Source organism: Crassostrea angulata, chromosome 10 (genome assembly GCF_025612915.1).
Source record: "Crassostrea angulata isolate pt1a10 chromosome 10, ASM2561291v2, whole genome shotgun sequence".
NCBI classification, from domain to species: Eukaryota; Metazoa; Mollusca; class Bivalvia; order Ostreida; family Ostreidae; genus Magallana; species Magallana angulata.
Window position 1 is genome coordinate 5108256 of NC_069120.1, and position 70894 is coordinate 5179149.

At 34.6% G+C, this 70894-nt stretch overlaps 9 protein-coding genes across 10 annotated transcripts; 4 read left to right on the top strand and 5 right to left on the bottom strand.

Annotated features, from left to right (window-relative positions):
• Positions 1 to 11185: 11185 nt before the first annotated feature.
• Positions 11186 to 14847, bottom strand: LOC128165560 (protoheme IX farnesyltransferase, mitochondrial-like). The gene is made up of 6 exons (XM_052830218.1): positions 14698 to 14847; positions 14043 to 14490; positions 13364 to 13488; positions 12986 to 13056; positions 12535 to 12767; positions 11186 to 11984 (listed from the first exon to the last, which is right to left on the bottom strand). The coding sequence occupies exons 1-6, from the start codon at positions 14752 to 14754 to the stop codon at positions 11551 to 11553; spliced, it is 1368 nt and encodes a 455-aa protein (XP_052686178.1). The 5' UTR covers positions 14755 to 14847; the 3' UTR covers positions 11186 to 11550.
• A 92-nt stretch (positions 14848 to 14939) lies between these two features.
• On the top strand, positions 14940 to 21555 carry LOC128165564 (ribonuclease P protein subunit p21-like). The gene is made up of 4 exons (XM_052830224.1): positions 14940 to 15135; positions 15230 to 15330; positions 15612 to 15694; positions 20705 to 21555. Exons 1-4 carry the CDS (start codon positions 15085 to 15087, stop codon positions 20830 to 20832), a joined length of 363 nt encoding a protein of 120 aa, XP_052686184.1. The 5' UTR covers positions 14940 to 15084; the 3' UTR covers positions 20833 to 21555.
• On the bottom strand, positions 20991 to 23460 carry LOC128165565 (methionine-R-sulfoxide reductase B1-like). The gene is made up of 5 exons (XM_052830225.1): positions 23266 to 23460; positions 22820 to 22918; positions 22264 to 22406; positions 21966 to 22083; positions 20991 to 21838 (listed from the first exon to the last, which is right to left on the bottom strand). Exons 2-5 carry the CDS (start codon positions 22872 to 22874, stop codon positions 21825 to 21827), a joined length of 330 nt encoding a protein of 109 aa, XP_052686185.1. The 5' UTR covers positions 22875 to 22918; positions 23266 to 23460; the 3' UTR covers positions 20991 to 21824.
• Positions 23461 to 30134: 6674 nt separating this feature from the next.
• Positions 30135 to 33014, top strand: LOC128165561 (putative nuclease HARBI1). Of its 2 annotated transcripts, XM_052830219.1 has the most exons (3): positions 30135 to 31057; positions 31864 to 32179; positions 32877 to 33014. In XM_052830219.1, the coding sequence occupies exons 1-2, from the start codon at positions 30252 to 30254 to the stop codon at positions 32165 to 32167; spliced, it is 1110 nt and encodes a 369-aa protein (XP_052686179.1). In that variant the 5' UTR covers positions 30135 to 30251; the 3' UTR covers positions 32168 to 32179; positions 32877 to 33014. The 2 variants fall into 2 exon arrangements, with proteins under 2 accessions (XP_052686179.1, XP_052686181.1); XM_052830221.1 differs by lacking the exon at positions 32877 to 33014 and having other exon boundaries at positions 31864 to 32608.
• On the bottom strand, positions 32725 to 34729 carry LOC128165563 (myb-related transcription factor, partner of profilin-like). The gene is made up of 3 exons (XM_052830223.1): positions 34387 to 34729; positions 33201 to 33351; positions 32725 to 33030 (listed from the first exon to the last, which is right to left on the bottom strand). Exons 1-3 carry the CDS (start codon positions 34691 to 34693, stop codon positions 32778 to 32780), a joined length of 711 nt encoding a protein of 236 aa, XP_052686183.1. The 5' UTR covers positions 34694 to 34729; the 3' UTR covers positions 32725 to 32777.
• A 3584-nt stretch (positions 34730 to 38313) lies between these two features.
• LOC128165562 (mitochondrial glycine transporter-like) lies at positions 38314 to 41341 on the bottom strand. Its single transcript, XM_052830222.1, has 10 exons — positions 41082 to 41341; positions 40825 to 40946; positions 40625 to 40706; positions 40450 to 40520; positions 40254 to 40359; positions 39995 to 40064; positions 39803 to 39901; positions 38937 to 39103; positions 38683 to 38775; positions 38314 to 38590 (listed from the first exon to the last, which is right to left on the bottom strand). The coding sequence occupies exons 1-10, from the start codon at positions 41103 to 41105 to the stop codon at positions 38564 to 38566; spliced, it is 861 nt and encodes a 286-aa protein (XP_052686182.1). The 5' UTR covers positions 41106 to 41341; the 3' UTR covers positions 38314 to 38563.
• Positions 41342 to 44771: 3430 nt separating this feature from the next.
• Positions 44772 to 59515, top strand: LOC128167962 (histamine H2 receptor-like). Its single transcript, XM_052833991.1, has 4 exons — positions 44772 to 45032; positions 45248 to 45374; positions 53709 to 53793; positions 57620 to 59515. Exon 4 carries the CDS (start codon positions 58224 to 58226, stop codon positions 59190 to 59192), a length of 969 nt encoding a protein of 322 aa, XP_052689951.1. The 5' UTR covers positions 44772 to 45032; positions 45248 to 45374; positions 53709 to 53793; positions 57620 to 58223; the 3' UTR covers positions 59193 to 59515.
• Positions 50302 to 53961, bottom strand: LOC128167963 (centrosomal protein 20-like). The gene is made up of 5 exons (XM_052833992.1): positions 53880 to 53961; positions 51771 to 51968; positions 51239 to 51323; positions 51030 to 51139; positions 50302 to 50906 (listed from the first exon to the last, which is right to left on the bottom strand). Exons 1-5 carry the CDS (start codon positions 53905 to 53907, stop codon positions 50863 to 50865), a joined length of 465 nt encoding a protein of 154 aa, XP_052689952.1. The 5' UTR covers positions 53908 to 53961; the 3' UTR covers positions 50302 to 50862.
• Positions 59516 to 62330: 2815 nt separating the features above from the next.
• LOC128167575 (uncharacterized) lies at positions 62331 to 70798 on the top strand. Its single transcript, XM_052833371.1, has 3 exons — positions 62331 to 62726; positions 67361 to 67495; positions 70381 to 70798. The coding sequence occupies exons 1-3, from the start codon at positions 62633 to 62635 to the stop codon at positions 70602 to 70604; spliced, it is 453 nt and encodes a 150-aa protein (XP_052689331.1). The 5' UTR covers positions 62331 to 62632; the 3' UTR covers positions 70605 to 70798.
• The last annotated feature ends 96 nt before the right edge of the window (positions 70799 to 70894 follow it).

Consider the following 70894-nt stretch of genomic DNA (forward strand, 5'->3'; position numbering starts at 1 on the left):
AAAAGAAATATTTCGACCTCAAATGGCTCTTGATATAGTAAATAGTAAAGACGACAAATTGTACAAGATTCTTCTCTCGGATCATGTAATTCTACATTTGATATAACCATTTATCATCTGTCTTAAAAGATATTACAGAGTGAACAGACCCCTGACACTCGACCTTCCTTTGGTCAGTGACCCGCTATCTCTGGGGATTTCATTGGAGGTTATTCCTGTCAGGGATGATGACACTGCGTCGATGAGGAAATGCTTGCTAAATAGTGTATACAGGAGCTGCTGTTTAATTTAAATTAGGTTGAATTGAGTACTGAAATTAGATGAAAATCGAAGAATTAGATTATAAATCAATTAAGGTGCCATGGTTTCCATCCAATGGTAAATCAGAAATATGAGTCCAGAATCTGTTCAGTAGTACATGTAGCTTAAAACGCTGTGTGAGAAACAACAGATTAAAATTACGGATCTTATGTATAAATACTGTTTTACGTGGCATTTCTTTAGTTGTCCCATACCGTAAATTCTTTAATTTTTGCAGGGCTTTAAACAACACGCTTAAAACTTTCATAAAAATATTATTATCAAAACTACGTAAACATAACATTCCCACTTCATTAATCCGAGATATAAACAATGTTTTTCGGTAGGCTTAGACGCCATAGCACAAAATGGAATACTGTGGAATCATTAGAATTCGTGGTCGCTCATTTTTTCGTGGGTTTCGTGGGAAGCCCTCCCCCACGAATTAACATCCTCTACGAAAACATATTTGGATAAAGTTAAGTTTTCTTTCTGAAATTGAAAACCGGCACATCCACGAAATTACACCTCCACAAATATACAAAAATTTCATAATCAACGAAAATTGACCTTGCCAATTTCAATGATTCCACAGTATGTTAGCAGAGCAATTGCAATTCATAATACCATAAACACTATTAAATGTTAGAAAAACTAACGTTTACTGGGTTTACAACAAAGTTTTGTTAGTATTTATCATGTAGTTTAGAGGACAAATGATTAGTCATCGAGAATGTAATTGTTTTGCAAAGTTAATGTAATCAAGATATTACAGATAATTCTAAATTTGTTGATCTTTGCTCGCCTAGGGTGTTGGTCCACTCCGCCTCTTATAATAAGGGAGCAAAGTGGGCCAAATCCCACCATGCATTAAAGATGCAGTATATCAATCAAAAGTAAGAATTAGGGATATTCGATTTACTTTGATGCTACGTTTATTAGTACCAAGAGGAAGAGTTGATTCTACTTAGTTTAGTTTCCTTGTTATTATAGACTGGTGATGAGATTTTACTAATTTTATTAAGGTATTCGATGTATAACGACCACATTTTGTACCTAAGAAATGTATGGTCCGATTTTCCTAATCATGGTATCATTTTGAAGGTGTTATCAAATGAAAATACTCCACCAAAGGAATTTTCAAAATATTAATTATGGTTCAACTAATTACACCTTGAATTTTGTATTAAAGTCTATGGGCAACGTATGTTTTAATGCGATATTGTAAAAGAAACTTAAAATTTGTAAAACACTCTTGGTTAATACATGCATAAACTTTCTCTTTATCAAAATATGAATTAAAATGAATCATTTACCGCAGATATTCTGACGAAATTAAAATTTTCTTTTTTTCAACAAGGGGAGATAACTCTTTAAAAAAAATTTAAGGTGCAAAATGACCGGCTTCTTATATGTTGTCAGTCATGTGAATTTGGTTCATTTCACTTTCAATGTTTTTTAGGAGTACTTATTTAACTGGTTTTAAACGATTCAAAATTGTTCAATATCCCTTGATTATACATTGAATACCTTAATGTTAAGTTACGCTCTCTAACAGCAAGTACGGTATAAACAAACTTGTACCTACATGTACGACATAATTAAACGGAAAAGATTTTTTGGAAACGTTTAGAGCTTTCAGAAATTTTCCATCATATACTCTTAAAACGTGTCGAAATCCTTTATTAGCTAGCTTTACCCAGAAATACTTAAAGTTCCTGTAATTCTCGAAAACAAGAATCAATGATATAAGAAAAATTCTCATTTGCAGGAAATGCTTATCCTGTTGATATGATAAAACCTCAACTAGTGAAAAATGGGCCTGACTCGTGTAACTGGTGACACTTTGAGTAATGATATTGAATACTGCTACACTAAACGCTGGTAGACTTTCATAATTATTATTGATCATTTAATCTGTTGGGAAAAAAGGCTTAAACTGAACAGAGAGATTGAATCCTTACCAGGTTAACTGCCTACTAAACTTATAAGTTTGTATCTAAAAATTTATATCGGTGTTAATAACTGGAATATGAACTGGAAACATTTGGTTGGTATCTATCAATTTGAAATTAAAATTTATAACAATACCTTCTGATACAGAGTTGTATTCCTCTAAGAAATAAAAACTGTTTTTCTTTTGTTAAATGTCTCTGAGTTTGGAGCTGTGATTTCCACGATTACATTAAGATTGTTTTGTTAAACAACTATAGCGAATCTTAAAAACAGTAAAGTTATAATTTTGTTAAGGTCGAAGAACCTAAAGTCAACGTGGTCCAAATGACGGAGTTCATTTTTTTTTGTCTTCATCTCGTTCGTTCTCGCACAAACTCGTGCACTTTTGTATGCATACAATATACTAGGGTAAACTAACGACCAATCGACCCAGTTTTTATTAATGTGCATTACAAACAAGTAGGAAAAGTTTTCCTATCAAAAATAGCAATTTTTTTAGATCAATTTTCTCTGGAATCGAATCATTGTACAACGAAAATATAAAACGAAATGATAAACCATATGATGTACTTTCTGCAAAGAGTGAAGATTCATCAATGAAAAACAAGTAATGATGTATAAATAAAATAAACTGACATGACAAGTTAGTTGAACTTAGGACCTAGTAGTGTCTCTTACCGTAATTTTCAAAATCAAGTTACAAAATACAAAATTTCAAGAAAACCCGTCGAACTTTGGGCAAGCGAGGAGATAGATAGATAGATAGATAGATATATAGATATATATATATATATATATATATATATATATATATATATATATATATATATATATATATATATATATATATATATAAATGGCTAACGACACGAACAATAGATATTGTCAAATTTTTGGGACAACCAGTCCCTTCTTCAAGACAAAAAAATAAGGTGTTGACACTAGTTTCTTGAGTAGTTTAGTAGTAGCTCTAGATTTTGTTTTCTTTGTTTTTTACTCATGTAATTTATTTTTTTGTCCTGAAGAAGGGACTGGTTGTCCCGAAAATTTGACAATATCTATTGTTCGTGTCGTTTGAAGCCTTACAATTTACAGGTTAAACACTTAAAATAAACTAGAACCTGATTCGAAAAGCTTACTTTGGTCTTAGTTTTGGCTTAAGTGTGGAATCTTTTTAAAAGACAATTACATTGACAACAAGTCGTACAATATGAAATTTCATAGTACAGATGGCTGCTTGTGTAACCTTTAAAAAATTAACGTCTTAGGAAATCTTTTTAAATTTTATAATATAACTAGAGGTTTTTTCCCTTGAAAGGACGTGGTTGGTGCAGGTAACACTAACTAGGAATATACATGTCTTGAAACTATTTAAAATGATATATCAAACTATGGTGCTGTAAATAATTGGTTTCAGTATGACTTGTCATCAAATTTAATCAAGTATGCTCAGTATTTGGACTTAATTCAAGAAAGTACACGAGTTCATATTTCTCAAGGTTATCGTGAGGGCGACCTAATAATCGAGCGACGAACCGATGAATCTCCGTCTAGCGGAGCCTGAATATACGGACGTTTTGCATCTTAATTAGATCGATTTTATTACCTGAGTTTTTTTTCTGACTGGTGAGTAAGAGTTCTGCTTTGCAGATGAACATGACTTCAATTGATATCTTTATCATTATAGAGAATAACGACAGCAATAACTTTAAATCTGAGTGATAAGTGGAATGAAATATGTCAAACTCGCCATGTTAAGTAAAAGGGTATTCGATTTACTTAACTGTTACGTGGTTACTGACCAAGAGATCATGATGCTTACTCTTGCTTCCACAAGATACAACATTTCTAGTTTTACATGGCGTGACTCTCCTTCTTACTAAAGGTTCTCACTCTGTTTGTGAGCATAACTGAAAGAATATCTAGAAGCTTATATACTTTTAGCATTTTGAATGAACTATTTTTTAACTTTCTGCAAACATACTAAATTTCAAAAACATATTCTAACCGTGGTATTGCAAAAGAAACATACGTACATTTGATCAAAGTGTCTCTAATTTAGATAACTAAGTAGTTAACGTACTTCCTGTACACTGCCATCGATATGACCCGATAGTCCTAAAATGAAAGATAACTTTACTCTCTAATGCTTATGCTTTGAAACATCCTTTAGTATGCAATGGCCAGAATACAAATTTAGGAAGCTGTAAAACATTTACAAGCTAAAAATAGCTTTGGTTTTTGTGGATTCAATTTGTTGTAAACATTTTGTAAGTTAAGATCATATGATTTTTGGAATTTTATCCAATGAAACAAATATAGTATAAACTTTGATATACCTGGTAAATAATTATCAACATTGAGTCTTCAAACTGATTGGCTATTACACTTTGTAGAAAAGTGTTTGATCTTTCATTTCAATAAACAGTTTCCTTAATATTACTTTTTACTTTAGTACCAACCAACTAAGAGGCAACAATTTTCAATATGAAAGAAAGAGTGAGAAAGCTCACAGAACCCTTGTTCTTCCATTATTTGTTCACCTAACTACTTCATAGTTTTTATTGATTTATTTCCTATGATCCCAATCTTTTTTTTTTTTAAAGTGGTCTATATTGTTTTCGTTAATACTATCTTTTTATTAATCTATTTGCTACGATGCCAAACATTTTCATAAATAGCGATCTATGTTGTTTTAATACTATCTAGTGTATAAAAAGTTATTATAAATAATTTGCTATGATACCAATCATTTATATGAAATTCTGAGATAAAAATATGTTCTAGTGTACTTGTTAATAGGAGTATCTCAAATGTTTTAATTTATATTTAATACAGAGAATTCTGATGTTGAATTTGTTGCAATTAATCAAAATGATGTTTATCTATTAAAAAAAAATGTTGATTTTAATGGTTTTTATCCTCATGATTGCTTCAATTAAAGCACTTTTAGAACAAATCAACCTGATATCATATGACAGAGTAACCTGGTCAGTTGTATGCTGCGAGTAATGCCATTTATAAATGTTTGGCGCAAAATAGTGCACCATTAGATGTAATTGTTGTATGCCTTTCTCAAAACCTGGATTTTACACAACAGCCAACAGCTGAGAGTACCAGCTATAACGTTACTTCAATAGTATGAGCTCGGGATCCATTCAGTAGAACATGACATTCTGTAACATGTCCTATGTAATTTCTTTAATTTTCGCAGAGTTTTATTTTAGACTAGAAAACGTGCCACTGGTTATCACACTACATACTTAGGAAGAAATGATGGGCAGCACATCAGCGGCGTAGGAGAACTGATGATCGGTTGGAAGCCATATAGTGATAGACTTCCCTAGGCAAAATTCTTTTCAAATGTATGCCAAACTGACTGTTAATGTCTGCTCTTTTCAACAGAAGACAGGGGCTTCTTTTATGAAGAACTATAGAAAACTGATGAGGAAACATCAGTCCATGATGTACTCCTCATATTGGGTGATCTTAATGCAAAAGTTGGCACACACAACGAAGGGAAGGAATCCACAATGGGAAAACATGGTTGTGGTATGATTAACAACAATGGTAGCATATGTAAGACTTTTGCAAAGAAAACAAGTTTATTATAGGAGGTATCATTTTCTAACACAAAGAACATTCACAAATTAACGTGGACTTCACCACATTGTCACACACAGAACCAAATTGACCATATGCTAATAAATAAGAGGTGGAGAGGAACAATGCAGGATGCAGGAGCATTGAGAGGGGCTGACATAGGAAGTGACCAAACACTTGTTCTAGCAAAGATGGAATTGAGAAAGACAAAAAGAAATGGGAAGGTAGGTCACCCAAATGGATATGAGCAAACCCAAAGATCCCATAGTCATGAAATCATTTAGATAGCTAGATGCTAAAATCGTTTCACTATCCTAAGAAATACATGTAAACAAGAACTCGACAATGGACAGTTCAACAGTAAAAGCAGTAATGAAAAAACGGGGGTTGAAAAAGAAAAAGGAAGACTGGATAGCACAAAAGACATGAGAATTAATCGAACAAAGACGGAAAAAAGAAAATACTAACAACCATCTTGGGCTAAAAGATCAGTTTAAAGAAACACACTCAATACAACACAAAAAAGGGTTAAGAAAAGTACATGGAGGGACATGCAAGAGAAACTTTGTTGACAGAATAGCGAAAGATACAGAAGAGGTTGCCTCAAAACAAGACATAGGGACCTTATACTGCATTACAAACCCTGTGAATTAATGATTCAGAAGCATATACCTGGTTACCTTAATGCCAAAAACAAGATGGAAACTTAACCTCTTGTTCAGAAGAAGAGCTTACCTGTTGGAAAACTCACTTTGAAAGAGTACTTAACAAGGAATGTCCAATAGCTGAAGTAGGTGACACCCTGAACATCGATACTGAGGCACCGGCATCTGAAGAACTAAATCAGGCTATCAAACTTCTAAAGAACGGGAAAGACCCTGGGATCGACCAAGGTCATGCAGAATTGCTGAAAGCTGAGGAAGTGAAAACACCGTAACCTTTTACTGATATCCTGCAAACCATTTGGCAGGCAAAAACAGCACTTGATAACTGAAAGGTTGGTCACTATGTAAAGCTACAAAAGAAAGGAGACGTAGCCAACACAAATAGATGGAGAGGAATCATGCTGTTGTCTGTTAACAGCAAAGTTCTCAACAGAGTCATCCTAACCAGAATGGCTTCTGTCTCATTCCTTCGTAAAGAACAGGTTGGACTTATAAAAGGAAACGCAGATCTGATATTTTCCTTGAGGCAAATTTTAGAACCAAGCAATGCATGGAAAAACACACTCTGTATGCCAATTTCATTGATTTTGTCAAACATTTTACAGTTTACTTTATTCCGCATTATGGAAAATCGTCATGCATTATGGCATCCCCGACAAGATTATCTCCATCATAAAATTGCAGAGAACTGGCAGACAGCTTCCTAGTCTAAAAAGGGGTGCGACAAAGATGCCTGCACTCACCACTGCCTTTTATTCTCTGCATATACCACCACCAGACAGGCCAATAGAGGAGAATCTTAGTCAATCCAACAGTCATTCGAAGATCTGGACTTTACAGATGACATCACTCACTAGCACAGCGAGATAAGGATATTCAAAGTAACACCGATGACCATGTCAAATACAGCAGACAGATTCGACTTGATAAAAATGTTAACAAAACAAAATAATGAAGACTAGATCAAAGAAAGATAGCGAAACCACAGCTAACAACAACAGAGTAGAAAACATCAAGGATTTCGTATACCTTGGCAGTAAGATTAATGGAGATTCTACCATAGACGTCGAATACAGAGTAACAAAAGCCCTTGCCAACTTTGCAAAGCTACGGAACATCTGGAAGTCATCTAACATTAAGACCCAAACCAAAATCAGGATATTCAAAACAAACATAATTTTGAATCCTCCTATATGGTTCTGAGTCCTGGAAGGTGACAAATACCATCATACAAAAAACTAGACACCTACCAAACAAGATGCCTCCATATGATCCTCAAGATATTTCCGGCCGAACAAGATAGGCAACGAAGAGCTGTACAAGACAACTCAAATAGTTGCTATGTCTGACTCAATAAAAGAAAAATGATATAGCAGTGAATCGGCCATGTCCTGAGAAAGGAAAAAGCAGAAATATCAAGGGTAGCCTCAATCTAATTAAAATTAGAACTTCCATCCGCTCCCCGGTTTTCGAGCCTTAAAGGGGCATAGTCACGATTTTGGTCAAAAATTATTTTTCGATTTTAATGTTTACAGTGCTTCATTAAGAATGTTGTTTATTTGTGAAATGAATTATTATTGACATAACATTCGATATTTCTACTATATTATGGATTTGGCTAAAACAAAAATAGACTTTTAGCCAAACAGAGGAAATTCGGACTAAATTTTGCAAATTTTGTATTCCGCTAAAACACATTTTTGGCAGTGCTCTAAAATTAAAAATTAAGATTTTATATTTTGGTCTACATAATTTTGCATATTTTCTGTTAGGTTTAACTCACTTATTCATTAAAACAATCGTATGCCACGAATTTCAAAAATATTGAAAATTGCTTAAAAACGATAAAAACCACTATATCTCAAATTTTTTATCATTGACCTCATACAAATTATATGCAAACAGAATAAAAGCAATATAAGTAGTTTCATACCATAAATGTTTTTGTATTATCATCATTCAATTTTTTGTAAAATTGGATCAAAAATGGGTAGGAATTTCAAAAGTGATAGAGGAAATTCGGACTGGAATATTTATAAAAATTGTGAACGAAAACTTATTTCTTTGTATATATTTAGTATCATTGCCATTCATAAACTGTATTTCATTTTTAAAAGTGTTGAGCAATTTGTATTATTTTCACAATTAAATAAATTTCAATCATAGTGTAAAATTTTAAGGGATTTTCCTTTAATTTTCCAATAATATTTAATGGCCATTAACTCAAACAAAAAGTAGGTCATTGAAAGTGAAAAATAACACTACAATAAGAGGTCTGTAACACACATTAGATGGATTTTTATTATCATCAGTGGATTTTTTTTCACTTTGGGTAAACCAAAATTTGAGTACCATTTGTTGAGTTTTAAGCGAGTTACAGAGCATACTTTTCTTTGCTATGTAAACAACTGTTTTGTTTACATTCTAAATGTTGAGGTGAAAATTCCAGTTTTACACCTAAAATGAATGTGTTAAACGTTAGAAACGTTTTATTTATGGTTAAACTGAATAAGTAGACCGACAAATCAGCTTGAAAAATATTTTTTACAGGTAGATTCAACCTATGTAATCAAAAACAGGGCACGAGTCTTGTTTACATGACGAAGAGTTGTGAGCCTCGTATCTTGCTACGACTGACTATCAAATTTCACTTGATCATAAGAGATACATTTCTGAAGTATTGCAAATAATAACAAGAGGCCATTAGGCCTTAACGGTCACCTGAGTTGCATATAACCCATACACAAACTTGTCGAGGAGTCTCATATATGCATTTAATTAGGTTTCATTCTGGAGTAGAGAAATTATAAATTTGTAATGACGACCACGTCCCTGCCTGAAATCTTTCAAAAAGAACTATGAAACCTCTAATTTTGGCGAAAAACTTAAAGATCTGGTCTACAAACCCATACTCCCCGGGGACATGAAATTTAAATTGTGAGTTTACTCAGGTGACCTAACAATATCAAAATTGAATTTGACCAAAATTGTGACCATGCCCCTTAAAGATGGATTCCACCTGGATAAAGAAATATAGATCGGCCAAAGGAGACATGGCGGAGGTCAGTTGAGAAAGGGATGGACTTGGGGCATGATACAGCAAATGTCAGCAGATAGGCAGAAACGGTGACCCTCGATGAGAGGTTTGTTCTAGGCATGAGGATTTAGTAAGTTTATTTTAGATTTCTCTTTTCATTGATATTTGAAAACAATTAACATTTATACTTATGAAAAAGGGACAATGAAGATTCGATGAAATCGGCGTTTTATCACCAGTGACAAATTACTCTTGCAGAATTGGTCTCTTTCCAAAGATAGTAAACATTCAATAAAAAGAAAGCTACTGCATTTTATGAAAACTGGAAAATGCTGGTAATAGAGTAAATTTGCACTTTTTTGCAGTCATTCTTAAAATTTTGTTTGTAACGTTTTGGGGGTTTTTTCTTCCGTTTGCTTTTATGGCGTTAAGGCAAGGGTACAATCGGTATGCAAACATAATCAAAATATTTTTGGATTTAACAGTACTGAGAACAGTTATTTAATATGTAAGGTTCACTAAAAGTCTTAATAGTTGCTCTAGGCACGTAGCATAAGGGCACGTCAAAGATTTTTGTTACATTAAAATATAAATTAAGTGAATTATCAAGAAGTTACCCCTCCCCTTTATTGGGACCATGTGAAAAATGGAAGTAAAATGAAGAAAATGAATAGTGAAATTTAAGTTAGAGGTAAACTACACTCCTCCCCCCCCCCCCCCCCCCACCCCCACGCATTAAGATTTTCATGATTTGGGGAAGTTGCCTTTTTTCTGGCCTCCCACTTTCTAAATCGATACTATATGCCTGTGTTCTACTTTTCTGTCCTTTGGTCAGTGACCAAGAGATAGTGGTGATTTCACTATTCATTTTTGTGAACACCTCACTCTATTTTTACAAATTCTACATTACTCGAGTGTCTCCCCTCGGAAGGGGGCGTGGTCCTTCATGAATTCGCTTACACAGGAATATGAAAGCTTGTTCTCAGCTATTATAATTCTATGAACGGGGCATCGTTACAAATGATGGACAATATCTTTGTAATAATAATCATATGTGTGTATTGCAATAAAAACATTCACTGAAAAACCCTGTTCTAATCATGTTCAAAAAGTGTATTCAATGTACATTAAAAATGTACATTGTGTATGCTTTTCATCAATTTTTAATTCAATTTTATCTTCGGGAACAAATAATGAAGAACTCCACTATCCGACAACCAAGTCCCTGAGAGAAGCCGCTCGTCCTTATGTCAATCAGGTGAGCTAAAAATGTATCAGAAGAGGTTTAAAGAGCATGTGCAGTTTGTTGATACATTGAAGTCATAAACAAAATCTTTGATTCCAGTTTTCCCCTCAAAACAAATCTCTCCTCTCTCTTTCATTGAATTCATCCAGTCATTTCAGTAAGGTTACTCTTTTCTTTAATTGTTCACTGGCTTCACTGACTGATGCAGTATCTGATAGTGTTAAAATCACCATGTTGTCTTCTCATTACAAGAGCAGTAACTCTTATTGTTGGCATTAGCTGATCATGGAGTAATTATTTTAAATATTTTACTTTAGCCTTTATACTGTATTTCCATTGCTGTAAACTTTCAGGAGGGAACAAAAATCAACAAACACACTCATTGCTGCATTTCATCCATAGACAATCACATTTTAAACACAGGTAATAAAAATTTACGTGGGGTACAGAAATGCATTTACTATACACAATTGCCTGATTCATAAATGTAAAGAATGTGTCAAACAAATGTCCATCATACTGTTCTTAGTCTAAACCTTTCAGTAAATACATTGTTCTCGAAATTTAGATCTAATCAAGGTTAAGAGAAAGATGTGGAATATTAATACATGTAGAACAATGTTCCTCTTTCATACCAATTATTATTCTAGAAGTGTAGTGCTTTGTCCAGCTTCAAAGAAAAATGAATTATCACAGTTAAAGTACATTCTGCACAGATTTTTTCTATTTTAAAAACAAACAAATCAAGTCAACTTGCTCTGCACAACTGTCACTGATTCTTTCCCCGAGTCTTTTGAGTCGTTTTTCCTGCTGGGTTTGTTCACAATCATAAGAAGAATCAGTAATGGTATATGTAGCAGACTGAATCGGAACAAGCTCCTGGAAGAGCTGCTGTCTCCCTGCTGATAGAACTTCCAGCCTAGATATGTAAAGTACAGGTTGAGAGGTAGAGACATGACGGGAAACAGGGGTGTGGTCAATCCCGCCACGGGGGCCAGGAAGCACAGTCCAGTGATTCCCACCGTGTGACGTAGAGCCACTCGCTTACAGAGATTGGGATCCACCACGGACATCATTCTGTACCCTGCCCTGGAGTAATCTGGTCGTAAATTCCAGCTCAGAGCATTAAAGTGGGGGAATTGCCAGCAGAACATAATGGCTGCCATTATCCAGGCACCTGCAAAAGAAAAGTACGTATTTAAACTCCCTTGACACAGAAAAACATTGAAAAATAATGGGGGTCTTGCTTGTGATGGACAAGGCTTAAGCTTTAGCTAAGAATTAACTTTAACAGTGCATAAAAGATAAGAGCTGAGTTAAAACCCAGCACTCGAATTGTGGTTTCATTAATATTTATGGGCATCTTTTTTGTGAATTTAAAGAAAAACATAGTTTCAAGGATACATAGCATCATGGCCAATTTCTTCGCTAGCCAAGAATGACCATCCGTGTTTCTCTTTTCACTCTGAAAAGAGAAACACCATGGATTGTCACCCTTGGCTAGCAAATGATGCATGGCCAATGACCCTCTGTTTACAATATGAGATTAAATAGAAATTTCATTTCAATGAACATTTATTTTGTTTATTTACTCATCCAAAAAATCCATGAAATGTGGTATCCAATAAATATTGACGAATCCACAGTTTACAGGCATTACAAATTCCAAATGCCTCAAATGTTATTAAAGAAGAAAATATGACATTTAGTCAGAACTTCAGACTAACCTGGGTCCAGAGAGCCAGTGCAAGCTGCCCATCCCATCAGAGGAGGTACTGCCCCAACAACTGATCCTACCCAAGTGTTGAGGATGGTGTGTCTCTTCATGGGTGTGTAGACCAGGGTGTAGAGGCCCAGGTTGAAGGCCCCTAATGCTGCTGTGAGGGGATTGGCTCCTAGGGCCAGGACAACCAGCCCCACTGAACCAGAGACAGCAGCAAATGTCACAGCGTGTAAAGGACTGTCAAGTAAACAGTGTTACAGTCAAACCCAGATATAAACCAAGAAATAAATTTATAAAATGTCCATGTGTCAGTATTGTTTACTTTTATAGATTTATTTACTTATGAAGACAGTTAAAGGGATGTAACTTTATCTTTCATAAATGACAATTCCACAAACCTGAATCTTATGGCATTTCTCTTAAACACTAAAACTACTGAAAAAGCAGTTTAATACCTTAAATACCCTCGAACCAACACCCTGTTTTTAGTCCTGTTCATCTGTGAATCAAATGGAACTTCAAAAAACTGAAAAAGAAAATAAATTGATCTAAAATGTTTTCGCCAAACAACCAAGTTACTGGTACTCATAATTAAAGTCCTGGCTTATAAATTTCATTTACATTTTTCCCCCTGATCCATCATTGGTCATTGGCCACACACATGTAGATGTCTAAAATAAGATGCATCCCATGAAGTGTGGAAATTTGATTACAAAAGCTAAAACTTTTTAGTTTGCTTTACAGTTCTTTGTTCATTATCATGAATAAAGAAATTTAATATTGAGTCAAAATGACCACAATGAATTTTTGAAACCAAGAAAATATAAACCTACCTGATTAATGGCATTAGCAGAAGCCGATGTTAAACCAGTCCCTAATGTAACCATCGTAAAACCAATGGGGTCAAAGGCAGCAGGAGCCATGGCATAGCCTGCCATAGCAGTCAGCACAACCAGACCTGACAAAGTAGATGAGAACACTCAATCTTGTAGAAATGCAAGCAACTATATAGTGAAATAGTGATAAAATGTTTGGCAGCTAGCTTACAAATAGGTGTTTTGTGGGTGGGAAGGGCCTGCACAGCTAAGATGCGCATCCTCCAGGTGAGGGTTGCACCTGATAAAGAAGGTGCAGCATAACCCCCCCTCCCAAAAAAAAAAACAAGACAGTTACAGAAACACAATGTCTGACTTAATCCTTGTGACACCCCAACAAACATTCATCTTTTGACACTTGAATGTACAAACAATGTAAAGACAAGGGGCATCAGCACATAGATTGGTGAAATTGGCATTCAAATTGATAATGGAGAAAGACTGTGAATTCTGTCTGACTAACAGACTTGTGATCACAGAAACATTGTTCCCCCATAAAAACATCAACAAAGCAACATGGGCATCTGCTAAGTGAAAAGTGACTGATTTTTTAATTTTAAAATTATTACTCTTAGAGTTAGATAGACATAAATTATTATACATCAGACAAATTAAAAGGATAAGTAAAAGCTTATACCTGTTAATCTGATTTTTGATAATCTAAAGTAATACTGCATCAGTTTATTGTTGTCTGTCTTCATTTCCTGCCAAATACACTCTGTAATGGACTCAGGGTTGTGTGCTGGACTGCTGTCTCTTTTGTCCTTTTCCAACATATTTTTTAGTTTTGCAAAGTCCTCTGGACCAATATCAACAGTTAGTGTATCCTCTGATTTTGGAAATGTAACAGTAAATTTTTCACTGATTTCATCAAGCATTACAAGAGTTTTTGATTTTTTGATGAACAATGTCAATGGCACTTGTTTGTACTTTTGTGGAAATTTTTCAAGGCCTTTTGATGCATATTTTATATGTGTCATTTGTTCAGGAAACGCTGTCCCTTGGTCATCCTCTGTTTTTAGGTTTGTTTTCGAGGAGACGCATCGTGTCTTTGCTATCAACCCATGGTTGGGTGTCAGGACTTTCTAAAGGAAAAGCATAATAAAACTTATTTCGGAGGGTTTTTTATCAAAAAAATATACAAGCACAAAAAAAAACATTCAACTCTTGATTTTATTACATTTTTGTCATTATAAAACAAGCTGATAAGCGTCCCCAATGTAACCCCATCTTACTTGCATATAAATGCATGTGTAGTAAACAGCGCCTACAGACTAAGACAGAATTCTTACCGAATTAAAATGTTTGTGGACTTGCCATGCACTGAAGCGACTGCATTGTCTGTACATGGCAACAGATCTTACATTTTTTCACACATTAGAAATGCCATGTCCAAAGTATGACATTGAATCTACGTTGACTACATTTCTAATGATACCTTCTTCACATCAAAAGCATTAAACGCAATGAAGACCGCGATTATGTGCTATTAATTTGTACTAAGAATATTGGTTTTAAGTTTTTATATATATAACGTGTATTCACTGAAAATATAGTTCGAAATATTGCTACAATTTTAATTTTTTTTATATCTACTCTATGATTAAAGAGCTTAACTTAACAAGGTTTGTGTCTGTCCTATTTGAACCTTGCTACTTTCACTTTCGATTTGATCAGCAATGAAAAAAAGTGTTACAGTGGTTGAGAAGAGGATAAGTTTTCTGTTTCAAGTGAGTATTTTGATATATGTTGTCTTATATATTTTTTTTAGTGTTTTTTTTGTCAAGGATAGACTTTTAACTCTTTTAAGTTGCTATATTTTAGCTAGCCCACCTGTGCATCACATCAAAAGATGTAGACAAAGAAATGTGCAAACATCATGTGAGGAATTTGAAGAGGATATCAAGAAAAAATGTTATTAGACTGTATGTGCTAAAAGTTTTTGCTAAGTATTAAATAAAAACATAATTAACTCGAGTACAAGAGACATATAGAGGAACAATTCTGTTTGAACAGGGAATTTAATGTCTCGTACGTGCTAAGATTACACTTCATTACACGTTTTAATAGTGTACTTAATCTTTTGCAGTTTCAATGCTGAACATCAACATGAATTTCATGTAAATACATGTACGAGACCAACTAATTACACAAACTGAACATGCTGAATACTGTAATTAACAGTTCCTTTGCATGTCTTTCACAGGCATCCAAACATAAAGAGGAGACTGTGCAAGCATTGTGATATGCTACTTTATCCTGGAATCACAGCAAAAGTTAGACTTTCAAGTAAGCAATAGTCATATCTTTCATATGTTTGTCTTTGAGCAACAAAGAGGGCAAATTATAGCTTTCACATTACAATCATAAAAAGTCAGACTCTTGTTAATATAGATACCAACTGCAAAATCAGTAGAACTCTTTGCTTAGGAAAAAAAAAAAGAGACTAAGGCCACACCAATTTAATTTCTTGGTCACTTGATCCCCGTGCCTAAGGCTTTCCAAAAAAGCCCTTATTAAAAATAAATCCAGCACCCAGAAATTTTTGTGCCGTTTCCTGCTCCATTTTTGGTTTTTTTCGAGTTGATGCATATCAACTCAGTTTAGTCACTGCAAAGGGGTTTCCCATCACTGGGTTAAATCACATTTTCGTATTGATGGTCAGACTAATACATCAATTATCAAAATGCAATGATATGAATCATGAAAGAATGACTTCTTTTATCGGAGGTAAAATTTGTTATCATCGTAGTTTAATCAACAAAAAATCATGATTTTTTTTTGTTAATTGATATCAATCCGCACAGGAATATAGGTTCAAGGAAAATCTTCTGACACATTTCATAAACTAAGGATACATTATTGTTGCCATCAATAAATTGTATAAAACATATCAAGTTTGTTTCTTCATAACTAAGAACATTTTAATTGACTGATAAAAATGTCGCTATAAATAAATTTGACGTATGTGCATGTACATGAAACTTCAGTGATACCCGCGCTGTAATCGCTTTTATGCAGATGAGCTCAGCTCAGTGGTGGCATTTAACGTTTTCCCCCACACAAGAGTTGAAATTCAAGATCATGGATGCGTTTCATTACTAACACTTTATCAAACGTGAAATGATTTTAGTGTGACAAAACAAAGAGTTGAAGTACAAGAGTTGAAAATAATCAAGAGCCTATGTGGTTTGATCTTTCGTCGAGTTGAAGGTCAGTGTGGCCCTGCAACATGCACATCGGGAACTGCGTTTATATAGGTCATATATTATAAATAGATTAGCGTGGTAGTTACTGTGTGGCGATATATAGGGCCTAGTTTTGAGCAGCGTTGATTAAGAAATAGTATCATAAATATGATTTTTTTTTTTACAAATCGGTTTGATAAACAGAGGCAAACTATTTTACCCAGTCTATAGAATGGTAGTTTGTAGTTTATTGTGTGCATTTGGACATGAGTAGAATTTTTTTTATTTTTTTATATTAATATATATTATATTCATTTGTTATACTTTCATGTCAAATACTGAAATCTGATTGGTTAAGACGCAGTTAATAATATTTTCTATTACCCTCAGCGTTAGCAACGGGTAACATTAAAAAATGTTACATGCGCAAAAATTATGCGCGTACGGTTCGCTGTAGAATTCACATTATTCCTATATAAAAGCAGTAAAATTTTCTTTAAAGTTAAGACATTCAGTATAACAAAATAAATAGTGCCTGTTTGGGAGGATAACAGTTGAAATTGACGCCCCTCGAAAACCATTGTCAACCTCCGCTTCGCGTCGGTTGACAATGGTTTTTTAGGGGTGTCAATTCCAACTGTTACCCTCCCAAACAGGCACTATTTATATAATATCAATGTAGAATAACTTAAAATGCTATATAATAGAAACAACAAGACGGAAATCTACAAGCCCCGTTTTTCGATTTGTCAAAAACTATGCAGCAACCTAAGAAAAATCACGGACTGCACGGAATATAATCATAGAGAGGATTTTTTGGTGTTTCTTTTAGCTAAGGACTGATGTACATTAACAGTAATTTTGTGAATTTTACTTACTTTTTACAACCAATTTATTAATTTGTTAAAAATATGTAAATAAAAACAATAAAATGCGTCTTTGATAATTCATGGGGGTTATGAAGGTAGCGATCATTGCAGAAAAAAATTACACCACCCCCTAACGCGGAAAATGTATTTTTTCTGCTATGTCGCCACCTTCATATCCCCCATTAATCACCAAATAAAGCATTTTATTGTTTAGATATAACACAGGCACCTGACGTTTTTAAAAAGAATTTTAAAGAGAAAAGTTTAAAACGTCACGTGCATGTGATTTATGAAACCCTTTAAAAAAATCTTGTGTCCATGTAGTTTTGTAAAAATGGTTTGAAATGTAATGTAAAAATGGAACAAGGTTCTGAAAAGAAGTATAATAATTTAAGGAATGACAGAAAAAGAGACCATCATTTGATCATATTGACGGTTTGCTTTCATTGAAGTAAATACGATAAATCACAGGCACATGCGTTATACATTTTTTTTCATAATAAAAAATATATAGCTTTTCTCTACCTAATAATAAGATATCGGTATAGAAAGTAACTATATAAATTTAATTACGGTATGAGAAAGATATATATAACATTAGTTAAATGTGGCCGTATGAATGAACTTAACATTATTTGTGTTGATCGACATAACAATACAAACCACCTGTTTAAAGCTGCATGGTCTAATTAATATCCATACAAACCAATTATATTATTTTTGTTTTGCCACAACTCACATTAACACTCGATGTCAAAGTCGTAATACAATCATCCCTACCTCGACTTCAGAGCCGAATTTAAATATGAGGCGAAATAACGCGATACCCTTTTTTTTCATTGAAATATGGCTTAATTGACCGGGAAAACTACCGCAGTGTCTGTTATTTTAAAAACACATACTTAGCATAACCATTGTTTAAAAGCGTACACAAAATTTGATATAAAATCGGATCATGCAGCTTTAAAAAAGGTGTTGTACTGTTTTCCTGTTTTGTATGCGTAATTTGCAGACCAAACAATAAGTAAAACTCATATTATTGCTTTTTATGTTATGACAATTGTTTAAGTCAATTTTGGGCAAAAACAAACCAGTTCAATATATGTTTACATTTTGACCCTCAAATGTACAAGATGGCCAAACATCCCTGTATATAATATCAAGATTATCAACAGAAGATAGCAACATTTGATGGAATTTCATACTAACAAAACACATTTGTAAACAATAACAAGACTCGGGTTTTGTTTACAAAACAAAGAAATAAAAACTCTTTATCGTGCTTCTAACTCAATATATGACTTTTAAATTTTGGCAAGACATTAAAAATACCTAAATTAACCATTCTGAACATAAAGAAAAAGGAAAAATGAAATTTAAAATGTTCTGTCGAAGCCAATTAAAAGAATATTTAGATATGCTTCTCTATATAATTTAAAAAATTATCTTCCATTATACTTTATTTATTATTTATTTCAAGTTCTGCTTATTGAGAGCAGAAAAGGGGCAATAAATGTTTGATTTCTGAAGCATCAACTCGTGTCCGTACTTTCAGTACTTTGATTTTATTTGTCATGAATGCACTTTTTTGTACATTGATCATATCAAAAATTTCCCGTGAGATTATTAGCAATTAAGGTTTAAAAGTAAATAATGCATGTATGTGTGGATAAAATTAGTGATCAGGAGGGATCTGATACAATGGCGAATACAGTCACCAACTTTTTACTTCTTTTTACATGCATTTCAAAGGAAAAAATGACAATGTACCGGTAATCACTCCCCTCTATTTTTTTATGCTGCCCAAAAATTTTTAAGTTTCATTTTTTTTTATTTTAAAATTAATAATTCGCCCACTCGCCCCAATATTTTTTTTGCTTAGTCAGAAGACAAAGAAATCAAATAGGTATGGCCTAAACCAAGATTCAGAAGACCAAGAAATCAAATTGGTATGGCCTAAACCAAGATTTATTAATATAGTGATAAACTTACATGTAATGTAATGGAACATACAAGTGGTTTCCAAGTCTTTATTAAAATATTACCAGTTCCCGCCTTTGTATGTTGTCTTGGATTGAGTGCAATTTTGTCTTGCATCACTAGAACAAGCACTCTTTAATTCAGCAAATGGGATAATCTTAATGTATATGACAAGGAAATAGCTATCAGGACTGATGTGTATGTGTTGTTTCAAAAATATAATTTAATGATGGGGTGAATCCAGGATTTAAAGTTAGAGGAGCACCAGTTGTAGGCAGGGAGTCTGGGCTGTAGGCAGGGGGTCTGGGCTTTAGGCAGGGAGTCTGGGCTGTAGGCAGGGAGTCTGGGCTGTAGGCAGGGAGTCTGGGCCGTAGGCAGGGAGTCTAAGCTGTAGGCAAGGGGTCTGGGCTGTAGGCAGGGAGTCTGGGCTGTAGGCAGGGAGTCTGGGCTGTAGGCAGGGGGTCTGGGCTTTAGGCAGGGAGTCTGGGCTGTAGGCAGGGAGTCTGGGCTGTAGGCAGGGAGTCTGGGCCGTAGGCAGGGAGTCTAAGCTGTAGGCAAGGGGTCTGGGCTGTAGGCAGGGAGTCTGGGCTGTAGGCAGGGGGTCTGGGCAAAGCCCTTGTGGGGGCTTAGGAAGCAAAGCCCCCAGAGGCTCCTGGATTGTAGATATGTTTTGGGGTTAAAATGAAGTCTTTAGTGATACGTTGTTCTTCATTTTGAGAAATAATAAGATATTTTTTTAAAGGTTTGTAGATTTAAGACCTGCAATAAACCCACTAAAAGCTTCAACCTTGCAGAGATAATTATTAGAAACATAGGTCATTTAATCTTTGTCTGAGAAATGGCTGTAAATTAAATAATAACTCTTTAAAAAATCAAGTTCAGTGGACAAAGGAAAGGAAGTTTAAAAAAAGATAAACATGCCAGCTTAATAATTAACATGGGAGAGTGTTAAAAAACACAAGCTAGTAAATCCAAAGGTGGGTGGTTGGTCGCAGATGATCCCATGGGGAGGATGACTAAAATGGGTTTTTATATGTTTCAGCTTTGAATGCACAGGTTTTCTTTACACTACATTGTTGAAATCATGAGTCAAATGTAGAAAAATAATGAGTTTCCACAAAGTTGATCAATAAGACTCACAAATTGTTCAATTCCTTTGTCAGAAGAATTAACACTTAACTTTGACAAATTTGGGGGGTGTGACGTGCAACTGTGTACTCCCCTTAAATCCATCACTGAATGAATTTTTTTTTTTTTTGTAGAAAAACCACAAAGGGCTGTCACAGTTCAGTGCATTGAATGTAAAAAAGTGAGGAGGTTTCCTTGCACTAATCCAGATTACAAAATATGGATAGAGAAATTCCAAGATCTTTCTCAAAATGCTAGCTGATTTGAAACTGGAGGTTACCTTCATTATACTGGAAAGGCCAATTTACTTTGGCACTGAATTAGCAATGGGAGACAGTTGAGTGGAAAAGTAGGCCATTCTATTACAAGTCCCTGTTCATACTGATTTCATATACATGCGCATCTGCTGAAGACTTGACACAATGTGTTCTGTTAATTTATTTGGACATCATATTATTTACATGCAAGATACAAAAAACATTCCCTGCAATTGTTGTAATACAAAATGATCACATTTCATTTGGTACATATTATAATAGGTCATTTACATTTCAAATTATGTACTGTATATACATTTAAATTCTATATTTACAAAATAAAATTGATTTAATATGCAAGATTTCAATATACCTTAGATTTCAAAACAATGTAAAGGTGTATCACCTGACTAATATCATTTAAGCTGAGGTGAGGTCATATATTATTGAAGGTATAAGTAATAATATTAAAGAATAAAGTGACTAGTAAGTTAATAAATTGGCTTTGCAAGTTGGAAAAATTAAGGGCAATTTGGTCCAATTGAGACTAGAACCATTTTAAGAAGAGCTTGGGCTTTGGGTAGTTGTGTCAAACAGCATTGTGATGGATATCTGTTTTATTGCTGGCCATTTAGCCATGGCTCTTTGAAATCAACAAGATTTGTCTAGCTTTTGAGTTAAGACTACGCAATCAGTGTATATTTCGCTTGAAACCAGCATCATTTTTTTAACACAAAAAATAGATAGTTACATCCTACTGAAAGTCCAAAGCCTTGTTAAAATGGTTCTATTGTGGAATATAATTTCTATGGAAGCCTTTAAAATGCTTGAATGCTTCTAAAATGTCAGAGTAAAGATCTGCTGAGAAACTGCTACAAGCTTATATTTCAAAGCATCATGCGTTCTGACAGAGAAACATTCTCCCATCTCTTATTTATTATCCTCCTTATAGAATCAGCGATAATATCATAAGGTGAATTGTTTAAAGATGAGGAGTTTAACCCTGCTTCCCTAAAAGAAATAGATAAACACATTTTAGTTACATATGTGTAATCAATTTCAATAATTATACATGTTATATACAGACACTCAAAGAAAAAGAATATAATTTTTTTTAGCAGAATGAAAAAATAATTACCATCAAACTCTTGAAATTTGAGGGAAGAACTGAATATTCAGTATCTATTCATTCCTTTCTTGGGTCCATCCCCAAGAAACTCATGCCCAAGACCATTTCCACATTTAGAACAGGATATCTGCAAATCAAATAATGAATATGTTCCTATACAGTGATGTAGAGGTTTATAGATTGAATAGTATTACAGTTGGATAAACAAGATAATCCAGCAATCTCACACTTCATAATCTTATTTGTAATATAATACACACATATTATAAAATTTTGAAAATGGCTTGCAGAATCATCAGAGTAGTACCTTTATTGCTGTGGAACTCTCTTTCACTCTGGTCACTGAATCTTCTCTAATAAGATGTGTAAATGCTGGCCAAGGGGATGAATGTTCATATTTTGTCTGGCTATGGAAAAGCTCGTTACCACAGTTTGAACATACATATATCCCTGTTAAAGGAAAATAATAATGGTTGTTATCAAGGGCAAACAAAAAACAAATGAGCATAAAACAGGTTGGGACCAATAATCCAAATGGTTTATAAAGGCGTTAATTTGTACGTGTAACAAATGGGATTCAAATTTGTAGTACCCATACATAAGAATTATAATGCAAAAAAAGTTATTCTGCATTAAGATTAATAGATACGATTAAACAAATTTTGATTTTAAAACTAGTTTTTCTGTAACTAAACTGTTCAAGAGAAAGACTTCTCTAGAGCTCCAGAATTTCTTGAGCAACAATCAACATTCTGATGTTACACAACCATCGTTTTCAACAGAGGTTGCGTAAGCATGGTAAGTTGGCATTTAGTTTGGAGATAATGAATAGCAGGTTAAACCCATTATTAACAACACCTCACCTTTCTCAAAGTGATCTCGAAATTTTTCGCCAGAAAACCAGCCGCAAAACGACATCCTAATTTTAGGCAATCCAACGGATCATCGACAGACTTCCTACCCTGCTGAATAGAATTTCGAGTCCGATGTTTTTAAATGTGTTTATACACTGAACCCGAGGCATTTTGATTCACACTGCACTGACTTTTTATGCTATTTTTTATATCAAGGCCATTATTTAGGTGTGAGCACTAGGAACACCATTTTCGGAAATTGAAATTTACACTCTGTCCCCAGATTTTTATGCGGCACATTTTCTTATATTTATTATTCAATAATCATAAATACCACAAGTACATTCGATCTACCGAGTATGATTCCCTCCATTTCTTACTGAAACTTATTTTCAAACTAACATGACTGAAATCTAGACAGAAAATCAAAGAGAGGAAACTTAAATTTAAATAACCTGGAGAGAATGACTTCATGAACTGTGGCAGGCAACCATTCTATAGAGAAAGGCAACCATAGTCACAAATTCCTGGTTCACCAGGTTGGAGGTTGAGCAAGGCGGTAATCTCCCCTTTTCGTGAGAACTGATTGATTACGGATACGAGGACTAGGAATATTTCAAATTTTCTTGGCATCAGAATACCGGCAGCAACCTGCGTGCAAGAATACAACCAGTGAAAGCCAACCGGAAGCTGGTCTCATGAAGAGTATACTAAGCACGAGAACCAAACTTAAGATCGGCTTCTGGAATGTCCGTAGGTACCATATACGAAGCAAGAAAGCAGGCTCAGTTAATCAGAGAGATGAAGAACAACAAATTACACGCATTACTCCCCATTAGGAATAAGTGGATGTTGGGAAGAACATCACAAATAGCGATGAAACAATCATATACTGAGGCAGGAGAGACATCATGAGGAAGTAGCAATCATTCTGAGTAAATCTCTTTGATAAAATACCATCCTTAAGTGAGAGAATGATAAGAGCAAGACTCAAGACAAAGCCTATTAAAACAAAGCATACAAGCCTGCTCCCCTACAAATGAGACAGAAGTCGAAGCGAAACTTGACTTCCAAGATGCACTAGAGACTGAGCTAGAACAGATTCCGCCAAAACATGATTTATTAGTAACCATCATTATGGGAGACTGAAAACAAGTACATAAAGAATGGATAACACCAGGTACATGGAAACTCATCGATAAGATAAAAGAACCAAAGAAGAAAACGTGTACAACACGCATTCAGAAAAAATCACAGAGAGACTGAGAAAACAACAGAGAAGGAATTAAGAAAGCCACAAAGAGGGACCGTTAGAACTTCATTGAAAATATGGCAAACGAAGCTGAGAAAGCAGCATTTGAACACAGAATGGTTGATGTTTATCAGACCACAAAGAAGCTATACAGACAAAAGAGAAATCTAGGTATGCCAGTGAGAGACAAGCAGGGCACAATGATTATATCAATCAATCTGAGAAAGAGCAAGATCAAAGAGGGAAAGAACACTTTGTGGAGATATTGAACCGCCCAGACCCTAACAGCAGATAAATATCTGAAGCAAACACCGACTTGGAAATAGATACAGACGAACCATCAAAGTTAAAAATAGACCCAGCAATCAAGAGTTTAAAGAACGACTTAGCCCCTGGAATGACAACTTACCAACCGAAATCTTCAAAGCAGGCCCTACCCTAGCAGCAGATATTCTTTATCCTGTTTTCTGCAAGACATGGAAGAACAGCGTGATACCAACAACATGGTCTAAAGTTAACATTGTCAAATTACCGGAAAAGAAAGAAATATCACAGACTGTAACAACTGGAGAGGTATTACTTTACTGTCTGTACCAAGTAAGATCTTTTGTAAAATAATTGTACACAGTATTAAGACAGCGTTGATGAACAAGCTAAAGAAATTATTCATCGTAGCAGTAGACTGGATAATGAGATAAACCCCCAGTGAAGAAAACACAGATACTAGTATCAAAAGCACATCACAATGTACATAATTTGGAAGTGTAGTGACATCAGAGGTCGATACTGACAAGGAAATAGTAGCAAGATTAGGTAAAGCCAGAGGATTCTTTGTCAAGGTTAAGCGTTTCTTGAAATCTAACAGCATCAGTAGACGCACCAAGATCGAGCTATATAAGAACTGTATACTATCTGTCTTAATGTATTGCGCTGAATGCTGGAGGATGACATAAAGTGATATAAACAAATAATCAAATGCAAGTTTCCATAATGTTTGCTATATAAAGATCTTGATAATATTCTGGAAAGCAAAAATTACCAACAAAACGAAATAACGAAAACAACAGATATGAGGACATTACTTAGAAAATACAGATGGAGATGGGTTGGTCATGACTTAACAATGTCAGATAACGATATCACAAGAGTGGCACTAAAATCGACCCTATAAGGGAAAAGAAGGAAAGGCTGGCCAAGAACAACATGGAGGCGAACCGTCGAAAAAGTACTAAAAGACATGAATCTTAACCATCTTACCTTGGGAGAGGGGGAAAGGCTGGCCAAGAACAAAGAAGAATGGAAATCCCTGGTCCTTGTTTAATTTGCCTCCGAGTGCAACAAGGACTTGGTAGGTAGGTAGGTAGGAAACGGAATATTTTTTAAAAAACAATTTGATCACGATTTTTTGAAAAGAAGATGAATGGATCATGCGAATCAAATGCCTTTTAATTAATGTATACGAAAATAATTAAACGGCACATCTAGTGTTTCTTTTTAAAAATCTGTTCTCAGTTATTCATAATAAGTACAGCATCAAGTATAAGCGATAAAAAAAAGTCCAGTATGACTAAAGCCAGGCCTTACTAATTCACTTTCTTGTAGGGTCTCCGATATTGAAGTATTTTTGTAGGGGCTGGCTTTAGTCATAATGTGAAAAAGTCTTACATTTGAGGAAGTACTAGTACAAAACAGATAAGCCAAAATTTTTCTACTGTTCAAGATTTCTGAAAATTCAATATTTTGTATTTGGAATGAGACTTTATTTTAAAATATGAAAAAAATATGACCTTACAATAATTGCCAACACCGCCTCAAACATATGTTTACCCTATCATTAAATGAAAAAGCTTTATGCGATGATCAATATACATTTAAAAATTTTTGTACCGTTTACACGTGACAATAATAGAAATCCGTTCACTCTTTGACTAAGTATTAAATTATCAAAAAGGCTCATTAGTCAGTGGTCGGAGCACCAGACACGGGAACATCTAAAGGAGTGCTACTTTCAACAAACTTTTTAACGCTGACATGCATGCTTTGTTAAGAACAATAACTCGAGATGTCTTAAATTACTGCGAATGTGGATACAGATTTGCGGGAATGGTGATGTACAGTGCATTTGTAAAGTTTTACGTACTTTATACAAATAGTATGCGCTTATAGTGCCCATGGCAATAAACGGGACATTAATCTTATATATTAAATAAGGCCAATTTCGTCAAAATCCACGTTTTTTATTGGAGTGTAAATAGTGTAGCCAAATTTTCAAAGCTTTTTTATAATCTTTAGCTCTGAACAGTTTAAGTATATGGTTTTAGGCTATAGATCTGTGTATTGTTCAGGGCTCTATTTTCTGATCCATTTGAGTCCATGGTCGAATTGTACCATGATATCTGTTATAGCCAATTTAACATTATACAGAATTTTTCTGGATGGAGTTTGAATTTTAGAATATTCCGGATTTCCGGATTCAGTTTTGTTATTAGGATTTTTCGCGGGGCACAAGCAGTTTAAATTTTTCCTAGTCCCTGTGCTGAATACCATTTACATTTACCATGTTTACTATGTTTGTTTCTACGAGAGAAAATTTCTAAGTTGGTAAGTTTAATATGAAATCTGCTTGTGTGTGGTTTTTTTTAACAGAAAGCTATGTATAAACGATAGGTATAAATGTGTAAACAAAAGTGTTCAACTGTGAAGATGTATTTTTAGTAACATGTTAGAATGTTGGCACGAGTGATATATCTAAGAATGTGTATATAAATTTAAAGATACAAGTATCATAGTAGCATGTTTCTATGTATGATAATATTGGAATTTAAGGTTTCATTTTTTTGCATGCGATGTTTTATGCACTCTACCATAGGCATTCATATATGGTCATTCATTTTGAATTGTATGATTTGCTAGTAGTAGGAGTTTCATTATACTTGCTAATTTACTAGAGCATATTAAGTAATATATTGTTAACAAGAACACAAGGCATATATATATTTACTAGAGTGATATTTGTCATATGCTGAGTGTGATTTGTTTGTTTATTCATAGCATCAAAACTTATGTTTTTTAGGTCACCTGAGTAAACTCAGGTGACCTATTCACCTGAGTAAACTCAGGTGACCTATTGCTATCCGTTTTCGTCCGTCGTCGTGCGTCGTCCGTCGTGCGTTTACAATTTTACATTTTTAACTTCTTCTTCTTTAAAACAAGTCCAACGGTTACAATATTTAATGTGAGGCATCTCTATGGTAAGAGGAATCTAAATTGTGAAATTCATGGCTCTACCACCCCTGGAGCACCACAGGGGGCGCCAAAAATGCAAAAAAGCCAAATTTTTAAAAATCTTCTTCTCTACTCCCACACATGTGAGAAAAAAACTGGTTGTATGGTTAAGATCTCCATGAAGCCCTCTACCAAAATTGTGAAATCTCATAATTTGGCCAAATTCGTGGTTTTAACCAAAAACGTTTTACTTTATTAATTATTGTCAAACAGTTAAATTTATTCACCTATACCCTAATATGTCAACGTAGCTCACTGGGTTAGGCGGAGGCTCGTACTCCATTCTTCTCGATTGAGAGGGTGTTCGAATCTTATAGACGGCGTTCTATTTTTAATTCATTTGCTTTTAAGTAAACATTTTTTGCTTTTTTATTGGATTATTATGAAAAAAATATATTATACCATTTATATAAAGACAAAAATTTACGTAATGTTCATTTTACACACAATGACGGATAAAAATAGCGCTAGCACAGATAAGAGATCATGCTGTAATGTTTAGAAAGCAAACAAGTAAACCGAAGGAAATAAGTACCAACTGCATGTACATGTATTAATGTATAATATTTATTTGTTAGAAAGTGCAGTTCTATATTTTACATGTACATGTCCTAATGTACACTTTCAACTGTAAAAGTTTTTTCATATGTTCATATGCCATTTCAAAATCCTGGTTACGGGGGGATTTGTCAGGCCTTGTACGCTCTTGTCCTTTTAAATTTCAAGTCCCCTGGAATATGGGTTTTGAATCTAGGGAAGGGCCAAAATGGATGTTAAGGTGTTAATGCATATAATGTTTAAAAATTATCTTCTTTACTCCCACACACCTGAAAGGAAAACTGAATTCATGATTTTGTAGACCAGATCTTTAAAATTTCACCAAAATTAAGGGTTTCATAGTTCTTTTGAAAGATTTCAGACAGGGAGGTGGTCGTCATTACAATATGATGATAATTTATAATTTTTCTACTCCAGAATGAAAACTAATTAAATGAATATATGAGACTTCTCCACAAGTTTGTGTATGGGTTATGTGCTACTCAGGTGACTGTTAAGGCCAATTGGACTCTTGTTTCTTTGTATTTCAAATTAATCACAACACCTGTCGTCACATCAAGTCACTTCATCATGCATGTCATAAATCATCATCCTAGCTTTTTTATGATTGAATAAAGATGTGCATTAGCAACAAGTTGCCTCTTTATTGATGGTAGTCAGTACAATTTCGATCATGATTTGTACATGATAATAGTTTACAAGGTTCTTCGGAAAATTTAAAAATTATAGAAAATAACATAAATAAAGATCTTTTAGAATTAGATAATTGGTCTAAAAAGTGGCTCCTTAAATTTAATCCGACTAAAACAAAAGCTATCTATTTTAACACAAAAAATGTTTTTAAATACCATCTCTAAAATTTCCAAATTTTAACATAGAGTTTGTGTCTCGCCATAAACACTTAGGATTAACTTTTTCCGAAAATCTCAGATGGACAGCATATATTAATAACATAATAGCAAAGGCACACAAAAAATTAAATCTAATGAAAAAACTAAAATATAAATTAAATCGTAAATCTTTATCGCTTATGTACACATCCTTCATTAGGCCACACTTGGAATATGCTTCAGAAGTTTAGAGGGGATGTTTTCTTGCAGACACAGAAAAGCTTGAACAAGTACAACTAACTGCTGCTAGAATTATTACTGGTTTAACAATTTTTGCTTCTAGAGACTCGCTCTACTTAGAAATAGGTTGGAATTCTTTAAAGGGGCATGATCACGATTTTGGTAAAAAATTATCTTTCCGATTTTAATGTTTACAATGCTTCAGTAAGGCATTTTTAACAGGCAACCAAAATTTGAGTGTCATTCGTTGAGTTATAAGCGAGTTACTGAGCTTGCAATTCTTTGCTTTGTAAACAAAGCTTTTGATTCTTACCAAATGTCGATTGCAAGTGTACATATCTTCTTTAATTCCAACAGTCATTGGGGAATGGAACTCCCTACCTCTGCATATTAGGGATGTTAATTCACTATCACCCTTCATCAATTTAATCACTTCAGATTAAGATATTTTAAAAATAAATAAATCTCCGCCATTATACTTCTCTTATGAAGATAGATCCTACAATATAATCATACTAAATTTTGACTTATTTCGTTATAATATCATTGATAGCCCTTTGTGTACATGTAGAAAAGTTTAAGACACTTACCATTATTTTTTTCTCCTGTACTTAGTATGCACGCACCAGAGAGAAACTTTTTAATAATGTTTTTAAGATTCGAAATTTGAATATAGTCAACACACGTGTTGCTCTGGGCGATGTTACAATTAGTGATGGTGTTAATGAAACTGTGTTCTCTATGGTTCACCTTTTCATTAAAAAAAAAATCTGAACGTTTTTCGTAATGTACTATATACACTTTATATTTATATCTATTTTATAGTGTCATTAGCAACTTTAGTAAAGCATGTGATATATATTGCATCTGTTTTTAATATGTGACCATTTAATATGCTTTATATTATGTTTGTTAATAATTTTCTAGGGAGAGGGCTTATAAATTAAGTTATGGAACTTGTGCCCAATCCAAATGTGTAAATATACAATAAAATACGTTCAAACCAAACCATTAATTTGTACCAACGTAATTCCTACCATTTATCATGTAGCTTGCGTTTCAATATTACAGGCCTTTTTGTTCTTGGGAGGAAAATTTTAACAAACATCATTTTCTTTCTATCTTATCTCCCCTTGGATGGAGACCAGGGTCGTATGCATAAAAATTCTTAAGTGCTTAAGCATATTCTTAAGTACAGAATTTGTACTTAGCAGATTGAAATTTGACTTAGCATATTGCTTAGTATGTTGCATAAATCTTCTCAACTCTTAAGTATATGCTTAGTATATTCTTAAAGTTAAGCATGGTATTTACTTGTCATAAGTTTTTAAGCATATACTTAAGTAAATCCAAAATGGCTGAAAGAAGGAAGAGAACATTTAAGCCAAGAGTTGATCCATTAAGATCCATGTCGGCCGCAGAATTACAGGCAAGATTTAGGTTTAATCAAGAAGGTATTGACTTTATAACAAATTTAATTTGTGATTTTATTGAGCCTCCGACAAACAGAAATTATAGTATTCCAGCACATGTGCAAGTTATGGTAACGTTGAGGTACTTTGCAACTGGACGAATGCAGCTGTGCAGTGGGGACAATTTTGGTATTCATCAATCCACTGTATCGAGAATAATTCACAGGGTGACCACTGCTCTCGTACAGCCTCGTATTGTTAGAAGGTTTATATCCTTTCCAGTACAACCAGACATGATCAGGAAGCACCAGGCTGATTTTTTTGGCATCGCACAATTTCCGGGGGTTATTGGGGCCATTGACGGCACCCATGTACGCATTCTGGCTCCATCTGAACATGAACCAGAGTATGTGAATCGTAAAAACTTTCACAGCATCAATGTCCAGCTTGTTTGTGATGCAAGCCATAGAATTCTTGACTTAGTTTCAACCTGGCCTGGAGCGACACATGATGCAAGAATCCTTCGAGAAAGTGGACTTTTCCAACTATTTGAAAGACGTCTCTTGCCTGTCAAGTGTCATCTCCTTGGGGACAGTGGATACCCTGCAAAAGACTGGCTGTTGACTCCATTTTTAAATCCAGCTAATGGACCACAGTCTCGTTTTAACAGGTCTGAAAATATGTAGAAGTAGATAAATTCTAATATGTTTGCACTACACGTTATAGATAAAGTGTTACTGTTTATAACATTACAGTAGCTAGTGACATTGTGAGTTTAACTGAACAGATTACATCAAACGATGTAATAGTATGTACATTTATTTCATAGTGAATTTAAACGTAACGTTCGCAACGTCAACAAAAATGACGTCATCTTATTGTTATGTTATTCCGTCAGTGCGAGAACAAAAATAACGTAATAGTTACGAAGTTTTAGACACCGAGGTATTGAAATATAATTATCTTGTTTTACACATTACTGATAAAATTGCATACTCCTACAGCTTTAAGCAGACATGTAAGTTTTTTTGCCAGCTTACCTTAATATATGAATGGACTTTACATCCCGAGTGATTCATTCTTGTCCCAATTTTCTCAAAACTCTCCAATCCACATTACAAATAAAAAGATGAATATATTTATTTGAAATAACGAACCCGACAGTTTAAATTGCAAGTGTATGCTACTATTAACGGATCCGCCACCCGGGTTCGATTTTCTTTAGAGTACCGGCGTATCCCCCCCCCCTCCTCCCAACACAGATTCAGTAAAGAGCTTCCACCAATATCTGAGTAGTAAAGATACCGAAATAGGCATCGGACCCCCCCCCCCCTCCGAAAACATAATAACCCCCCCCCCCCCCCACACACACACACACACCTAGGGAAAATTCTTATGTTTTCATTATTTAATGCATCAGATATAACGTAAAAGCCATTTGACCTCTCTTTCATGATATTGAATTAATTAATTAAGGTCGCACAAATGCACTAGAACAATTGTGGAAAGAACCATCGGGCAACTGAAGAGACGATTTCACATCCTCCATGGTGAAATTCGACAGAGCCCTGACCGAGTCAGCCAAATCATCACAGCATGTGGAATTCTTCACAATATTGCGAAGATGTTTAACATCCCCCTACCACAGGAGCACGGAGACGAAGACGACAGTGATGATGTACCTGACGACAATGACAATGCAGACCACTTAGTTGGAGACTTCCAAACTGCTGATGGTCGCGCATACAGAAACCATATTGTCGCAACCCATTTCACTTGAATGACAAATGAGGTATGTACATGTAAATAATTTTAATTTTTTTTCTTTCATATTAGTATTTGCAGTCTCCTCTATTTATTAAGAAAACCGATTTTAATTCATGGCTCCACTGAAACTGACAGGACTGGAATATTTATACATGATCAAATGAAAACGTGTTACTTATTGTTTAATCCCATTCTTCGTAACTTAAAGCTGCATTTCTATAACACCGGTAAATGCTATTTTTGCTCTGTTGGAAACCACATGGAATTAATGGACCGGAAAGTAATAAATGTAATTTGAAATAGTTTTATTCAATACTTTTAAATGCGTTTGAATTTATTGTACAACTTAAAGAAGGTTTATACATTATGTACCTAAAATATTAAACACGAAACACAACGAAACATTCTTTCTTTTAAAAACATCAATTAAATTTTGCATATAGCTTTATATATAACATCAAAACTGTTAACAACACGAATATTCACTTTCAATTGTAGAAAACTTTAAACTTCATATTCAACATATACAATAAATAATTTCTTAATATACAATAAAATAAAATAAATATTTTAAAATACTATGTAATTTATAGTTAGATCATGTAATGTATCCACCAAATCCATCACTCTGAGTCGTTCTGGAGTCTCTCTATCTGGAGTTTGACAAGGGTATTTCTAAGCGTGAAATTTTCTATTTCCAGTTCTAATTTTCTCTTCTGTAGGTCACCCATACAGGAATCGATGCTGCAGCTACATGTATTGCACTTCCGTGCAGGGAGGGTAACCAAATTAATCTGCCCGTCACCGCTTTCATTGGTGCTTAATATTTGGAGATCTTGGACCACTGCACTAGGCCGCTGTTCAACTGTTCTCGTGCTGCATAGCAATAATAAATTTGTATTGATTTTCTTTCTTTAAAAAGTTATTGATCTTATATTTAATGGATTTAAGGGATGCTTTAAAATCATTTCAACCAAACGGCAATGTACCCCCTATTCACAAGTCGTGAAATTTAGCATATACCCGGCATTATAGATCAAACATACGCTATATTTGCTGTATTGTGTTCATTGTCAAGCATTAGGAAGGTTGTATCGACTGCACCAGGTATTCCAGATATGCTGATGTTATCAGTTCCGATAACACTCTCTACGGCCTCTGCTAATGGGGTAAGGGCTTTTCCTGCTGGTCCGCCGCCTGCAAATTTGGTCAAAAAGATTGATTTCAGATGTACACTAAATTAAAATTTCCCTTTTATTACATAGGAAATATTATCTATCATAGTCGTCGGAACCGGGGGGGGGGGGGGGGGGGGCTGGGGGGCTTACCCCCTCACTTTTTTGCAACTTTTAAAGTTAGACCTAACCATTAGGCACATAGCATCATAGAGGGTTCAGCCCCCCTTTTCTCGCAAGAAAGAAAATTGTTCCGAAATATACCTTGAGAAGACGGAAATATTGAAATGTTGGAGTCATACTAGACCCCCCACGTATTTTGAAGGCACATGTCTATTGTCTCCAAAGGTGTATGATAATACAATATACTAAATTCATCATTATTTCTGAAATGCTCCCCGCCAGTAAAAAAAAAAAAGCAAAACCATGCATCAAAAACACAAACTTCGTAAGTTTCAAGAACTCCATATCAAGTAAATGCAGACAGAGTGTACCAGATTAAGGTCATATATATATATCACAAGTAGGATGTTTTCAAAATTCGATAAAAATAGTGACAGTTATAGGAAATATTTAATATTTGTACCCTATTGAAATTAGAAAGGGGGGGGGGGGGTGGACAAACTAAGGGGCACAACTCCTAAATATATTGATTACGTCATTCAGCAAATGGGCTATGACGATGCAGAATACTCAATACGAATAACAAGTGGAATTTGGGCAATGGAAAAAGAAAGTGTGAGTGAATTCATATTGGAAATTCTATCACAATTGTCACGGTAAGCGACGCACTGTACGAAATCCATCAGTTTTATTTTATCATGGACATTCGTTATATATGTGTCTATGATGTTATGCAAAGGTTTCTTACATAATTCACATATGAAATAACATTTTACTAGTCATGAGTAAAGCTTTAATCAGTCTACTTTAAAATAAACTCATAGGTCATAATCTTGTTAATTTTGCTATTTGAATTTTTCCGGGGGGGGGGGGGGGGGGGGTCGCCCCATCGAGATCCGCGCATGATACAATATGTACAGTATAGTTTCGTTACCTGTTTTTTTGGCACTGCGTCTTGCGTCGGCAATCTCCGCCTTTCCTCTCATCTGAATATTATGCCACTTTTTCTCAACTTCCTCTACCGAACGTTTGGTAGAGGAGGTGGCATTGATGGCATCTGTAATTTTCCCCCAGGTTTCCCTTTTTTTAACTGTCGTTACCCCTGCCCCAAATTTAGACCTAAGTACGCTTTTGTTTTCATCAACCAACTTGCTTAGATATAAACATTCGTCTGTCGTCCAGTTTGGTTTCCTCTTCTTCGGTACGCTACATGTAGGACCCTCATCTTTGTTTTCTGCCATTTTCAACGCCGGTCAAAAGCAGACGATAATATCGCGTAATGATTATCCGTATTACAAAAACCATAAACATAATAAAACATAGAAAAAGATATTAATTATTATATTTAATTTATTTTCCAAATGACACAGTGACAAATTGTAGGGATTTGGCTTAAACCACATGCATTCCCAGCGGGCATTTCAACGTTGAAACAACGTTGTTTCAACGTCAGGCATCAACGTTGAATCAACGTTGAAATAAGGTTGCATATGAAAGTTGAGGCAACGTTGAAAATGTAACGTTGTTTCAACGTCAAAATTCAACGTTGATTCAACGTACAAATTGTGTTGAAATCTGGTTTAAAATATATAGATATGACAATGAAAAAAAGTTAAATTTAACTGATTTTTGTAAAATGTTGTTTATAAACATATCGTCTTTTATTACGTTGTGCTGTTTTATGTGTTTTGACACTTTATGAAAAATCCAATTGTATAAAGTCGGCCTTTATTTAAATCCCAGTAGTATATGAGTATATCCTTTGGTAAACAACTTGTGTATTAAGTCCTTGTTAAAAAGTTGAACTTGGCATTTCAAAATGTTTTAAATAAGGCTGTAGGAATATGATCACAAAGAAACCACGTACATTCCGCCATATGGTAGCCATGCTTGTTTTCCACGACATGAAACAAAGTACGGTATGTCAACAAAAAAAGTTGAATCCACAAAAATCAGTTCATCATTTGCATTCTGCAGACTGTTTTAAAAAATAACTCCCAAGATACTCCAGTGTAAAATATAAAATAGTCACAAATTAATCATCCAAAAGCTAAAATCCCGGCATTTTACTGTACATAAAATCTGTGTAGTGACTGCACGAGGTGTACCTAAGAACTGACTCTCTTTGTTCACCAATAGCGTCTTTAGCGGTCAAGCTGACATAGAGCAGCCTGGTAAATTGCATAACTCCCTTGATCAGCAGTGCTTGCAGTAGTGATAGGTCCGCGCATCCCCTTCTCACTGACCCAGTTAAAATGCAATTAGCCACTTGCTGTACAGAGTGTACGCGCACAGCTCAATCTCTAATTTCTTGTATGAAAACAATCTTTTTTATAAAAATGTTATGTGAAATATTAATTTAACTTTTCATTGAAAAGAAAATTGATATTTTAATTGGATAAGACAATACTATATTAATTTTATTGGAATATATATAAGATAAAATTGTATTCAAATTAACATTTAATATTTGTAAAAACACGTCATTTAATGCCTCCACTTTACAAAATATGAGTAAAACCTAAATCAAACAAATGATAAGGAAGTTTAAATTTAAAAATATGTGTTCAGTTTCATTAATATATTAAAACGTTGTTCCAACGTTGAAAAGTGGTTGATGTCTTCAACGTTGAAAATAAGTTGGGTCTTCAACGTGGAATCAACGTTGAGTTATGGTTTGGGTTTCAACGTTTAAACCTCAACGTTGATTCAACGTTGAATAATGGTTGATCAACGTTGCAACTTGATTTCAACCATTTCCCAACGTTGAAACAACGTTGCGTGCCCACTGGGTTATTTGTTTACAGTAAAGTGAAAGCGGAAGTGACGTTTGACATAGCAACGATATACTTAAGCAGATTGTGATATGCTTAGCTAAGAACAACTAAGCATATTGCTTAGAAGTTTTATGCAACGTAAATTAAGCATATTGCTTAGTTGAGAATATTCTTTAGAAAGTTAAGCATAAACTTAAGAAAATTCTTAGAATTGTTATGCATACGACCCCTGGTCAGACCTGAAATACCTTCTCTCAAGGATACTAATATAGTGCTAAGTTTGTTTAAATTGGCCCAGGGGTTGATGGACACAATACGGCACATATATGACAACGATCACGACAGGTAACAGACAAGTTTTGTGGTCAGGAAAGTTCAAGATGGCTGAGAAAATGAGGCTGGTAATCCATGCTGGGACGGAATGACTGATAGATGAAAAGACAACACTATTTTAATCCTTTGGTTTTATCGGAGGTGGGCTAATAATGTCCCCAAGTTTCTTGTTTTCCTTTGCATCAAGTCAAAAGGAGTTGAGTAGTTATTATAAAGAGAGTTTGCCTGCTTTTTACATAAGAACTTCCGAAAAACTTTTTAAAGTCGATTACATTTTGCGTCATTAAATGATCTTCATTGGTACCCCAATAGGAAAAGAGAAACTGGTATGTTGTAACAACATTTTCTCATGCAATCCTGTTGGCTATTGTTTAAACCAAACCAACGATCCTCATCCCATTCAATCTATGCGAAACAAATTGTTCAAAACTATTTCAATATACTTTCAGTACGTTTTATAATTGAATATTGGGGGGATAAGGCGATATCACAATGAAAAATTATTATAACAACAAAATCTGATAATTCTCTTAAATATCGTTGAAAACGATGTATGTTTACCAAAACGTCGATTTGTAACTCTTAAATATATACAATAATTGGACTATGTTGAATTAAATAAAAAATGGTGTGTGTGTGTGTCAAAAGCTATAAAATATTTTTGAAAACTCGAATGTCTTTTATTTTATTGTGTGGGTCTGTGCTCCATATTTTTACTATTGTCTAATGGTGAAAAAACTGATTTTATCCAACAAAAATGTGGAGAGATTACCCACTATTCATTGAAAATATCATTTTGTTTCCCAACATTTGAATGTTTTAGAAAAAATAATACAAGTCCATATATATTCATCTACAAAGTCACGCAGCATTTATGTAACCTTATAGAACTCTGGGTGTTTAACGTTGAGGTTTCGAAGCCACCAAAACTTGAGGCATTTTTTTCCTTCTTTGTCAGCCACTTTCGTTTATTTTGTGCTTTGTGCGTCAGCATGTAAAAAGATTTTTAACCTGTAACGTGTGTCTGCACCGCCGTATTGTAGCTACATCATGAATATACCCAGAGAGTAGATAAAGCCGTGTCTACAAATCAGAGCCTCACGGATGAAGTGAGCTAATAATAGAATCATTACCTGTATCAGTGTTCGCTTGTCGAAAGAGAATGCATCCATCACCCAGTCTACTGATTACAAACATAAGGGCTTATCAGAGTGACCTTGACCCATTTGCACTACCGACACCATTTGTGGGTGGTTTTCCATACGAGTTACATTTACAATTGCAAATCAACATCAACAGGCTCCTAATGGCGAATGGAATTAAGTGACGAAAGTGTCAACTACTAATATTATGTAGATAAAATTATATACATTCATTCATATCATCCGAATGAGATGGAAAGCGAAATTGAAGTTGTATTCATTGATGAATTTCAGAGAACACACCTTTTAACGACTAAAACTCGACATCTGAGCGTGTCGGCAGATACGGATGGAGCCGAATTTTACTGCGATGAAAACAGCACATTGAATCATCAATGCTCCCATTCTCGGTTTCTCCATATACACATTTTGAAGACACGATCATTAACATATAATACCCGGTAAAGTATAAAGAATGTGCCCTCAAGTTTGTCAAATTCTGTTCCAGAGTGTACTGAATCTGCTTACAAACGTAAAACTAAAATGCACTCTCAAGCCACAGATCAACTAAACGAAAACTGCTTGTGTTTAAAAAAAAATTAATTGGTACACATTTACACATGGTTTATTTATTTGACTATTCCGTGGGAATAACATACACTATAAAATCAATTACAAAGAATTGAAATAGACAGGCCGTCTCACATTTTCACTACATTCATCACTTTCGCACAATATATAAAATCCAAGTAGAACATAAGACGTTTATAAAAAATGAGCCACATGGTACCAATTTGGTGCAAAATTTTAAGAAAATCCTTGAATGGGCAAAAAAAGTCTCAATGATTTTCACAGTTCTTCACCTCAGACCCACTTGTCTGGATACCTGCAAAGACAAGAGAGTGAAACATAAAAAAGAAGTACAATTTTAACACAATGTACTTGAAATTTCATGCAAAAAAAAATAATAATCCTTACAGTTTCATATAAAGTCCATGACATTGCTGCCATTAGAGTTCTTCGGAGTGTTCTCGGAACAATTCCTTTGAAAAATCCATTGTATCCATTTTTCTAAAAGGTAGAAAAGTTTTACAGGTCAATAGTCAGCCATAAAAATTGGGGTCAGTAGACATTTACAGCTCATTTGAACAACTAATCACAATTTCCTAAAAGACTGTCAATGGTTTAATGATGAAGTAAGACACTGTCTAATGGTTTGTGTCCCTTCTTACCTGATATATTTGGAGGACGGTGGACATGATCCTCTTGTATTTCTTGGAGTCTGTCTGCATGTGAGTTTTGATCACATCAGCTGGTTGTGTCACGACGGCCGCAATGCTTCCTGCAGCCAGGCCGCAAACAAAGTACAACTGTGGGTGAAGGGTCTCATCATACACCCCTGGAAAGGAGAACGTAACAAGGCTAAGCTTTCTCCGTAAACTAGGTCACTTATGAATATTTTATTGTCTAAAATTAATCTTAACTACATGCATCTTCATCTTCTTCTTCAGTGTCACAACAAATACACGGCAAAAAGCTGATGTCTCCACAACACTACTAGGACAGATCTACAGTCTGTTGACAGAGCTGTAGCCAACTGTTCACTAGCAGTGTCATGGAGAGTCCATCAAAACACGAAAGCCAACGTTACCTCATGTAAACGCACAGGGATTGAGGTACTCAATCGATACATCTACAAAAAGAAGCTCAATTAGTAACCATAGTCAGCGGTCCACACATTAGTTCAGATAACTATAGTGTGGGCTACTTGATAACTTCAATGGCACTTCCAAAGTGCTTGGTCATTTTGATCTAAATATGAAAACCCAAAGGCTATTAATAGTCATACACAAAAGACACAATCAATACAATTTCAGTAAAATTTATAAACAAAACCATCATCAACATGAATATACAATTCCGATGTTTGTAAATAAAACCTGCATTTTGTAAGTGGCAAAAAAGTTATCAAAGCAAATCCAAGCATGTGTATTACGACATTTGTTTTTTGTTTTTTATTATTATGTAATACAACTTTGTGAAGGATAAATAATGATTAATAAACATTTGTGAAGTTTGATATAAATTGTAGACCTACTTTCATTGATCATTGCCTTGAACTTGGTGTAGAACATGAGGTATATTCCTGAAAATGGTACATCTCTAATGAGTGTTGGTGCCATTCCACTAAAAAGAGCTGAGAAAAAAGAGGGAAAGTTATTACTCCTGTACAAATTTAGCCCCCATCCCCCTTTTCATCATATTCCATACAGAAATGAAATTGTGCTACCTCTCAAACCCTCAGTTTGGTACATGTGGGCAAGCCCTCTTGGAATACTCTTGTAGTCAAATAAACCACTCTGCAAGAAACAAAATTTAAATTAAGTTATTGTTGAGGATTTTTTTCACGCACACCCAATCTTGACTTCTGTTATTTACTTCCGACAATTGAACATCAAAATGTATAGATTAATTAACATCTGGACACAATTATCCAAATTACAGTGATCTGAATAATGACAGTATACCGTCATCCTTGAAATACACACCTCATAACGTGTCTTCAAAACTGTGATGGGGATTAGGGTAACAACTGCATTTGTACGAGCAACTGCTCCAATTACAACTGATTCAAGTGCACGTTGTTGGTCTGATCTGTAAAATTTAGTAAATATCATGAAGTTACAATTTTTTTTATAATTATCCTTAAAGAGCAAAAGAAGGATAAATAGCAGAAATACTTACTGAAATTTTGTCTTGAGCATATGGATAGATGAAAAATAAATACCAACTCCAGGGGCACATCTAGAAAGGGACTGAAAGAAGGGAAGAAACAGGTTAACCAAACAATTCTTAAGATAACAAAAATAATTTTGGTACACATGTAATTCGTGGATGACCAAGGTTCAATGACACCCACCGGTACAAGTCCCTTCCAGAGTGCCAACACATTCTCCTGTCTGATCACGGCATTAGCCACTGATACCATGCCTATTCGTCCACTGAAAAAAAGCAAGAGGGCATTAATGTGCATCATCCTATTACTACTCTTGTAAGATAAATACATGTACTGACATTTTACACGATGACGTCAATGAATAGAAAATTAGATATTGTTACCTTGTACAAGCAAGTGGAACGTGGACTTGGAGTCTGGTCTTGACCAAATCCAGGGGCTGGAACAAAAGAGTGGAGCATGTTCCACTACAGCAACCAGCAACAAACGATTTCACAACTGGTGACTGAAACAAAAAATTAAAATATATAGATTTTGACAATCTGTCACAACTCGTGTGGCATGGCCCTTCTTTGCCGAAAAAATATAAAAACAACGTTCACATACAATACAAGACCCCAAGAATAGAAAAGAAACTTACCAGATCCATATTGTTTATAAACATTCAATTCCAAAAACGTGAAGTCGAATCGGCTCTAATTGGAACAGTTTTCCGAATGTTGAAGCTTTATGTACTGCTTACAACGAGGGGCACCTACCCCCGACGTTTAGACACACATGGTCATAAAACGTAAGTGATTTCAGTAAAAATTGATTTGTATGTATCCGCGCAAACTAAAGGGGTATCAGAAAAATGGCGAAGGCTCTACTTCCAGCGAAAATCTTTGTGGATATGAATGCTCGATTTAGGACTGCTTATATATGAGCGTATTACTACGCGCATGTGGCGTATTGCCAAAATGGATAATATCCGTTTGTTGCGCATAATAATTCATATTTTTGTAACTCTCTTAGCTTCAATATAAATACGTTCATGAAAAATACAATATTTGTATTTTCACAAAGAAATAAAACCAAATTTCATTGAACTATTTAATGCAAGGCAGTCTCGACCTCAAGAAGTAAACTTCACGCATTCCAGTTTTAACCAGAAACTATAGCTGTCTTGTGAATTTTCACCGATATAGGCAAATACTCACGCTACAAACCTAAGTTCAATTTGTCTTCTCTATTTTGATTTTTTAAATTTTTCAAAAAAGTCATAAATATAGAGGCCGCTAAACCTTTATTGTTTATGAAACGTTACCCCTCAGGTGCCCCATCAGAGATCGTAGCGTTATGACCTGACCTAAAATGAGGTCAACCTATAGTTGTTTTTGTTGTTGGTTTTTTGATAACTTATGCATGATTCAAAGGTTTGTGGTGATTGGATGATACGTACAGGCGCAGTATTTAAAATATTATTTGGCCGTATTGGTATTCTCATCATATACATGTGATAAAAAGCGGCATACGTACGTTATTAGGCCTATAACGTTCTTCACCCATAGGCCAGCTACTCGAGGACAGGGCCGATCCCCCCTTCCACCTTCACCCCAAGGATAGACCCCGGGTCTTTACCATTTTTTATTCAATTATCATTTTATGATATATCTAGTTCTGACTAATTTATACATTCAATGGCCAAAAAAACAAAACATTTTTTATTTAAAACCATGCCAATTTATAATGAATGTTATATCATACAGCAGATGGTATGCTTCATGTTTACTAAATGTTTGTTTAGGTAACTTTTTGGCAATAAAAGTGTAAAAAAGTCTGTATTACGGCCCCTTGAAATGTGTCATATATAAGGATAATTTAATAAAGACCCGGGGTCGATTAGTCCTGTCTCAAGCACCCTATACAGAGTTTGAATCTCTACATAAGTGCATGAGGGGGGGGGGGGTTACAGAGACGTCCTAAATAAATTTGACTCAAATTGATTAAAATAGATTTTTTTAAAAGAGGAGGCATGACCGTAACTCTAAAAGATGTACTCCTGATTCATCTCCAAAATCGCGGAATGAACCTTCATATCAGTATGAGTAGTGTTCCTTCATCCTTTTCAGTCCACTTTAAAGGGTCATGATCATGATTTTGGTCAAATTTCATTTTTCTATTTTGATTGTGTACAAAGCTTTAGCTTTCAGTATTGCATTTCTAATGATCAATCAAAGTTTGATTGTCGGTTGTAGAGTTATGAGCAAGATACAGAGCTCACAATGCTTGTGTCACGTTTTTCTTTACAAAAGTTCAATATATATCAGTAAAGTTCTTCTTTAAGCTGATTTTTTTATCTGCTAGATTGAATTCGTTTTGAACATAAATAAACAGTTTCTAGCATTTGTCACGTTCATTTTATTTTAGGTTCAAAATTAAACATGGAATTTTTTTATTAACATTCAAAATGTATCGTAAAGAAAAACGTGACCTGTGCTTTGCTTATACATTATGATAACAAGTAACTGTGAGCTCTGTATCTCGCTTAAAACTCTACACACTACATTGTATGTATATCCATTTTGCGACGAACTTGGGGTCTGCTATTTTGTACTGCTATACTATTTGAAGATTCTGTACTAAATATTTCCCACTCTTGCTGGTGTAATGCGTAAATGCAAGTTCAGAATCATTAGACCCCGATAATGAAACATCTACATGTTCATGAATAATTTTGTAAAAATTATTCTGCTTGATTTAATTCATATGATTTTTCTTGAAGCCGTTCGTAATCATGTATTTAAAAAAAATTGTCGTAACTTCGGCAGTTTTCGTTTTGAAATACATTTTTTTGGGGGGGGGGGGGGGTATGATACATTGGAGGTATTGTAAGTGCAGGAATTGCAGCAAATGGGATTTTCCCGGGAAATAACACAAGAACATGCAGAAAAAATTACCTGCAAACGTCTCTGAACTTTATTCTGTCGTACAGTGGGATACATAGTGACCACCCCCAGCAGCACACCCCGCCTTTCTCTACGGCTTACTGGACCCTCACTTAATTCACTACCCTGCAGATTGGATGGCACCTACGTGTACACCGCCGCTCTCGTCTTCACAGTTCTAAAGATAACGTCGACGGCCATGCCGACCTCAAGTACTGACTATGCCATAAACGGCAACAGCCATAGCGGGCCTCGTGATAGAAACTTGTGCCGCCATAGCTTTACTTATACCAGGAGATCCAACCCCCATAAGCTCATTACAACAGTGGACTTACTGAATAAAGTCAACACGTACCTACATGTAACTTCTTTCTATCATGACAGAAACAGCCAATACTAATTATAAGACCCAAAACACTAGCTTGTTTGAATTGTTCAATTATAAGTCAAGTAATTTTTCTACCAAAGTCGGATTTTCAAATTTGTTTAATGTCTACCAAATATTTAATATACTTTAAAAAAAGACAGACATATATAGACATTTTATTAATGAGTTCCAATAACATAGGGCATCTGTTTTGCAGGGTTATGTAAACCGATTCATATGACTGGAACATGGTGCGCAGTAACACTAGGTGTGTCATTTGTCTGCGACACCCTCTCACCTGACCGCCCTGTGATCCCCAGAAGAGGACAAGTGTCTCATGACCTTGGATAAATGGTCTACCTTAACGTGAGGTATAGATTGGTCACTTTAGACTGGCATAGATAAATGACCCAATGGATCTACGTACGGAAGAGAGAAATGTTTTATCTGAAGAAAGGCCAGAAAAATTCTTCAACAAATTTGTATGTGAAGACAAGAGTTACAACAACAACAAAAAAATACAAAAATAAATAAATAAAATGATAGAAAAAAACAGCAAAAACTGTAGGGGTGCAAATAAACAAAACAAAAGCAATACAGAGAGAGAGAGAGAGAGAGAGAGAGAGAGAGAGAGAGAGAGAGAGAGAGAGAGAGAGAGTAATAAAGATCGTATTTTTGACGTGGTTTGTGATATTGTTTTTGGGACACCATGACTCGTTTAATAACACTATTGTCTCTGGGGTACACACCTGTAATGAAATAAAACCTGCATTGGAGTACCAAACAAATTTTTGGTACCATGTGATTATCTCCGTATTGAACTTTAAACAGAAATTACATCAGAATACCTCGTTAATATGTAAACTCTGGAAAACTTGTTGTCACACATTTTTTTTATTAGCTTAAGTACTAATAATTAACTATATAATATTATGCTTTTTCACAATGCCAAGGTCAAACTGATTACCTTGACATTGTTAAGTAAGAGCCCTGTCCGTTTATTTGTTTGCCTGTCTAATTGCTAATGTTTTAAGAAGATTTCACGCTATAACACAGTCTGCATCATTCACATCCATACATTAGACTGCACACTTTACGAGTGTTTTTAATAGAAATGTAAAAAGTTCAGTGCCCCGCGAAGCTATAGCTATCACCGGGTATTGAGATTTTTTGAAGGTCAATCTCTCAACGGTCAATGCCGCACAGAACATTGACTTCCTGGGAGTCCCTCGGTGAAGTCACAAGTATTTATATGTATTAGCGGGACCTACCAGTGGCAGCAGGATATGTCAGATAGGTTAGTAAATTCTCAGGTCAAAACAATGTATAATCCAGCGGGACGATCAATTTAAATCCCTCACATAATGGTATCTATATTAATTTATGTGACATTCTATAGTCAAAGGCTATGGTGCAATATATGTACAATGTTTATATACCGATTGATATTGGAGCTTATTTATGAAATATTACAACACTTGTTAGTTATAACACTGAATTTTTCTTAAATAGATACCAATTGCATGAAAAGAGATGACTTTCTTAATGCAAGCCATCACACCCACACCCTGTATAAGCCAATATATATGTGCTAGTATCATAAGATGGTATACTGGATGCATGGTTACTGGATAATCAAGTAATGTAATACTCTATACATGTATGTAAGTGAATAAACTATATGTACAGCAATTCTAAAGTTAACAAATCTGTAATGCTGCAATACACTGAAACCTTCGATCGCTACACAGGGATGTATCGACCAGAATCGTGTATCGTTGTCACATTGTATTGGTTTTGTTTGTAAACAAGTCCGGGGTTTACTGGAGTTCAGCAGGAGTGCACCGCATGCACAGGATAAACACATCATCAGCCTTACCCAACCTCAACCAGCAGCTAGTGACGTAAAGAGCTAACTATAAAGATCATGATCACAATCAGAGCGGAGCGGGAAGCGAGGCCTCTCTATCTGTCATACATTGACCTCCTTATTAATTCTTAGATACTTAGAAATTTGAATAAAAAATACACCCTCGGCTTTGAGCAAAATTATTTACGTGTACAGATTTCAAGCATTGTGTAAACGAATGCAAGTGTAGAATCACCTTGTCGGAATGAGCAATGTCATTTACAATTATTATAAACACATTGGCATATCTTTTACTTATATTACTGTAATAATTTTACATTTGTCTGTTTTGGGCTTTTCGTTAGAAATAGATAAATTTCTATTCTGTTTTATATTGTTGCCACTGCATATATTAGTAAATTGGTCCATGGATGCTTGAGGACAGGACCGACCCCCCCCCCCCGGTCCCCAAGTAAGACCCCCACTTCTTTATTCATAAAGTATTCTTTTATGATATTTCGCTGATATGACTTATACCTTCGTTGCAGAAAATTACCTTGAACAATCATTTCATAAAAATCTTATCCATCTATAAAGATGGGTCCTGTCTTCAAGCACCTGTGAATTGGTCACTATATGAATTAAATTTGAATTCGTAAAGTGATTGTAATGGAATAAGCTAACTAAACGTCAATGTTGTTGATCCTGTACAGTGTGTTGTTTATTTGAGGAGAATGACTCCTCGATCATTGATGGGGACATTTGCTGATTACTGGCCTGAGACAACAACAACACAGGAGTTGTCACTGTGCCAGCCGTCGGCCACTGACAACAACACGCCCAGTGATCAGCTGCTTCTTTATATATAATCATCACATGCTGATCAAGTGCTCATGTAAATACCTTATCCTTGAGAGAAACCATCTAACAGTCAGGTCAGAGTAAAAGCATTACTGGTGCACGCATGCGCCCATGGTACTAGCAAGTGTTCCAAACCTGTTTAATTCCAAAAATATCGATCATCACAAAAAAAAACAACAATAGCAGTATTTTTTTTTAAATTTTGGATTCGATCGATTATATGCAAGTATAATTTAGCATTTTGCTTCTGTACAGTGCGAGATATTGTTGTAGATCTATAATGTACACCACCCTATCTTTATCAAGGTCTACCCTTAGTTACAGCGAAGCTAGTACATGTATATATCGCCCACACTGAGACCTACATGTACATGAACCCTTACAGAAACACCGTGGATCGCCACCCTTGGCTAGCGGAGATGATATGACTACCCTAGGTTTTTGTACACGACTCGGGTGAACAAATGCGTTTTAGTCAGAGCTTACTAATTTAAACAACAATTGTGGCACTCCTATAAACAGTAATTTCATAAGCAGAGTACACTTGGTGCACGGTCTGTTTCCGCCAATAAACAACACATTACAGCTACAAAACACAAACATACTGAATAACGTATAGTTTCTGTAGAGTGCAGTGCTGGTTGACTTATTCTGTTTACTGGAAAAAATGTTTATTTGCCAATGAAAGAACACAGGGGGAACACAGATTAAAAACGGTATATAATCGTGATAACGATATCATATATTATTATGTATATATATATATATATATATATATATATATATATATATATATATATATATATATATATATATATATATATATATATATATATATATATATATATATATAATGTATGCTATATATAATATATAAGCCGATCAAAGAGAAGTATATGAAGTAACCGTGTTATCAAAGCAAGATAAATCATTTATAACCGTTCCACACTGCACATCGATTTACAACATATAGCAATGTCTTTCTCTCCGCTTATATTTCTGTTACAAAACCATAGCAAAAAAAAAATAACCTGGATACAGAAACTGCTGATTGTCAATTTCTGTGGCATGTCAACTTTAAAAGTGTTTCACCTGAATAAGCATACACAGTATCTGCGTTTGCATTCTGTGCTTGCTAGGTGTATCTAAGGTACACCATGGGGAAACAGTTGGGAGAGTCAAACACATGCCGGTTGTCTTTTTAAAATCTTGGGGGCAACGACCTTATAAAAGATGTAATTTTACGACAGTGCTTTGTTCTGTTTCTGTTATCGTGTCCTGCTTAAAACTCAAGTTCAAGTTCTTTTATATTCCAAAAGACTAATAAATCTCATGTTATTTATGTGAAATGCAGCAAGTTATCGACATACAAAGTGGAAAAATCAATTTTGATTATTCACATTAACAAAAACTAATGTCGTCTTTCAATTCACCCCCACAGGTCATTGACCGCATGACTGCCTGTATATTTGTATCCATTAAAAAACATGATACGAAACTCAGTATATAGGTATTGATTTTCATATATATATATATATATATATATATATATATATATATATATATATATATATATATATATATATATATATATATATATATATATATATATATATATATATATATATATATATATATATAAAAAGAGGGGGGGGGGTAATTATATATGATAAGTCGCTTCGTTCGCCCATCGGTTGTTAACCTTGAGTTTTTCCCTTATTGCTATTTCGGAATTCAGCTGTTGTACATTGACATACAATTAGCCCCATTTTCTATATAAAGATATGCATGTCGATAATGCATGACGATTCAGGTACAATTGATACAGTATTATTCTGTGATCATCTAGGATATGTATTAATATACATGTACACGTAAATACTGTTCTTCAGTCGAAAACGTGGAGGCGATTCATTTGTAAGGCTTATAATATACATGTATAATGCATATCTATTTTTTTAACTTGATGACTTCTAAAGGCATGTCTAAAATGAAAGATATAAACTTTACGAAACAAGTAATGTCAATATTTCACTAAGGTCGAATATTCATTCAACGTCCCATGGAATAACAATGTACTACTAGTATATGTAACACATAGAACACATAGGATCCAGTATTAAAGAAAGATGTTGAGGATTGAGGGAAATGTTAAAGGGTGTTCACATCACAGAGAGTACAAAGAGACGTTCACACCACAGAGAGTACAAAGAGACAGCGTTTGTGTACGGTCAACAAGGCATTCTCAAAGTAGTCAAGTCAACCTCAAGATATACCTATAGTTATAAACAAAACATACATCCCAGCTCTAAGTATCATTTTACAGATTTGTAAAAGTATTTGCACATCATGTCACGAGTTAGGTTAACTTTTGGTAACTGTCCATGTAAATTGAAATTTGGTACAAGATTTGTTTGCCAATTCCTAATCTTCAAAATATTTTTTTCTTCTCCAGCATGATTACATGAAAATGATCGATTGTTACCTAACTTATAGCATTGAGATATCTCTAACTAAATACCGACGCACTTGGCACCTATACACTACATTCTGGACATCGTCAGTCAGCGGCTATAACTATATACTACCAGACATTTCACGACTCTCATTTCAGGGCGTCCAACCCGTCATAAACGTAAAAATAAAGAAAATCGCACTCGCAAAGTGGTGTAATAGTAAGTGGATTTAGAGGTTGTCGAGGTATAGGCAAGTCGCAATGAATTTGTAAAAGGAAGGGAGGAGGGGGTACATCAACTTATCCAAGGTGCCCATGTTTACGGATGTCTTGATAATAAATTAGATTTTCGTTATGCTGATTTTTTTATGAACTTTTTTTTTTGGGGGGGGGGGGGGAGGGGGGTTAAGTGTTAAGGATAAAAAATCCTGGATCCGCGGCTAGTATAAGAGACATACTCGGTTCGACATCTGAGGTTGTGTTGTGGTCCGGGGCAGCTGAGAAATAGCAATACAATGCATGGAATCCTTCGTTCGATATATTCACAAAAGTTGGCTAACGTTCAACATCGCAATAAAGAGATCTGGATATGACATTTACTGGATACCGGACATACAAATATCGAGCAGTTTTAGAAGCGCTCAGATAAGGAAGCAATTGCCGAATAATTTAGTAAAATAACTTTACGGGAACAATTTAATATCGTAATTTACAAGATCACGATAAAATAGGTCAGAACACAAGGGCTTATACTCACGGAGTGTAAAAAATATTAAAGAAAAAAAAAGTTATGATAAGCAACTGCTATTTCAGCACAACTAAGAGTTCTAAGACCAAAATTAAAATGCCGTTTGATAACCAACTCTCGATTTTCTAAGTCGTTCATGCATACAAACTAAATCGTACAAACAATTTTCAACATTATTGTAAGTAGGCCGGTTTTTATTTCATACATATTTTTTACACACCGGGAACAAGTGTCACAGGAATGGTTGTTTCTATTTTATTTTATAACTTGTTTAAGGGTCCTCCGCACGCCTAGGAAAAGTTCTGCATACAAACCCAAAATTCTAAATTACTTTGTAAATATATGGATTTCTAGCATGTGACCGACTTGAAAATGACCATTTATTTATTTTATTTTTTTTGGGGGGGGTGTTATTTTCTTTAATTGTACTGCTACATGTATTTATTAAAGATACACCCATTGTACCACACAGATAGACAACAAATTCAGGCAATAAAACTGGTTCACAATGCGTTCAAATCGCCTTGTTGTGACGACCTGTCATAAAAAGAAGTCACGGAGTGTCGAGGATCCTTAAGCAACCTTCGTATTCATGTAACAATAGTTTAATAACTGGTATCAAAATTCATAAACATTTACAACTGATAGGCCAATAAATGCAGCTCATTTTTATTCATACTTTTACGGCCAATTTCACAGCTTATGTAAATTCCATATATATTTACAATAGCTTTGTAATTACACAGGCGGGTACCACTGTATCACAGAATCTTTGCATTCTGAATCTTATAGATAAACATAGACATAAATACAGTCTGCTACTATATTCACAGTTTTAATAAATTACACAAGTTTATGACAAGCTCTAGTATTCCCAGGAGTCATTTACACAGTCATCACATCTCCCGACAAGATATGTTACGTCAATCACTGTACAAAAGATTCATTTAAAATATCTCTCACAAATCTATCATAATCAACAAGGAAATACACATGTTAAAATACGGTACATCCCAACTCTAAGCTATGATTGTGGGATAAACTGAACGCTCACTTTGTCCAACACACAGAAGGAAGTTGATTCTAGCATCACTCACACCATCTCATTCAATGTAATCATGCTGTATCCAATATCCTTGACAATCCATCTACTGACAACCAATAGACTTAACAGTCAGTATGCATGAAGTTTGAACATCACACAATGATCAGCATCACCTCTTGCCACCCATTACAACAAAGGGTTCTTGTTCATTATCTGAAATGTAAGTCGATCTGCTATACTGTGATGAATTTTGTCAGCAAGTCTCCATTTCAAACCAATGTGAATCATTCAAGAGCTTGATTTTCTAAATAAATTAACATGTGGACACAAGTTTACCTAGTTCACTCTCCAGCTGTTGGAGGAAGGCTCCGTGGGGGCGCTGTCGGGACGGGGAGGAGGGGCGGTTCTCTCTCAGGTGGTTAGAAATAATGCTGTACAACAGAGGACTGTAAGAACAAGAGAGATAACTCATACAACAACTACCTATTTGGAATTTACTGAAATGGGTTACATATTGAGGATGATCGGTAATACAGCATACTTACACAGACTTTGATCTGTAATCTTCCTTTATGTTTAATTCTTTGGTAAGAAAGTCTCGGTCTAATGGTGATTTGGGCTGTCCAGATTCTAAGGGATACATGGTTGAATTTTATTTTATAACTAACTTTCATAAGTTTAGGAAGGTAAGTAAAGAATATATGCCTCAAACAGTTCTGTATGAAAAAAGCGTTTCAAGGCTTTTTAGGGCCGAGAACTGACTGATTTTTTTTTCATACAAAAGTGTTTGAGGCATATATCATACTTGAAACACTGCCATTGAATATCATTGTTGATTTACCCGAGACAGTCCGATTTTGCAGGATATCAGTACTGTAACCACTGGTTACAGTCTGATATTATGAAGCTTACTAATATCGGACTATCACAGGTAAAATTTTAGACTGCTGGAACAAAGGAATGACACCACAGCAGTGTTTTAAATATAACAAGTTTATTAGAGTAACCCAAACAATTTTTCAATGATTCACCAATTTTAAATTTAAGATTCTAATAGCAAATTAAAATTCAAGTTACCTGCAACCAAAACTGATGATGAATATTTATATTTATTGAAGTCCAGGTACTCTCGGATGAGTTCATTGATTATCATATTTTCGTTGCTTAGAGGTGGTTTCACCTCACTCTGGTCATCTAGGGCACTGAACACTTCAGCACGGATCCTCGCCTTTATCTGTCCAAGTGAACCACGATTTTCTAGAGTTTCTTTTATGACTGAAAGTATAAACAACAATACAGGAGATTGTAATACTGGTGTAACATTTTTTTAAGGCACTGTAGCTCAAAATCTACAATGTACCGAGGATTAATAGTTTTAGTATGTATAGTAATTGCAAAATTGTAAGACTTTTCCCCCCAATAAATTGGTACCTATTATTTTGCATTTGATTATCAAATTTGTGTTTCAGGGGAGAAAACCTGATATGCATTTGTTTGCTAACTAGTATATAATATATATAAAAACCATTTCACTATTTGACAAACTATGTATGCATATACATGTACCAGCTTTTAAAAAATTTGATTACTAATTACTATGACCATCAAATTTTGGAAGATGAATTTTAAATCATCTTGTCAATGCAATCAGCAGCTGAGGATTTAGGTTGAGTCTGGACTTAAGCACTCACTATAAATAAAAACAGCAATGCAAAGTAGTTCTTTTACAGGGTAAAGGAACACTGACTGTAATTCATTGAGAGCAAATATGGTTGAAAAGTAAAATATTAACAGCTGGTAAAAGTTGGTTTTTACAGTCCAGCTTGAATACTGGCGCCAGATAGCTCAGTTGATTAGAGCAACTGACTTGGGATTGGGGGGGGCTCGGCCTGCCTAGGTTTGAATGCCAGTCTGGTTCGTCATTATTTCTCCCACCCACCCTTTTACCCAGCTTTAATTCATTGCAAGGCTCATCTAGTCATAAGCACTTGGAAAATTTCATAACCCTTTTGAAAAATGAAAATATTAACACAGAAGGAATATTGACATTTGTATTAATAGAATGACTCATAGTAGCTCCATTGACCATTTCCATTTGAATGTAGGGGGCAAATAAGTTTCCTTAGATAAGGCCAATGTTGTAATTTGGATGACAATAATTTTGGCAGTCTATAAAAACTCTTTAACTATGTAATCATATAACTGGTTGTCAATCACATGGGTTTTCTTGAATAGAATTGCTAATCACTAAGAGGACAACATTTCGTTATTGCTGCGGGTCTGTAGCTCCCGGTCTGAAAAAATTTAGATGGATAACCAGGGAGCTACAGCTTGGACTGTTCCATATGTGATAAAAAGTTGCAATTTACAGTGAGTGCACAAGAAATTGCACTAGGTTTGGCTTATCAATCTTATTTCTGAACACATTCTGTTCAAATATTTTATTCCAAAATATTCCTCGGACATTTTACTACTCATATCGTCACTTTACTTGCCTCTGATATTCTTTAGAACACCATGACCAGCCCTGTAAAGTGAAGTGGTGCAGTTTGTTTACATGTATAAATGGCGACTCTCTATCTGCACGTGATACTTATTTTTTTAGGTCCGATAGTGTATTTTATAAGAGAAAGTCTAAGGCAATTAAGTGACAATATCAGTAGTAAATTGCCTGAAGAATTTAATCATATTAATTTTCCCACATAATTTGTTTGCAAATAAGGTTAATCAGTCCAAAAACTGGCGCAATATTATGTGCTCTGTATATTGAAACTTTTTAACACGTTCGGAACTGTAAATCCCAGGTCGTCCATCCGAATGTTTTCAGACCGGGAGCTACAGACCTACAGCTAATTCAATTATAGTAGGTATATTTTATTTAGCGTGCAGAAGCTATATGGTCTATTTAAAAGGAATCTGAATCAACAATGTTCATATATTGATATCTAAAAGTATAAATAATCAGACAAATATCAATTCTCTTAAACCTGCTCTGTAGTTTACACTTTATTTCAGAAAAATACAAGATTCAACTTGTTGGACGGGCTTTCATGAGTTATTAAATGTATTCAAATTGATTAATTCGACTACCTAACTGAAGGTAAGAATTAAACAAGTTCAACATAGCATTTCTTTGGATTCAATGAAAAATTAAATAGCCGTTCAAACTAGAAGCAGTATATTTACCATCTTTTAGTTCATGAGTCGAAGCCATTTCGAAAAGCACATACACAAAACGTCACATTCACAACATTTGATGACGTTAAACACAATTTGATGGGTCATTCGTAAAACAATTCGACTTCTCAAAAGAATCGATTACGTGCAGACGTTTTTTATTACACAGCATAAGCGTCGGAACTGGGGGGGGGGGGGGAGCTTAGCCTCCCCCCACAAAACTTTGTTAGCAAAGGTAGACCTAACCATTAGGCACATAGCATCAAAGAGGGGCCAGCCCCCCCCCCCCCCACTTTTTCTCGCAGCTAACATAGTTCATAAACTTTAAAAAGATTGAAATATTAATAGCGGTACTTAAAAATTGGAGTCAAGGGTATACTAGCCCCCCACCCCCGCCCTCCCCTTCCCGGATTAGGATTTTCATGATTTGGTTTTCGGAATAAGAGGGGGGGGGGTTGTTTGTTTGTTTGTTTGTTTGTTTTTTGGGGGGTTTTTTGCATGTCAAGAATTTTGATGATTAGACTAGCCCCCCCCCCCCCCCCACACTTTCAATTTGCTTCTGACGCCACTGCACAGTTGATAATGAATTCACGATCTGTGAAAAATGTGATTATTTACAAATAAATGAGAGAGTTATTTTAAATATATAATGTTGAAGATTTATTATCATAGCTTGCATGTTTCTAAAGTATGGGACATTTTACATTTTTTGGCTTCCTCGTGTACCAAATAATTACTTCTAACAGTTTGTTAACGGTATAAAAGCGTTAATTAGCCATAATATTCATTTAAATTATAGCCCCGATCGTTTAAAAACTCGTTAATTAGATAGCGTGTCACGTGGTACAGTGACGTCACATGCGACCTTCTTCGAACAGCTGATTGTAAACAAGGACTTTGCAGTGTAAAATTATTTGTCAATGAATTTTTTGCTTTTAAATTTTTAACACAACATTAAGATGTCCTCTACAGCATATTATTTTCATGACTCCTTTCTTAATACCTTGAAAGGGAGATATTTTGATTAATTATCCCCCTTTTCTGGTATTATGAATTTCGCCTTCGCTTTTAATGTGTATAGAGCTTTTTATCGTTTAAGGATAATTTTAGCTGTAAAAATGGCGTATTCCCAAAAAAAATGAGGAAAAAAAAACAGAGAGAAAAAATTTGAGGAAATATTCCTAACAACTAACAATCGAAACACTTTGTACGTCCTGTAAAGAAAGTTCAGGTGTTTCTTTGTTTTAAAAATGGTATTGAACTAAGGTAAAATATGTTAAGCTTATTTTGTACATAGATCTTCAAGCTGTATCACATTAAATTATTGAATAAGTTTCCAAAGACGCCATATTTTTCGTGAAAATAGAGAGCAATTTCTCATCAGCCAAAGTTTAATGGAAAGAGAATGACCGCGTGATGGTGATGTGTCAAAAAGCTTTTAGTGTGGCGCGTCACCACACGTCAGTTCCCATGCGCTTCATGGGCAGCAGTGAAGTAGTCCTGTCTGTCGTCGAAACAAAGTCCACTGTGTTGTCTTCTTTGAGGCGTTTTTCCAACATTTGTGAAAAAGGATGCTTTGAGCATTTGACAAATGACAATATTGAGGTTAATTATTACATGCCAAGTTAAGGTACATGTTTGTAAAACTTTATCCGAGTACCATGAGATTTGCCTAACCAAGAGAAAGAACCAAAGCGATTCGCGAAGGAATAGTTGAAAAGGTTATGATATCATAATTTATTCCCAAATATTTACATCTACCAAGTATTGGAACCATTTTAACAAGACCTTGGACTTTCAGTAGCGAGTAGTTATCTATTTCTTGCGTCAAAACAAATTAAAAATGACGCGGTTTCAAGCGAAATATACATCGATTGCGTTGTTTTAGTTCTATTAATTTCAAAGAACCATGGCTGAGTGGCTGGCAATGAAATAAACAGGCCTTCGTTCCATTGCTGTTTGACACAACTACCCAAAGTCCAAGCTCTTGTTAAAATTATTCTATTTCTTACGGAAACTTAGAACCATTTTAACAAGAGCTTGGGCTTTGGGTAGTTGTATCAAACAGCAATGTGACGTAGGCTTGTCTATTTCATTGCTGGCCACTCAGGCATTGCTCTCTGAAATCAACAAGATTTGTCTGGCTTTTGAGCTATGACTACACAATCTATGCATATTTCGCTTGAAACCGCGTCATGTTTAATTTGTTTTGACACAAGAAAAAGATAGCTACGTCCAACCGAAAGTCCAAGGTCTTGTCAAAATGGTTCAATAGTTAATTCATAGCTCTATAGAAACAGCAATACTGAAATCTACACGCCCCGTTTATCGATTGGTCGAAATCTACAACGGCTGAAACTGACAAGAAACTGACATGAGTGAAATTGACACGCCCTGTTTATCGATTGGTCGAAACTTCGAACTGCGACCTAAAAAAAATCACGGACTGCATGAAATAATCATGATGATGTCAGACTCAAAGTCTCACAGGAGACGATTTGGCTGTTTCTTTTAGCTTACGTACTTATGTACATTAACAGTAATTTAGTGAATTTTACTAACTTTTTATAATCAATTTATCAGTCTATTAAAAGAAAGATGTTAATATAAATAATAAAATGCTTTCTTTGATGATTCATATGGGTTATGAAGGTAGCGATCATTGCAGAAAAAAAATTCTGCAGTGTTGCTACCTTCATATCCCGAATAAATCACCAAAGAAAGCATTTTGTTGTTTAAATAATGTTTTGCAAGCTACATATATTTTTATCCCAGTATCGGTAGGCGATTTTGGAAAGAACTGTTTATTGTCACTGAAAAATGACAGTATAGGATAAAATACTGTTTTCATAATTACAAGACGGACATTTATAAACCCTTTCGGAAACGAAACTTACATGGGGAAAATTATAATCCCAATCCCACAACTATAGTCTGTCCCAAGTTATTGCTTCCATCATTTTTTGATGATTTTTAATAAAAATACACATACTTGTGAAAGAAATACCATTGAAATCGATGAAAGGGAATATATCCAAGATATCTTCATTGAACAATCATCCCTTTTCACTAACGAAAACAATTTTCTTACGGAGATTTATAATGGGAAATTTTTAGATCTTTTCTCCATTCGGAAGTACTCGGGATACCTCGCGCAACTTTTTAACGTTATCATCCGGGCTTATTAATGGCTGATGCAATGCAAAATCTTCGTAGACTTTCAATTTTGTGATGTGTATTGAAACCTGAAGCGGTAGAGGGGGCGTTTTAAAACAGATAATCTGGACATTTTTCATATTAGAGGATGAACGTAGTTTGAGCACAAAGGTATTTACTATTATTGAAATATCAAGCAAAAAGCAATAACTCGGGACAGTGTGTAGTCTTATATTAGCTAAAATACCCAGGCCCACTTCTGTTTTTCTTGTTCTCGTGAATGATTTAACATAAATTTTTCGTATGGCCCGAATGACCCCTTCACACTTAAAAGGGGGGGGGGGGATCTCATCAATCGTATGATTTGCAACCAACTGCATTTTCCTCCCTTTTTTAATTAAGCGTAAGATATTACAAATGTCAATGTTAAATCAAAGAGAAATTAAGTGAAATATAGAATATAATAGAATACACATGGCATCTTAAGCGGTTTTGAAAAAAATATCTTGCATTATAGGCGTAACTAATCACAAATCTTTGAAAACAATCTATGAGATAAGAATAACCCCAACATAATTTTATTTTATTTACAGCGGTTGGGACTTAAACTTAAACCATTGACGTATGTTGTGCACTATATGGTACAATTGACCAGTCTTTTGATGTTTCGACCTCAGTTTGCTATAACTGTGAGTGTCCATCCACAAGATTGATGCTGGGCACCGACACATGTTGACAAAACCGTGACCAATCGAACGAACAATAATGCAGGTAAACACCGCCCGCGGCAATACGATTGATAGAGTAGATAGAAAGTTTCCATATACGGAAATTCTCCCGAGATTAAAGCCATCCTAATTACGTTGGAACAAATCTTCTCCGTAATTGCAATGTAAAGGGGCCTGTTCCTTTGAATAAAGCACTACTCTGATGACGCCCGGTCCGACTGATGAAGGGCCTTGACAAACGTAGGTATCAATCAAAATGATACTCCCATTTGTTTGATTTGACATACGACATCAGTTGGTATCCGTGATGACTGCTGAACCCGCCTTCAGCCACAGGGACCATTATCTCCCATCATCAGGGCCTCATGCGCCAGGTATATCTCTCTACAGGATCAATACCACGCAATTAATAATTTTAATAATTACGACTTCCGATTTTAATTACTTGCAATGTTGGACTAGCTGAAGGATGGCCACGATGTTGGAGTGGAGGAACATGACACACATTCCGTACGAATCCTTGATCACCACTTTCTTTGTCGTGGAGTGTGCCATCATTGGACCCATAGTCCTAGGGAACCTGTTGATAATCACCAGTCTGCTTCGATTTCATCGTCTCCGGAAACGGATCTACATCCTGATAGGGAACTTGGCGGCGTCCGATCTCTTGATTGGCATAGTCTTTATTCCGTACGACCTCGTCTTCTTGTCCAACCTAGAACTCGCCCGACGGAAGTATTTTTGTTTGATCCGCCACTCTCTGTGCAACATGTTCCTTGGAGCCTCAGTTATGAATCTGTTGGCGATATCGTTCGAGCGATATATCGCCGTGTTGCACCCCCTTAAACATGCCATGATATGCACTTGGCAGACGATGTCGATGGTTATCGTGGCGTGCTGGGTTTTATCGATATCACTTGCCTCGCTTCCACTTCTTGGCTGGAACCAATGGGAAGAGAACCTTCCTTGTGACATTGAGCTGATTTATACAAAAGCTTACAAGGGTCTCATGTTTATGTTTTTTGCCTCATCTCTTATTGTAAACTTTATCATGTATGTCAAAGTTATAAGAACAGCATGGAAACAGTTCAAGAATTGTGACAAACCGATTCAGCGACCACATGAAAGGAATCGAATTACGAGCAAGTCTTACAAGAAGACCAAAATCATGATGCTGTTACTGGGAGCCTTCGCCGTTTGCTGGGGCCCTTACCTGTTCGTCGTGATTTTTGACACCTTATTTCTGGAAGACAACATCGCTATAGCTACTCTCAGGAAGTTCCTGTCAGTACTGGGACTGGTAAACTCCGGACTGAATTGGATTATATTCGGACTGAAAAACGCCGATTTCAGAAAAGCCTTCACTTATCTGCTCCGCTGTGGTATAGGAGTTACTGAAGACAGTTTAGCATACTCCAGCTCTAATACACCTGTTTAATGATGTTCATACCTAAACCTAAACATGTATTAACTGAAGTCTGTGCATGCTCCACCTCATGATCACCTTTTTTATTGATGCCTGTGCACAAACTAAACCCATCTGTTCAACAATGTCCCTGCACCGTTAACTCACGCTTCCCTGTTTAATGATATCTGTGCACTAGCTCATGAACACCTGTTTAACGTTGTTCGTGTAGGACCTCAAACGCTCCTATTTGGCATTATTCATGGACTAACTCTGTCTTTTATATTATTCTTTATCATTGAATTTGTTTATGTACATGTTCATCTTTGTTTAAAAAGAAGTAAAATGTTGTTCAGTCGTGGTAAAGTTATTCTCCTTTATAAATTAGATTGCCTTCAACGAAACTTAAAATTGGTACATGTTTATACCAAAAATAGTAAATTCGACTGAGATTTTGCTCAGTTAGATTATTTGATTGATGCCTTTCCATAATCCTGGGGACTTCTTCACAATAATTGAGTCTACACTAAAAAAAAATTTTAATCTTCATAAAAAATACATTTAGAGGTGTATTTGAATGAAAAAAAATGGCTATCAAATTGAGTAATAATTTATCAGTTTAGAATGAAACTTGACTCAAATCGCAAATCTGGTCTAATACAAAGATCACGGTCAAATTCACATATTTATAAAATCCCTTAAATAAAGAAGATGGGTGGATAAGGCGTGTAAAATGCCCATACATGGTCGGACAGGCTACTGAAAAATTAAAGTATCAATAAATCTGATGTTTTTAAAAAAAAAAATTTAAAACAATATATATTTAACGAATCATTGCTTTTTAACCTATAGGTATATTCAATACTTGGAATATATTGACTCAAACAGGCGTATAAGTATAAAAACCTGCAAATACTGTCATTATTTAGAACTTCAAGGCACTTTCTTTTATAGAGTGGGTCTGTGCTCCATATTTTTCTCATTGTCTAATTAAGGTCTGTCGGAAAACAAAGCGATTTCAATCAACAAAAACGTGGAGAGATGACCCACTGTATATTAAAAATATCATTTTATATCCCAACAATTGAACGTTTTGAAAAAATAATACAAGTCCGGTAGTTCGTGGCCAAAGTCACACATGATATTTAAAAAGCCCACTTTGTTGTGTCTGAAATGGCTTAGTGGTTAGAGTACCTGACATAAGCTAACCTTATATATCTAGGGTTTTTATGTTACGGGTTCGATACCACCAAAATTTCCGACAATATACTTTTTTTCTTATTTTTTGTTAAATATATTAAAAACTGACTATTGTTAGAAATTTTGCTTTTGCAAACTTGTATTATAATATATTTGAATAGAGTTAATTTGGGAAAAATAAATTCAAAATTGTATTTCACTACTAAACCGAATGGGCATTTGCGCCATCTTATTCCCCCATCTTCTTTCTATTGATTTATTGATGTGTTCATTGATGAACAAGCAATAATACTAGCGGAAAAAGGAAACTGCATTAAAAAAATTAGTATAATTTTTCTATATTTATGTTTATATTTATAAAATTTATACAATATTTGCATAAATTGGTCTTTTAATCTTTGGTTTACAGTAGCAGATAACCATTCTATATTGACAAAATTATGGTTCTGCCAGACATATGGTAGCCCGCACATGTTCAAAATCCTTTGAATACAATCAATCCATGGGCTTTTACAATCGCTATTAAAATGTTGTGAAAATAAATATCTGTACACTGTATATACAATTTTGTTCTCAGGGCTTATTAGCATTTTTCCCCAATATGTAATTATTCTTGTATAAACATTTATATACAACGGGTAGCGCCCTGTTTCTCCATATATCATAAAATTCGGTGTTGTGCTTCTTAAATTAAGTACTGTTTTCAAAAATTTCAGATGTACACGTTCAATAATATCTAGATTTTCAAAGCCCCAAATTTCGCAGCCGTACAATAAAACTGGTAAAACAACCTTATCAAACAAATCAAATTGACAATTTACAGGTAAATTAAAACTTTTTAATTTTTGTTATAACACCATACATAGCCTTTTGAGCCTGTTCACACAAATGCTTTTTTGCTTTAATAAATGAACCAGTTCTTGACAGAACGATACCCAGGTATTTGAATTCTTTAACATTTTCAATAACTTCTCCTTTATAATAAAAAAGCTTTTTCGATGTTGGACCTTTGGAGAAAACCATTATTTTTGTTTTATTAACATTGACAAGTTTTGTTTTTTCATATATTAAATAATGCACAGTTTCTTTTTTCTGCTAGTATATTTACTCATGATGTTAATGCATGTATTTAATGACTGAATATAAAACCAACTGCCTAAGTCAACTTAAAAAGGTGTTTTGAACAATTTCTTTACCAAGCAGAGAAAACATTTAAAAAAATGATAAAGTCGAGATAGGCGCCGATAAATATTCGCGACAAAAAGATTCCCTTGATTCCCGCTAAAGTTTCTCGCACGCAAAATAAACTTGGTTTACAGCATCTGCTCGATTCGTCTAGAGTACCAGTGCGTTATTTATCGTTATTGTTAAAATTAACAGTAATATTTTTCAGTATGGAAAGTTATACATGTTTTATATTTGGAAGTTTGAACTATTCCTGTGGGGTCTGTGCTCTCGATTTACATAGTTTAAATCGATCAAAAATAATTTCTTAAAAAATAAAAATAAAAAATATGAAATAAAACACCATTTTACAAATATTTTATTTGCTATTATCATGCACAACCAAATGGTAAATATAAACATTGTACAATTATTTAATGCTACATGCGTACGTTTATATTATACAATTATAGAAAAAAAACTTGATTTGGATTGCAGTGCAGTTATTTTCTTTCTTAAATTATTAAGTATAAACAATCAAGAGCATTCTAACAAGGCGCAAAAAAAGGATTTACTGGTATTCATTACTGTTGTCATTAAAATAAAAGCATGGACATATTCATATTTAAAGTTTTGTCAAAAAGAACAATATATTATTAAATAAAGTACATGAATTTTGGAGTCTAAATTGCTCTCGTTTTGCCAAACCACGCCAAGCTTTGGTACTTAGTGTCTGTTGGTGTCTACCCTATCTCCCGCTACAGCGAGGATCTGTTAAGACTAATTGAGTGGTCGTGAGAGATCTGTAGGAGATCTTCCATGTTTCGGCATCCAACGAAGCCACAAACACACATAGGAAAACATCGATAAAACGAATTTATCATCAATCTTCAAAAGAATATAATTCTGTAAAGAACGCAAAATTCGACATAATCGATTCAACGGAACTAATATTCAAACGTTGGGAGCAGATTTGGGGCTAAATTAAGCACCATAGTCCCTTTGCTGAAGTCATTAGCTGCGCGCATTTCACCAGTCTGCGGGTTTAAAATTCTGACAACTCTGAAGGTTTCAACAACTCAGAGGATTCTGACGATTCTGAAGTTTTAATGAGTGATGAGACAGACTGGACAATGAGGAGGAGTGTGGTGCGAGGGTCGCGGATAGCTTTTATTTGGGGGATTTTTCTTATCAGTACCATAGGTAACAAACTTTCTTTATCTTTGCCTACTTTTAATTTAAAATCCCTCTTTCACTGTTACTGTTGGATTATTTTGGTACTGTAAATATGCTCTCTCTCTCTCTCTCTCTCTCTCTCTCTCTCTCTCTCTCTCTCTCTCTCTCTCTCTCTCTCTCTCTCAGTCATCCGTTAATTATTGTTTGATAATCAGATTTAACACGAAGAGGTGGAAATGAACAATATAAACCCCTTATGAAACCAAACAATTTATACGACGTATTAGAACCATTTTAACAAGAGCTTGGACTTTAGGTAGTTGAGTCAAACGGCAATGTGACGTAAGTCTTTCTATTTCATTTGTGAGAAGGTTTTGGGTGTCAGAAAAAATACTTGCAACAGTGCAGTTTATTATGAAGTAGGAAGATTTCCACTAGAAATTTTCAGGAAACAAAAAAATTACCAATCCTGGTTTAAATTAAGAAACAGTAAAAACTTTTAAAAGCATGCTACGAAGACATGGTGAAAAATAATGACACATGAATTTCAAATATTAGGAATGAATTGTGCACTTTAGGCTTAGCCGATTTATATCAAAGTACTATGAAAGAATCTGTCATTTTAGATATCATATATAATAGAATGTATGATGTCTTTAAACAAAAAGTTGTAAACGATATAAGCAATACATCAAAATGTATTTTATATAAACATATTGTTGATCATTTTTGTTTACAAGTTTATCTAAACATCCCTGCGAATGTTATTGTCATTTAAATTTTAGACCACGTCGTTATATTTGACCCTTTCAGTTTCGCAGTAAAAATCGTGCCTCGTATTTATAGCCTATTTCATAGAATCTAGGTACTTGTAAAAAAATATATAATCTAGATGTTTATTGATTTTAAACTTTATCTTCATTAATTGGTGAATAAAATGTGTTCTAGAAATATATGTGACAATACAAAAAATTGTTTTTGTCTGCTGTTGCAACAATTAACATGCTTAGTAGAGATCCTCCCTGAGGAGTAATTTTCGATCTGCGCCTGACCTAGTAATAGTATCAATAGTGAAACAGACTATGCTATTTTATGCAGAATGTTCTTTAAAAAATGGGTAGATAAACTAAGTTTTTATGCAAAACAGACACCCATTATTTTTTATAAACATGGTATTGCACTCCACAAGCATCAAACATGGCTATGATTTTATTAAGCAACCCAATGTTTATATTTTCAACCACTCTACACGTGGTTGAACACGAACGATAACTGTTCTGAATAATATCGTTTAATATAAATAACTGCTATATGGTGAAATAAGACATACATCTAAAAAGATTGTCATGTTTTAACATAAATCAAACTAGTATGTGATATGAAAAACGACCAGTACTTACGTATTTTGAGAATATTATCCGAACACTTATCCTTCCGCTCGAAATTTCACAGGAACTGAACAAATCTCGGTGAAGTCTCGTGAACTTTCATACGAGCACTCTGGATTTATTATATACATAGCAACGATAAAGAAAACATTCCGAACACATTCGCTGGGGTGTAAAGAAACCAATTCATGTAAAATATCGTAAATTAATTACACGCTTACGGTTGTCCTCACATAACTTACAGAATGAAACAGGGAGGTATGATAATTTTAAAACACGTGATTGTCGAAAATGTGAGTCTTGCAACTTAAATGTAATTGAAGATGAATTCCATTTTTGGGAGTTGATTTTAATCAACTCTCCTATGCAGTTACTCTGGCAAACCGAAAGTGAAACAGTGATTGGACCTAAGCACAAATCATCACCGCTGACTTAGTTCTTGGAAATAATAGAAAAATTCAAAGTAATGTATGCTGAAGCATTGTTTTTCAAGGAAACTTATCAATAAACACTTTGAAAATAGTCAGATTTTATATAATACGAACAACTAAGATATTTTATAGTCTCATGTATTCCTACGCCAGAGTTTAATATAGCCTCGTTCAACCAAACGCTCGGCTGTCTCCGTAAATCTCGGACAAGCAGAAAGGCTCTCTTGCTTGTCGGAGATTAACGGAGACAGCCGACGTCTGGTTAAACGAGACTAGAGTTCGATATCAATAGTGCTTGGATCCATAAAATTTTTAGAATTGCTTCGATTACTTATACATAGTATGAAATCTATCTTTAAATACTACACAACATGATTCATATGGGATTTCTCGAAATTCTTGTCGGAAAAGTCTAAAATTCATATAATAAAAAAGTGCGTAATTTAAATACAGACTAGAAACTAATTGCCATGCAAGATAAGTTGATTTTGAAATAAATGATAATCGATAAAATCAACTCCCGTCAGTACTTCAGTACGTTGATTACTTATTTGTCCATCACTTCGTAGTTTAAGAGATAAGTATATTAAAAAATACTACTCCCGAAAACAAAGTGTCTATAAAGTTATACAGTTATTATCTACCTCTAATACTAAAGAACTGTGTAATTTAGGTAAATATTTATATTATGCAAACAAGCAAAGAACACTTAATGTGAATTATCAAAATTAATTATGTACACTATGTTTTCCGTACTGTTTATTTAATACATGTATGTATATGTTCACATGTTTAACCTATGAAATATTTGTCTCTTAGAATAAAGAACTTGAACTTGTCTATTTCATTGTAGGCCACTCAGCTATGGCTCTTTGAAATTAACAGGATTTGTCTGGCTTTTGAGCGAAGACTACGCAATCGTTGTACATTTCGCTTGAAACCAGCGTCCTTTTAACTTGTTTTGAAGCAAGAAATAGATCGTTACACCCTACTGAAAGTCCAAGGTCTTGTTAAAATGATTCTAATAGGTTCTTTTTCTAAGGGTTGTTTCTTTCTCTTGTTCTTTTTCATTTTGACAAAATATTATGAAACCATTGGAACTATTCCGGGTAAAAAAATTCTTTAATTCTCTTTTAAATCTTATGATGGTTTGTTTTTTTTATCATCATTCTGAATTTTCTTAAGCAATTCACAACCATCGGTATAGAATATCTATCAAACGTAATCCTATTGGACGTTTGATGTACTAGTAATCAACTTAGAAGAATTCTAATTCTCATTGCTGCATTTTATGAAGAATTTTATCCAGTCGGTTTACTATCCTCTTTCGGCATTTAAAAATGAATTTTTATGGGACAGACGATGTGAACAAATATAATTTTAGTAAAAACTATATTCGGAAAACTATTCGGTGGCTATCTTTCGAATATTCAATTTAGCTTTTCGACTTAAATTATTAAAACTGACATCCCTAATGTAATCATAATGTTCATCTCTGCGTGAGACTGCTCCTTGGTAAATTTCCTGTGTGAAACTTTACAACATCATTATTTCTCTTTTTATTACATCTTAACTATATTTTACTAAAATACACTTTACATTTCTCAGTAAGAGACTTTAAATCTTAAGGACACAAAACGTTCCTCACTTCTAACTTTCTTTGATAGATTTTTCCTGATTTATCTGCATTTAAACCAGTTAATTCCCAAAAATTCATGGTACATTACTGGGCTATTTTTGAAGATACAACATTTTGAATATTCCTTATAACAGCTCGCAAAATGCTATAGAAATAAGAAATTAATATTGAAAATTTGTTGGTATTTTGAAGAAAAAAAAACCTCTCCTCAAAAATCATTTGGCAAGAAAGCTGAAGCTTGTGTTGAATCATCCTCGGGTAGTGTATATTTAAATTCGTTTAAATCCCTACCCCTTGGGTAAGGTTGTGCCACAATTATTGTTAATCAGTAGAAAAAATCTTGAAAAATCTTGTTCTAAAAAACTGAAACAATTTTGTTTTTCGAAAGACGGTGTAAAGCTTTTGTTGGCTATTGTTGAGCAGATTAGCGATGTAGCTTCTAAGCATCTTGTTTAAAATCTGTTGCAAATCTGTTATATTACTGCGCAACCAAACATTTGATATACCAAAAATAACTTATCTAAACACAAGAGACCAAGTTAATCTAATTTAATAGAAGTTAAAGTTTTATATTACTAGTATATAAATTTTATGCTAATCCGATCCCAACTTCAATTTGCATATACATGTACATGTATAGTTGAATGATCATCTTGTAGCAAGATTGTTTTGTAACTTGATACTTTCCCCAATCAGGACTTATCTTGGACTTTGACATTTTCCAATGCTGTGAAAAATTACCTAAATTGTCAATGTTTTTGCGATTCTCTTCCTAATGTTGCTTTATCAAATGATGATCGGAAACGCATGTATATAGTTATTAAAAAAATTGTCTTGATTACTTAAGGATCATATCCTTTCAAAAGGTGCGAGGAGAGAGATGTGTTATGCAATATCCCTAATATGATCATTTTGACAGCGGAAACAAATGTGTGTAGATATCTTCCACACATTTTTTAAAATTGCAAATATCCATTGCCGTCAACGGTTTACATTAATCATTAGAAATAAAAATGAAACTGTCATGGCGAGCAGGTTGCAATGATTACACGGCTCCCTAGAGAAACAACCGAATTACATACACTGTAATTCATTACAACTTACACAATATTTCGCTGAAATCCTCTGCAAATAAACAGACACTTACCAGTGTTTAATACATATATATTGACAGAACTAATATACCGGGCTTTTTTCCCCCAGAATCTACGACGCTTTGTGTGCAGTGTAATTCCGGACACGATGAACACTGCGAGTACAACCCTCCCGCCGCCTCGGACTGTCTGGAGAGAATCAATCAACGGAACGGCTGTCTGGTCACCAGAATATACACCAATGGTAAGAAACTAAACAAACAACGTTTTCTGGGACCCCAGGGTATCAAAAAACAGTCTTGCAAGTATATCTTAGCCGTACGTAGTGTTACACTCATATTTTCACTTTTGTCATATTTTTACATATTTTCATTTAGTTTCACATAAAGCGTTTATTTCAATATTTCAAATGAACATAAAGAGGATCTAATAACTCTAGATTTATTTTATTTAGAAAACCGTGAGATTGTCTAATTTAAGATTTTATGTTTTTTATTCTGTTTATTTGTAAAATCAATGGTTTTGAAAATTGTGAAATTCCTAAACTATGATTTAATGGCCAAGACCAATGTTCTAAGCTAATTCTTTTTATTGTGACATTTGGCGTTGTTTACTTAGTGTAAGTAATTTTGTGTCTTTCTTTGCTATCCAATATGTCTGAACCAATTTAATGTACTGGTTTTATAAGTACATGAGATCCTTACACTAGTATTTACTCAAGTTGAGCCCCTTTAGCTAAAAGTAATTTCTTAGTGTGAATTATCACTACGCGTTAATTGCTTTTTAAGGACATTTTCCTAAACTTACGCAATTTTAACAAATTTCATTGGTCAGGATCCAAGAACTTATTATTTTAACGACAACCGCTATGCGCGTCACTTACTCGATCGCGCTCTTTCAATAAATACGTTATTTCATCACCCACTCTCTGCCTCTTTTTCAACCTTCTCGATACATACTGAATAATGTCTCCGAAAGGATAGAGCATATAGTTTATATCCCCAAACCGTGTGAGACAGTAGTCTCGATGCCTTAATTAATCTAATTAATTTTATACTGTATATCATCTACTCATTTTATAATTTTGTTTTAAAATGCCACGATTAACGAAATTTTAAATTAAATATGAAAGTATTTCAAAATTTGAATTTGGGTTTGTTTCAAGTGTTATCAAAATAATGTTTATGATGGGTTATGACTCTCTTGTGTAAAAATATAAACAAGGGTTTGGATGATTCTAAAATACCTTGTGTATGATAACAACATTACCCAGTAGACGTTGCATCTTCTCTTTCTGTAGACCCATTCATTGAACATAACGGTGTGATCATATAGATAAAGCCGTGACACGCACCTGCTATATCATGTCAACATAAAACAATTAACCGCATAATGTACAGGTGTAATTAGGCTCATGTCCCAATGATACTGGCAATCCCTTGTCCCTCAACGATGAAAGAAAAACCTTATCTCTAAATTAAAACGAGTCGTCTACAGGGAACTGATACACAGAGAGATATCGAATAAAGATAATAACGAAATCTGTGATATAAAAAACATAATTAGTGTATTGGTAGAGAAGCAATTGCATGTGTCGTTTTATTCCGTTTTCTTCGTAATAACCACACTTATTCCAAGTTTGGTGTACTTTATTTTGAAATCTAACTTATCAAACTGTACCAAAGGGTTCCGTGGCCAAACATTACCACATACACTTCACTGACTGGCAATACTAAATATCAGTCGCACTCTGTGACGTTAAAGATTTATTCCACATCACTCTATAACATTTCTTCCAAAATCCTTGTAAGAAGAAAGAAATAAAATGGTCATCATTCCTAGTTAATGCCAAGAAATTTGATTGAAACAGTTAGCCCTCATGGTCAAGAACTGAATTTTATTTTTTTTTCAAATTAAATCAAATAGACCTTCATGACTACAGTCGTGTAGTTAATTTATTTTATTAAAATAAAATTCATTTAACGACGTGCATGTTGGTGTAAGAGCGTTCTGAATATCCGCGGGGCGAGATCTGGCATTTGCCCATTAAATTGCATCTGGCTGTGCTAATAATATAAGATGAATGAAAAAAAAACCCATAGAAATGGGAAACCGATTTGTCCATGGAGACGTCAGGGAGAGATTGTAGGATAACACGGTACAGGAGTAGCTTGTCACGACCACGGAATCTCCGACAAACGGCGACCACGGAATCTCCGACAGACAGCGAGATCAGGACAATTACAGGCGCTCACACCGAGGCATCTCTCGAGAAAATCATTAAAGCTATGTGAACATACAGGGGAACATTCTTTGCATCTTTCTACACTAGATGATAAATTCACATAACACATCACAAATTTATCAGGATCACTGTCCCTAACTTACTCAATTAAGCGAGGATCCAAAAGACGCGAAAACCTCTTTTTAAAAAGGGGCTAAATGGCCCCTGATAAGACAGACTTTCGTCCTTCTACTTGAAGAATTGTCAAACTAAAATCATGATGGCAACGAGTACTTATAATGCATGAAAAAATCCCTGCCAGTTTTGCATATATATATATATATATATATATATATATATATATATATATATATATATATATATATATATATATATATATATATATATATATATATATATAATCAAAAAAGAAAATATATATATAGTATGCATTTCACGACAGTATTTGGAATATCCTCTTGACTTAAAACTAAGATTGCTTTCTTCGTTAGTTGATATGATTTAACACTAACACTTTCCAATGTTTCTGTGATAAGACTACAAATAAAGTTTAACGTATAGTTAAATACATATCGTCAATGACGCAAATGACGTACTTTTGGGGTGCTAGCAGGAATTGTATAGATATACAAAATGGAAAGTTCAAAGAATGATTCTTTATTAAACTTTTCATGGTTAAATGAATAGCTCGAACCTCTGTACATGTGTTGCTGGGTTTGTTTTTTGTTTTTGTTTTTTGTTTTGTTTTTTTCGTTTTGTTTACTTTTTTTATTATTTCGTTTGGTTTTGTTTTTTATCTCTTTTTGGGGGGTTTGGTTTTTTTTTTGGGGGGGGGGGATATCTTATGGAGATGTGTTTTCTGTAAATGTCGATCTTTATTTCAGGCAAACAGACGGCGTTCATCAGAAGCTGCTCCGCACTAGACCCCTCGGTTGCTAGGGAAGGGTGTTTCAATGACACCTCCACCCACAGCCTACTGACCAAGTGTTACATCCTTTGCTTCCAGGACGGCTGCAATGGTTCTTACGTTATTTCCGGTCATGTTTTTCTTGTAGCTTTTGTCAGTGTTCTTTCTTACTTCATACATTACGGTAGAAATATTCTCTAAACATTGTATTCAATTATTTGGGTTTTAATTCAAATCCGAAAGATATACATTTACTGATGCTATCTTTGATATAATAAAGTTGAAAGTGTCTTCTTTATTGCTAAAAGTGTTTAAGGAAACATTCATTCTCTAGAAATTAACCATGAGTTAAGTTTAAAAGTGATTATAAAAAGGTACAAGAGACTGTAATTTTCTTCCGTTATAAGACCCGAGAGTTCTAATGGGAGATCTGCTATCTGTATACAGGGCAAGCTCGATATTAAATTAAGATATCTACTGTGGTCAAAATT

What these genes read in the sequence shown, in the direction of transcription:
- LOC128165561 (XM_052830219.1), top strand. Translation starts at nt 30,252, where the DNA reads ATGCTTAGTATATTCTTAAAGTTAAGCATGGTATTTACTTGTCATAAG. An exon ending in CCACAGTCTCGTTTTAACAG is followed by an intron (nt 31,058 to 31,863) that starts GTCTGAAAATAT and finishes TAATTAATTAAG; the next exon opens with GTCGCACAAATGCACTAGAA.
- LOC128167962 (XM_052833991.1), top strand. Translation starts at nt 58,224, where the DNA reads ATGGCCACGATGTTGGAGTGGAGGAACATGACACACATTCCGTACGAA.
- LOC128165563 (XM_052830223.1), bottom strand. Translation starts at nt 34,693, where the DNA reads ATGGCAGAAAACAAAGATGAGGGTCCTACATGTAGCGTACCGAAGAAG. An exon ending in ACGCAGTGCCAAAAAAACAG is followed by an intron (nt 33,352 to 34,386) that starts GTAACGAAACTA and finishes CCAAATTTGCAG; the next exon opens with GCGGCGGACCAGCAGGAAAA. An exon ending in CACAATACAGCAAATATAGC is followed by an intron (nt 33,031 to 33,200) that starts GTATGTTTGATC and finishes ATTGCTATGCAG; the next exon opens with CACGAGAACAGTTGAACAGC.
- LOC128167575 (XM_052833371.1), top strand. Translation starts at nt 62,633, where the DNA reads ATGAGTGATGAGACAGACTGGACAATGAGGAGGAGTGTGGTGCGAGGG. An exon ending in TTTTCTTATCAGTACCATAG is followed by an intron (nt 62,727 to 67,360) that starts GTAACAAACTTT and finishes TTTTTCCCCCAG; the next exon opens with AATCTACGACGCTTTGTGTG. An exon ending in CACCAGAATATACACCAATG is followed by an intron (nt 67,496 to 70,380) that starts GTAAGAAACTAA and finishes TCTTTATTTCAG; the next exon opens with GCAAACAGACGGCGTTCATC.
- LOC128165560 (XM_052830218.1), bottom strand. Translation starts at nt 14,754, where the DNA reads ATGTACAGACAATGCAGTCGCTTCAGTGCATGGCAAGTCCACAAACAT. An exon ending in ATCAAAAATCAGATTAACAG is followed by an intron (nt 13,489 to 14,042) that starts GTATAAGCTTTT and finishes CTACTTTGTCAG; the next exon opens with GTCTGGTTGTGCTGACTGCT. An exon ending in CACTGGCTCTCTGGACCCAG is followed by an intron (nt 11,985 to 12,534) that starts GTTAGTCTGAAG and finishes TTTCTTTTGCAG; the next exon opens with GTGCCTGGATAATGGCAGCC.
- LOC128165562 (XM_052830222.1), bottom strand. Translation starts at nt 41,105, where the DNA reads ATGTTTATAAACAATATGGATCTG. An exon ending in TTATAAACAATATGGATCTG is followed by an intron (nt 40,947 to 41,081) that starts GTAAGTTTCTTT and finishes TTTTTGTTTCAG; the next exon opens with TCACCAGTTGTGAAATCGTT. An exon ending in GTTCCACTTGCTTGTACAAG is followed by an intron (nt 40,707 to 40,824) that starts GTAACAATATCT and finishes GCTTTTTTTCAG; the next exon opens with TGGACGAATAGGCATGGTAT.
- LOC128167963 (XM_052833992.1), bottom strand. Translation starts at nt 53,907, where the DNA reads ATGGCTTCGACTCATGAACTAAAAGATG. An exon ending in GACTCATGAACTAAAAGATG is followed by an intron (nt 51,969 to 53,879) that starts GTAAATATACTG and finishes TTATACTTTCAG; the next exon opens with TCATAAAAGAAACTCTAGAA. An exon ending in ATCATCAGTTTTGGTTGCAG is followed by an intron (nt 51,324 to 51,770) that starts GTAACTTGAATT and finishes TGTATCCCTTAG; the next exon opens with AATCTGGACAGCCCAAATCA.
- LOC128165564 (XM_052830224.1), top strand. Translation starts at nt 15,085, where the DNA reads ATGAAAAAAAGTGTTACAGTGGTTGAGAAGAGGATAAGTTTTCTGTTT. An exon ending in GGATAAGTTTTCTGTTTCAA is followed by an intron (nt 15,136 to 15,229) that starts GTGAGTATTTTG and finishes GCTATATTTTAG; the next exon opens with CTAGCCCACCTGTGCATCAC. An exon ending in AGAAAAAATGTTATTAGACT is followed by an intron (nt 15,331 to 15,611) that starts GTATGTGCTAAA and finishes TGTCTTTCACAG; the next exon opens with GCATCCAAACATAAAGAGGA.